We start from the raw sequence: 72,089 nt of genomic DNA, 5'->3' as shown, positions 1-72,089 counted from the left end.
ATGATAATATTGATGGGCATGTTATTTATTTCTGTGATGAAACTGCTAGAATTGCTAAACCTTGTGCTAAAGATAAACCTAGACCTGTGGTAGGCATGCCTGTTATTTCTGTTAAAATAGGAGATCATTGTTATCATGGCTTATGTGATATGGGTGCTAGTGCTAGTGCAATACCTATTAGCCTATATAGAGAAATTATGCATGATATTACACCTCTTGAGTTAGAAGATATTGATGTCACAATTAAACTTGCCAATAGAGATACTATTTCACCAATGGGAATTGTTAGAGATGCTGAAGTCTTGTGTGGGAATACTAAATATCCTGTTGATTTTCTTGTTCTTGGTTCCCCACAAGATAGCTTTTGTCCCATTATATTTGGTAGACCCTTCTTGAACACTATTAATGCTACCATAGATTGCAAAAGGGAGGTTGTTACTATTGGTTTAGATGATATGAGTCATGAATTTAATTTCTCTAAATTTAGTAGACAACACCGTGAAGAAGAATTACCTAGTACGGATGAAATTATTGGTCTTGCTTCTATTGTCATACCTCCTAGTGATCCTTTAGAACAATATTTGCTAGACCGTGAGAATGATATGTTTATGAATGGAAGAAGGGAAATAGATGAAGTATTCTTTAAATAGGAACCTATTCTGAAAAACAATTTACCTCTTGAAATCCTAGGGGATCCTCCTCCACCCAAGGGTGATCCCGTGTTTGAGCTTAAACCGTTACCTGATACTCTTAAATATGCTTATCTTGATGAGAAAAGGATATATCCTGTTATTATTAGTGCTAACCTTTCAGAGCATGAGGAAGAGAGATTACTGAAAACTCTGAAGAAGCATCGTGCTGCTATTGGGTATACTCTTGATGATCTTAAGGGCATTAGTCCCACTCTATGTCAACATAAAATTAATTTGGAAGAAGATGCTAAACCAGTTCGTGATCATCAACGATGGCTGTCGGTGTCAAAACCGGCGGATCTCGGGTAGGGGGTCCCGAACTGTGCGTCTAAGGTGGATGGTAACAGGAGGCAGGGGACACGATGTTTACCCAGGTTCGGGCCCTCTTGATGGAGGTAAAACCCTACGTCCTGCTTGATTGTTCTTGATGATATGAGTATTACAAGAGTTGATCTACCACGAGATCAGAGAGGCTAAACCCTAGAAGCTAGCATATGGTATGATTGTTGTTGTTCTACGGACTAAACCCTCTAGTTTATATAGACACCGGAGGGGGCTAGGGTTACACAGAGTCGGTTACAAGGAAGGAGGTCTACATATCCGTATTGCCAAGCTTGCCTTCCACGCCAAGGAGAGTCCCATCCGGACACGGGACGAAGTCGTCAATCTTGTATCTTCATAGTCCGACAGTCCGGCCAAAGGATACCCCCTGCTACCTCTTGAGCTCGCGTTGGATTTCCCCGAAGAGGAAGGGATGATGCAGCAGAGTAGCATAAGTATTTCCCTCAGTTTTTGAGAACCAAGGTATCAATCCAGTAGGAGGCCACGCTCAAGTCCCTCGTACCTGCACAAAATGATAGCTACTCGCAACCAACGTGATTAGGGGTTGTCAATCCCTTCACAGTCACTTACGAGAGTGAGATCTGATAGATATAATTTTTTTGGTATTTTTGATATAAAGATGCAAAGTGAAAAGTAAAGGCAAAGTAAAAAGCAAAGCAAGATTAAAGTGATGGACATTGATATGATGAGAATAGACCCGGGGGCCATATGTTTCACTAGTGGCTTCTCTCAAGAGCATAAGTATTCTACGGTGGGTGAACAAAATACTGTTGAGCAATTGACAGAATTGAGCATAGTTATGAGAATATCTAGGCATGATCATGTATATAGGCATCACGTCCGTGATAAGTAGACCGAAACGATTCTGCATCTACTACTACTACTCCACTCATCGACCGCTATCCAGCATGCATCTAGAGTATTAAGTTAAAAATAGAGTAACACCTTAAGCAAGATGACATGATGTAGAGAGATAAATTCATGCAATATGAAATAAACCCCATCTTGTTATCCTCGATGGCAACGATGCAATACGTGCCTTGCTGCCCCTTCTGTCACTGGGAAAGGACACCGCAAGATCGAACCCAAAGCTAAGCACTTCTCCCATGGCAAGAACTACCAATCTAGTTGGCCAAACCAAATGGATAATTCGAAGAGACTTGCAAAGATAACCAATCATACCTAAAATAATTCAGAGAAGATTCAAATATTATTCATAGATAGACTTGATCATAAACCCACGATTCATCGGCCTCAACAAACACACCGCAAAAAGAAGATTACATCAAATAGATCTCCACAAGAGAGGGGGAGAACTTTGTATTGAGATCCAAAAAGAGAGAAGAAGCCATCTAGCTACTAACTATGGACCCGAAGGTCTGAGATAAACTACTCACACTTCATCGGAGGGGCTATGATGATGTAGAAGCCCTCCGTGATGACGGCCCTCTCCGACGGAGCTTCGGAACAGGCCCCAAGATGGGATCTCATGGATACAGAAAGTTTCGACGGTGGATTTAGGTTTTTGGCTCCCCGTCTGATCGTTTGGGGGTATGTAGGTATATATAGGAGGAAGGAGTACATCGGTGGAGCTCCGAGGGGCCCACGAGGCAGGGGGCGCGCCCTAGGGGCCCCCCTCGTGACCGCCTCTCTGATGCCTTGGCATAGGGTCCTGTTGGGGAATGTTGCAGAAAACAAAAAAAATTCCGATATTTCACCAAGATCAATCTATGGAGTCAACTAGCAATGAGAGAAGAGTGCATCTACATACCCTTGTAGATCGCGAGCGGAAGCGTTCAAGAGAACGGGGATGATGGAGTCGAACTCGTCGTGATCCAAATCACCGATGACCAAGTGCCGAACGGACGGCACCTCCGCGTTCAACACACGTACGGAGTGGATGACGTCTCCTCCTTCTTGATCCAGCAAGGGGGAAGGAGAGGTTGATGAAGATCCAGCAGCACGACGGCGTGGTGGTGGATGCAGCAGTGATCGCAGCAGGGCTTCGCCGAGCTTCTGCGAGAGGGAGAGGTGTAGCTGGGGAGAGGGAGGCGCCAAGGCTTGAGGAACGGCTGCCCTCCCTCCCCCCTTTATATAGGCCCCCTAGGGGGGGTGAGCCGTCCCTAGGAGATGGGATCTCCTAGGGGGCGGCGGCCAAGGGGTGGAGTACCCCCAAGGCAAGTGGAGGCGCCCCCTCCCCTAGGGTTCCCAACCCTAGGCGCATGGGGGGCGCAAGGGGGGGTGCACCAGCCCACTATGGGCTGGTTCCCCTCCCCACTTCAGCCCATGGGGCCCTCCGGGATGGGTGGCCCCACCCGGTGGACCCCCGGGACCCATCCGGTGGTCCCGTTACAATACCGGTGACCCCGAACCTTTCCCGATGGCCGAAACTACACTTCCTATATATAATTCTTCACCTACGGACAATTCCGGAACTCCTCGTGACGTCCAGGATCTCATCCGGGACTCCGAACAACTTTCGGATTACTGCATACTCATATCTATACAACCCTAGCGTCACCGAACCTTAAGTGTGTAGACCCTACGGGTTTGGGAGACAAGCAGACATGACCGAGACGACTCTCTGGTCAATAACCAACAACGGGATCTGGATACCCATGTTGGCTCCCACATGCTCCTCGATGATCTCATCGGATGAACCACGATGTTGAGGACCTAATTAATCCCGTACTCAATTCCCTTTGTCAATCAGTACATTACTTGCCCGAGACCCGATCGTCGGTATCCCAATACCTTGTTCAGTCTCGTTACCGGCAAGTCACTTTACTCGTGCCGTAATGCATGATCCTGTGATCAACCACTTGATCACATTGAGCTCATTATGATGATGCATTACCGAGTGGGCCCAGAGATACCTCTCCGTCATACGGAGTGACAAATCCCAGTCTCGATTCGTGCCAACCCAACAGACACTTTCGGAGATACCTGTAATGTACCTTTATAGTTACCCAGTTACGTTGTGACGTTTGGCACACCCAAGGTACTCCTACGGTATCCGGGAGTTGCACAATCTCATGGTCTAAGGAAATGATACTTGACATCCAGAAAAGCTACAGCAAACGAACTACATGATCTTTGTGCTATGCTTAGGTTTGGGTCTTGTCCATCACATCATTCTCCTAATGATGTGATCCCCTTATCAATGACATCCCCATGTCCATAGCCAGGAAACCATGACTATCTGTTGATCAACGAGCTAGTCAACTAGAGGCTCACTAGGGATACACTGTGGTCTATGTATTCACACATGTATTACGATTTCCGGATAATACAATTATAGCATGAATAATAGACAATTATCATGAACAAGGAAATATAATAATCATTTTATTATTGCCTCTAGGGCATATTTCCAACAGTCTCCCACTTGCACTAGAGTCAATCATCTAGTTACATTGTGATGAATCGAACACCCATGGAATTCTGGTGTTGATCATGTTTTGCTCTAGGGAGAGGTTTAGTAAACGGATCTGCTACATTCAGGTCCGTGTGTACTTTACAAATCTCTATGTCTCCATTTTGAACACTTTCACGAATGGAGTTGAAGCGACGCTTGATATGCCTGGTCTTCCTGTGAAACCTGGTTTCCTTGGCAAGGGCAATAGCTCCAGTGTTGTCACAGAAGAGAGTCATCGGGCCCGACGCATTGGGTATGACTCCTAGGTCGGTAATGAACTCCTTCACCGAGACTGCTTCGTGTGCTGCCTCCGAGGCTGCCATGTACTCCGCTTCACATGTAGATCCCGCCACAACGCTTTGCTTGCAACTACACCAGCTTACTGCCCCACCATTCAAAATATACACGTATCCGGTTTGTGACTTAGAGTCATCCAGATCTATGTCGAAGCTAGCATCGACGTAACCCTTTACGACGAGCTCTCGTCACCTCCATAAACGAGAAACATTTTTGACCGCTGTCCAGTGTTCCATGCTGGGATTACTTTGGTACCTTCCTACCAAACTCACGGCAAGGTTTACATCAGGTCTGGTACACATCATAGCATACATGATAGACCCTATGGCCGAGGCATAGGGGACGACACTCATCTTTTCTCTATCTTCTGCCGTGGTCGGGCATTGAGCCAAGCTCAATCTCGTACCTTGCAATACAGGCAAGAACCCTTTCTTTGACTGATCCATTTTGAACTTCTTCAAAATCTTGTCAAGGTACATACTCTGTGAAAGACCAATGAGGCATCTCGATCTATCTCTATAGATCTTGATGCCTAATATATAAGTAGCTTCTCCAAGGTCCTTCATTGAAAAACAGTTGTTCAAATAGGCCTTTATGCTTTCCAAGAATTCTATATCATTTCCCATCAACAGTATGTCATCCACATACAATATGAGAAATTCTACAGAGCTCCCACTCACTTTCTTGTAAATGCAGGCTTCTCCATAAGTCTGCATAAACCCAAAGGCTTTGATCATCTCATCAAAGTGAATGTTCCAACTTCGAGATGCTTGCACCAGCCCATAAATCGAGCGTTGGAGCTTGCACACCTTGTCAGCATTCTTAGGATCGACAAAACCTTCCGGCTGCATCATATACAATTCCTCCTTAAGTAAACCATTAAGGAATGTCGTTTTGACATCCATTTGCCATATCTCATAATCATAGAATGCGGCAATTGCTAACATGATTCGGACGGACTTCAGCTTTGCTACGGGTGAGAAAGTCTCATCGTAGTCAACCCCTTGAACTTGTCGATAACCCTTAGCGACAAGCCAAGCTTTATAGATGGTCACATTACCATCCGCGTATGTCTTCTTCTTAAAGATCCATTAATTTTCTGTGGCTCGCCGATCAACGGGCAAGTCAGTCAAAGTCCATACTTCGTTTTCATACATGGATCCTATCTCGGATTTCATGGCTTCCAGCCATTTGTCGGAATCCGGGCCCGCCATCGCTTCTTCATAGTTCGAAGGTTCACCATTGTCTAACAACATGATTTCCAAGACAGGGTTGCCGTACCACTCTGGTGCGGAACGTGTCCTTGTGGACCTACGAAGTTCAGTAGCAACTTGATCTGAAGTTTCATGACCATCATCATGAACTTCCTCTCTAGTCGGTGCAGGCACCTCAGGAACATTTTCTTGAGTTGCGCCACTTACCGGTTCAAGAGGTAATACTTCATCAAGTTCTACCTTCCTCCCACTTATTTCTTTCGAGAGAAACTCCTTCTTTAGAAAGGACCCATTCTTGGCAACAAAGATCTTGCCTTCGGATCTGAGGTAGAAGGTATACCCAACAGTTTCTTTAGGGTATCCTATGAAGACGCATTTTTCCGACTTGAGTTCGAGCTTTTCAGGTTGAAGTTTCTTGACATAAGCATCGCATCCCCAAACTTTTAGAAACGACAGCTTAGGTTTCTTCCCAAACCATAATTCATACGGTGTCGTCTCAACGGATTTCGACGGAGCCCTATTTAAAGTGAATGCGGCAGTCTCTAAAGCATAGCCCCAAAATGATAGCGGTAAATTGGTAAGAGACATCATAGATCGCACCATATCTAATAGAGTGCGATTACGACGTCCGGACACACCATTACGCTGAGGTGTTCCACGCGGCGTGAGTTGTGAAACTATTCTACATTTTCTTAAGTGTGTGCCAAATTTGTGACTCAAGTATTCTCCCCTACGATCTGATCGCAAGAACTTGATTTTCCTGTCACGTTGATTCTCAACCTCACTCTGAAATTCCTTGAACTTTTCAAAGGTCTCAGACTTGTGTTTCATTAAGTAGACATACCCATATCTACTCAAATCATCAGTGAGGGTGAGAACATAATGATAGCCACCGCGAGCCTCAACACTCATTGGACCGCACACATCAGTATGTATGATTTCCAATAAGTTGGTTGCTCGCTCCATTGTTCCTGAGAACGGAGTCTTGGTCATTTTACCCATGAGGCATGGTTCGCACGTGTCAAATGATTCGTAATCAAGAGACTCTAAAAGTCCATCTGCATGGAGCTTCTTCATGCGTTTGACACCTATGTGACCAAGGCGGCAGTGCCACAAGTATGTGGGACTATCATTATCAACCTTACATCTTTTGGTATTCACACTATGAATATGTGTAGCATTACGCTCGAGATTCATTAAGAATAAACCATTCACCATCGGAGCATGACCATAAAACATATCTCTCACATAAATAGAACAACCATTATTCTCGGATTTAAATGAGTAGCCATCTCGTATTAAACGAGATCCTGATACAATGTTCATGCTCAAAGCTGGCACTAAATAAAAATTATTGAGGTTTAAAACTAATCCTGTAGGTAAATGTAGAGGTAGCGTGCTGACGGCGATCACATCGACCCTGGAACCATTCCCGACGCGCATCGTCACCTCGTCCTTCGCCAGTCTCCGCTTATTCCGTAGCTCCTGCTTTGAGTTACAAATGTGAGCAACCGCACCGGTATCAAATACCCAGGAGCTACTACGAGTACTGGTAAGGTACACATCAATTACATGTATATCACATATACCTTTTGTGATGCTGGCCTTCTTGTCCGCTAAGTATTTGGGGCAGTTCCGCTTCCAGTGACCACTTCCCTTGCAATAAAAGCACTCGGTCTCGGGCTTGGGTCCATTCTTTGGCTTCTTCCCGGCAGCTTGCTTACCGGGCACGACAACTCCCTTGCCGTCCTTCTTGAAGTTCTTCTTGCCCTTGCCTTTCTTGAACTTAGTGGTTTTATTCACCATCAACACTTGATGTTCCTTTTTGACTTCTACCTCTGCTGATTTCAGCATTGCAAATACTTCAGGAATGGTCTTTTCCATCCCCTGCATATTGAAGTTCATCGCAAAGCTCTTGTAGCTAGGTGGAAGCGACTGAAGGATTCTGTCAATGACCGCGTCATCCAGGAGATTAACTCCCAGCTGAGTCAAGTGGTTATGCAACCCAGACATTTTGAGTATGTGCTCACTCATAGAACTATTTTCCTCCATCTTACAGCTGAAGAACTTGTCGGAGACTTCATATCTCTCGACCCGGGCATGATCTTGGAAAACCATTTTCAGCTCTTCAAACATCTCATATGCTCCGTGTCGCTCAAAACGCTTTTGGAGCCCCGGTTCTAAGTTGTAAAGCATGCCGCACTGAACGAGGGAGTAATCATCAGCACGTGTCTGCCAAGCGTTCATAACGTCTTGGTTCTGTGGGACGGGTGCGTCACCTAGCGGTGCTTCTAGGACATAATCTTTCTTGGCAGCTATGAGGATGATCCTCAGGTTCCAGACCCAGTCCGTATAGTTGTTGCCATCGTCTTTCAGCTTGGTTTTCTCTAGGAACGCGTTGAAGTTGAGGACAACGTTGGCCATTTGATCTAGAAGACATATTGTAAATATTTTTGACTAAGTTCATGATAATTAAGTTCATCTAATCAAATTATTCAATGAACTCCCACTTAGATAGACATCCCTCCAGTCATCTAAGTATAACATGATCCGAGTTGACTACGCCGTGTCCGATCATCACGTGAGACGGACTAGTCAACATCGGTGAACATCTTCATGTTGATCGTATCTTCTATACGACTCATGCTCGACCTTTCGGTCTTCTGTGTTCTGAGGCCATGTCTGTACATGCTAGGCTCGTCAAGTCAACCTAAGTGTATTGCGTGTGTAAATCTGTCTTACACCCGTTGTATGTGAACGTTGGAATCTATCACACCCGATCATCACGTGGTGCTTCGAAACAACGAACTGTCGCAATGGCGCACAGTTAGGGGGAACACTTTCTTGAAATTATTATGAGGGATCATCTTATTTACTACCGTCATTCTAAGTAAACAAGATGCAAAAACATGATAAACATCACATGCAATCAAATAATAGTGACATGATATGGCCAATATCATATAGCTCCTTTGATCTCCATCTTGGGGCTCCATGATCATCTTGTCACCAGCATGACACCATGATCTCCATCATCGTGTCTTCTTGAAGTTGTCTCGTCATCTATTACTTCTACTACTATGGCTAACACTTTAGCAATAAAGTAAAGTAATTACATGACGTTTATGTTGACACGCAGGTCATAAATAAATAAAGACAACTCCTATGGCTCCTGCCAGTTGTCATACTCATCGACATGCAAGTCGTGATTCCTATTACATGAACATGATCAATCTCATACATCACATATATCATTCATCATTCATCACAACCTTTGGCCATATCACATCACAAAACACTTGCTGCAAAAACAAGTTAGACGTCCTCTAATTGTTGTTGCAAGTTTTTACGTGGCTGCTATAGGTTTCTGGCAAGAACGTTTCTTACCTACGCCAAAACCACAACGTGAATTGCCAATTTCTATTTACCCTTCATAAGGGCCCTGTTCATCGAATCCGATCCGACTAAAGTGGGAGAGACAGACACCCGCCAGCCACCTTATGCAACTAGTGCATGTCAATCGATGGAATCGGTATCACGTAAGCGTACGTGTAAGGTTGGTCCGGGCCGCTTCATCCCACAATGCTGCCGAATCAAGATAAGACAAGTAACGGCAAGCAAATTGACAATATCGACGCCCACAACTACTTTGTGTTCTACTCGTGCATAGTAACTACGCATAGACCTAGCTCATGATGCCACTGTTGGGGAACGTTGCAGAAAACAAAAAAAATTCCTACGTTTCACCAAGATCAATCTATGGAGTCAACTAGCAATGAGAGGAGAGTGCATCTACATACCCTTGTAGATCGCGAGCGGAAGCGTTCAAGAGAACGGGGATGATGGAGTCGTACTCGCTGTGATCCAAATCACCGATGACCAAGTGCCGAACGGACGGCACCTCCGCATTCAACACATGTACGGAGCGGATGACGTCTCCTCCTTCTTGATCCAGCAAGGGGGAAGGAGAGGTTGATGAAGATCCAGCAGCACGACGGCGTGGTGGTGGATGCAGCAGTGATCGCAGCAGGGCTTCGCCGAGCTTCTGCGAGAGGGAGAGGTGTAGCAGGGGAGAGGAAGGTGCCAAGGCTTGAGGTACGGCTGCCCTCCCTCCCCCCTTTATATAGGCCCCCTAGGGGGGTGCGCCGGCCCTAGGAGATGGGATCTCCTAGGGGGGCGGCGGCCAAGGGGTGGAGAACCCCCAAGGCAAGTGGAGGCGCCCCCTCCCCTAGGGTTCCCCAACCCTAGGCGCATGGGGGGCCCAAGGGGGGCGCACTAGCCCACTGGTTCCCCTCCCCACTTCAGCCCATGGGACCCTCCGGGATGGGTGGCCCCACCCAGTGGACCCCCGGGACCCATCCGGTGGTCCCGGTACAATACCAGTGACCCCGAAACTTTCCCGATGGCCGAAACTGCACTTCCTATATATAATTCTTCACCTCCGGACAATTCCAGAATTCCTCGTGACGTCCAGGATCTCATCCAGGACTCCGAACAACTTTCGGATTACTGCATACTCATATCTATACAACCCTAGCGTCACCGAACCTTAAGTGTGTAGACCCTACGGGTTCGGGAGACAAGCAGACATGACCGAGACGACTCTCTGGTCAATAACCAATAGCGGGATCTGGATACCCATGTTGGCTCCCACATGCTCCTCGATGATCTCATCGGATGAACCACGATGTCGAGGACCTAATTAATCCCGTACTCAATTCCCTTTATCAATCGGTACGTTACTTGCCCGAGACCCGATCATCGGTATCCCAATACCTTGTTCAGTCTCGTTACCGGCAAGTCACTTTACTCGTACCGTAATGCATGATCCTGTGATCAACCACTTGATCACATTGAGCTCATTATGATGATGCATTATCGAGTGGTCCCAGAGATACCTCTCCGTCATACGGAGTGACAAATCCCAGTCTCGATTCGTGCCAACCCAACAGACACTTTCGGAGATACATGTAATGTACCTTTATAGTCACCCAGTTACGCTGTGACGTTTGGCACACCCAAGGTACTCCTACGGTATCCAGGAGTTGCACAATCTCATGGTTTAAGGAAATGATACTTGACATCCAGAAAAGCTACAACAAATGAACTACACGATCTTTGTGCTATGCTTAGGTTTGGGTCTTGTCCATCACATCATTCTCCTAATGATGTGATCCCGTTATCAATGACATCCCCATGTCCATAGCCAGGAAACCATGACTATTTGTTGATCAACGAGCTAGTCAACTAGAGGCTCACTAGGGACACATTGTGGTCTATGTATTCACACATGTATTACGATTTCCGGATAATACAATTATAGCATGAATAATAGACAATTATCATGAACAAGGAAATATAATAATCATTTTATTATTGCCTCTAGGGCATATTTCCAACACCGGGCAACCCAACATTTGTTCAAAATCATGACTCGGAGCTGATGCATATAAGGCCAAACTCGCGACGCCGAACACTCCCTAAGGTATTCGGTCTTTATGAGAGCGGGCGAGGTAACGCTCTGAGGTATAAGCCCCTAGTGTCCAGGTACGCGCAAGAATTCTGACGTGGCCACATGCCAAGATGCCAGCCTCCTCCTTGGTCATAGAACCAGGGGATGTGTATCAACAAGAGACAGTAAAAAAAGGTTTACGCGGGGTCTTAATCTGAAAAGAATCCTTGGAATGGGTCCCTACTGCACGTCTGCGCCTGTGTCTCCGTTGTGCCATATCCTGTACGGGCGCAGCACGACGTTCATCTGTAAAAAGAGAGCAACTAAGTTGAAAAAAGGGTGTGCTGAACAAAAGTTATATGAAATGAACAAAGTGTAAAGTAAAATATGAAAAATTGAGCTTTATTATCTCTTATTTTATACGTGTGAAGCCCCTAGTGCAGGGGTATATGGCCACTAAGCCTTTATCAATGATACTTTTGTGCCGGACTCGTCTATCCGGGTCCGTGGTCTTAATGACCAGTTCCGATGTTCTGGCTGGTGAAGCCATTGTATTGTGGGGCTGTTAAAGCGGCCGCACAATCCTTCACTTGGGGGAGGTGTTCTCACTGCTTCCCCTTTAAGGAGATGATGCCGCGTGGACCGGGCATCTTAAGCATAAGAGATGCATAATGCGGTATTGCGTTAAAGCGGGCGAAAGCTTCGCGTCCCAGTAGTGCTTGATAGCGACTTGAGAATGGGACGATGTGGAAAGTCAGCTTTTCACGACGGAAGTTATCGGCAGAGCCGAAAATAACCTTGAGCCGGAGAAAACCCATGCAATGGGTGTCCGGACCTGGCGTTACTCCTTGAAAGGAGGTTTTGCTGTGGCGAATTCTTTTTGGGTCGATCCCCATGTGGCGGATTGAGTCCTGATATATCAGGTTGAGTCCGCTGCCACCGTCCATAAGGACATTTGAAAACTAGAGTCCGCCAATTATTGGATCGAGTACCAGGGCAGTCCAGCCTGGGTTCCTGACACTTCTAGAATAATCCAGATGATCGAAGATGATTGGTTTTGACAACCAGTGGTGGGATTCCTTTGGGATAGACCGTGGGGCGCGTACCTTTATGGGCGCCGCACGTTTTGTTATGTGGAGTAAGTTTACTATTTTTACTTCTTGTGGGAAATTCTTTTGTTTCCTGGTACTCTGCTTTTGGGGTTCGTCCTTGTCTTCGCTTGGTGTGTCGAGCCCCTTGTGTTCGGCGTTGAGTTTGCCGGATTGTTTGAAAACCCAACAATCTCTGTGGGTATGGTTAGCAGGCTTTCCGGGAGTGTTGTGTATTTGACATATCCTATCCAAGATTTTGTTTAGGTTGGATAGATCGTCCCTGTTATCTTGGAGGGGCGACTTTTTCTGATTCTGTCGTGAGCTTTTGAATCCGGCGTTGACTGTCGTGCTCTTCGGACTTTTTTCCTTAGTCCGGCGACGGTCCTTATTGCTTCGCGGTTTTCCGTTTCCATCCCTAGTTTCGGATGTACTTGGGTCACTGGTGCTGCATCTTGCCAACAACTGTCCTCTCCTGCGCAAAAGCGGGTCATGAGGCTTGTTAGTGCGGCCATTGTTCTTGGCTTTTCTTGGCCGAGGTGTCTGGCGAGCCATTCATCTCAGACATTATGCCTGAAGGCCGCTAAGGCTTCAGCGTCCGGACAGTCGACTATCTGATTCTTTTTAGTAAGAAATCTATTCCAGAATTGCCGAGCTGACTCTCCGGGCTGTTGAGTTATGTGACTAAGATCGTCTGCATCCGGAGGGCGGACATAGGTCCCTTGAAAATTTGCTCGGAAAGCGTCCTCAAGCTCTTCCCAACTTCCGATTGTGTTTTCAGGAAGGCTTTTGAGCCAATGCCGGGCTGGCCCTTTAAGCTTGAGGGGTAAGTATTTTATGGCGTGGAGATCATCTCCTCTAGCCATGTGTATGTGGAGGATATAATCCTCGATCCAGACTCCAGGGTCTGTTGTTCCATCATATGCCTCTATGTTTACGGGTTTGAATCCCGCTGGAAATTCATAATCCAGAACCTCATCGGTGAAACATAGGGGGTGTGCGGCACCCCTGTATTTGGGTGTGCCGGATTCTGATACTGCTTTATTGCATTGCTTACGAGAGCTTGCTTTCTTGGCCCGTAAATGGACCTGGCTGGGCCATGATGCGAATCCTTAAGTGGGTCGCATGCCGGCTTAAGTGCGGTGCTGCTTGCCGCTTTATGCTGGCCATGGGGTCGTCTATCCGACCGTGTGGCTTTCTCACTTTTGGAATGCGAGGGCTCTAAGGCCTCCTCGTCGAATTCAGGCAGTAGCTTTCTCTTGGGATAGCTTTTAGTGCGGCGACTGTCGCCGTATTTGTCTGCGGTATTGATTACTTTACTCCATATGATCCCGAGTGCATCTTCCGCAGTTTTTAGCTTCCGCTTCTGCTTTTTCAGGCTGCGTGCGGTTGCAACGAGCTGTTTGTGGAGGTTCTTCTGCTTCGTGGGCTTGTTCGGTGTAGGGTCGTCCTGAATGCCATTTTCGCCGAGGGAGGGATGTTCGGTTTCTCTATCCGGGTTGTCCTGTTGGGACGGTTGCTCTAAGGCATGCTCGTCGTCTACCGGCTCACCCTGCTCTATGGATGGGTCTTTATCGAGGCGGGGCTTGGGTCGGCATTTACGCTGATGCTTTGATTGTTTTTCGAGAGATCGATCCCTCTTTCCATCCCCATTTTCCTCGTTGTTGCTTCCTTTAGAGGTATCCACCGTGTACACATCGTGAGATGAGGTGGCTGTCCAATGCCCTATAGGCGTTGGTTCTTGGTTGTCTCCTGCATCGTCGTCCATACCGTCGATGTCTTCGGAGTCGAAGTCGAGCATGTCGGTTAAGTCGTCGACAGTGGCTATGAAGTGGGTGGTGGGTGGGTTTTGAATTTCTTCATCATCCGAATCCCATCCTTGCTGACCGTAGTCCGGCCAGGGCTCTCCTGATAAAGAGAGAGACTTTAGCGAATTCAGGATGTCGCCGAAGGGCGAGTGCTGAAAGATGTCTGCGGCGGTGAACTCCATTATTGGTGCCCAATCGGATTCGATCAGCAGGGGCGCGGAGGGCTCGGAGTTCGGAAAGGAATCCGGCTCCTCGGAGTCACGGGCCATGCGGAGTGCGGGGCTGGAGTTCGGCTCGATCGCCTCTGAGATCGCAGCCCCTGAGGCAGCGTCCAACCGCTGATCCTCGATCGGCGCAGTAGGCTCCGAATCAATGGTCGGAACCGATGCGTGTGCGGCCTCCAAGGCACTGTTCGGCGGCAGAGCTATATCATGCCCATCGAGACAGTGCGACGCGCTTGGCTGTGGCTCGAATCCGTCGAAGATCAAGTCCCCGCGGATGTCAGCTGTGTAGTTTAGGCTTCCAAACCTGACCTGATGGCCAGGGGCGTAGCTTTCGATCTGCTCAAGGTGGCCAAGTGACTTGGCCCGCAGTGCGAAGCCGCTGAAGACGAAGATCTGTCCGGGGAGAAAAGTCTCACCCTGGACTGCATCGTTGTTGATGATCGAAGGAGCCATCGGGCCTAAAAGCGACGACACAGAGGAACTCTCAATGAAAGCACCAATGTCGGTGTCAAAACCGGAGGATCTCGGTTAGGGAGTCCCGAACTGTGCGTCTAGGCCGGATGGTAACAGGAGGCAAGGAACACGATGTTTTACCCAGGTTCGGGCCCTCTTGATGGAGGTAAAACCCTACGTCCTGCTTGATTAATATTGATGATATGAGTAGTACAAGAGTAGATCTACCACGAGATCAAGGAGGCTAAACCCTAAAAGCTAGCCTATGGTATGGTTGTTGTATGATGAAGTTGTCCTACGGACTAAAACCCTCCGATTTATATAGACACCGGAGAGGGTTAGGGTTACACAAAGTCGGTTACAATGGTAGGAGATCTTGAATATCCGTATCGCCAAGCTTTCCTTCCATGCCAAGGAAAGTCCCATCCGGACACGGGACGAAGTCTTCAATCTTGTATCTTCATATTCTTGGAATCCGGCTGAAGGTATAGTCCGGCTACCCGAACACCCCCTAATCCAGGACTCCCTCAGCGCCCCTGACCCTCGTGGGCTCCCTGTAAGGTGGTTGATGCCCTTCTTCGGCCGCAAGAAAGCTAATTTTGGGGGAACAATCACGGCGAAGATTTCAGTCCAATCGGAGTTACGGATCTCCATGTATATACGAAACGGTGAAAGGGCAGAAGAACAGAACACAGAAACAGAGAGAGACAGAGAGACAGATCCAATCTCGGAGGGGATCTCGCCCCTCCCATGCCATGGAGACCAAGAACCAGAGGGGAAACCCTTCTCCCATCTAGGAAGGAGGTCAAGGAAGAAGAAGAAGGAAGGGGCTCTCCCCCCTCGCTTCCGGTGGCACTGGAGTGCCACCGGGGGCCATCATCATCACCACAATCTTCACCAACAACTTCACCGCCATCATCACCAACTCTTCCCCCCTCTATGCAGCGGTGTAACCTCTCTCTTACCCGCTGTAATCTATACTTAAACATGGTGCTCAACGCTATATATTATTTTCCAATGATGTATGGCTATCCTATGATGTTTGAGTAGATCCGTTCTGTCCTATGGGTTATTTGATGATCATGATTGGTTTGAGTTGCATGCTTTATTATTGGTGTTGTCCTATGGTGCTCTCCGTGTCGCGCAAGTGTGAGGGATTCCCATTGTAGGGTTTGCAATATGTTCATGATTTGCTTATGGTGGGTGGCGTGAGTGACAGAAGCACATACCCGAGTAAGTAGGTTGTTTGCGTATGGGATAAAGAGGACTTGATGCTTTAATGCTATGGTTGGGTTTTACCTTAATGATCTTTAGTAGTTGCGGATGCTTGCTAGAGTTCCAATCATAAGTGCATATGATCCAAGTAGATAAAGTATGTTAGCTTATGCCTCTCCCTCAAATAAAATTGCAATAATGATTACCGGTCTAGTTATCGTTTGCCTAGGGACAAATAACTTTCTCGTAACAAAAACCTTTTTACTAAAACTAACTTAGTTGTGTCCTTATCTAAACAGCCCCTACTTTTTATTTACGCGCTCTTTATTATCTTGCAAACCTATCCAACAACACCTACAAAGTACTTCTAGTTTCATACTTGTTCTAGGTAAAGCGAACGTCATGCGTGCGTAGAGTTGTATCGGTGGTCGATAGAACTTGAGGGAATATTTGTTCTACCTTTAGCTCCTTGTTGGGTTCGACACTCTTACTTATCGAAAACTGTTGCGATCCCCTATACTTGTGGGTTATCATGCCCCTGCCTAATCTGCTCCGATAACCATGGCCCTCTCAGCCCCGCGCACTTCCCCAAATTTCGAATCCCGCCAGATCCGAAAATGGCAGAGCAGTCAATCATACCAAAGATTTTATGCAACACAAGCAGTCGAAACTCATCAGCAGAAACTTCACTCGACAACTTTTGAATGGCTCAAGGCGACTGAAAACAAATTCGAAGCTGTTGCATGGTTCACCAATCCAGTCATATGCTTCCGCAACATAAAGGTTGGGTCAGAACCGTTGTCAACTCCATTTTCCACTCGAACCAAAAACCATTCGGGGGCTAATGATGATGGCGTGTACCTAGGGTAGGGCAATAGAGCTGATCTAGGCACCCCTCCCAAGGATGCTGCCCTGCAGTCAAAGATAATCAAAGGACAGCAGATTCTACTGACTGGAATCACCTCAATACATGAACACTCGACCAATGTCTCCACTCGGATATCCCAATTCCATTCGACTGGTATATCATCACTCGACCGTACAAGAACCACTCGGAGTGTAGAAGGTCTAAAGTCACCCCGAATAAGCAACATTCAGGCATTCACTCCGCAACATTTATGATCAGTTATATGACTTAATTACTGGCATTACCAGTAACGCGTCACCTTTACGTACATTGAACCCGGGGTAACGTGGGATGGCTGGGGTCCTGGCGCACTCTATATAAGCCACCCCCTCCTCTGGCATAAGGGTTCGCACCCCCTGTAACTTCACGCATAATCCAATCGACAGAGCCTCCGGGCACCGAGACGTAGGGTTGTTACTTCCACCGCGAAGGGTCTGAACTCGTACATCTTGTGTGCGCAATCTCATCGTAGCTAGGACCTTGCCTCTACATCCCTACCCCTACTTTACTGTCAGACTTAGAACCACGACAAGGATTAAATCTGATAGTGATAGATATATAAATTGAAAAGTAAAGTAAAAAGAGTAAACTTGCAGCAAGGTATTTTTGGTTTTGGTAATATGATTAAAGTAGACCCAGAGGCCATGGTTTTCACTAGAGGCTTCTCTCTCGAAACATAGCATACACTGGGTTAATAAAATACTATTGGGCAATTGATAGAAAAGCGCATAGTTACGACGATATTCATGGCAATGATCATGTATATAGGCATCACGTTTGTTAAAAGTAGACCAGAATGATTCTGCATCTACTACTATTAGTCCACCAATCGACCGACTCCTGCCTGCATCTATGGTATTAAGTTCATGACAAACAGAGTAACGCTTTAAGAAAGATGCCATGATGGAGACAGAACAAAACCAAACAATATGATTAAACCCCGTCGTTTTACCCTTAGCGGCAACAATATAAATACGTGCCTCGCTACCCCTACTGTCACTGGATGAGGACACCGCAAGATTCAACCCACTACAAAGCACCTCTCCCGCTGAAGATAAATCAATCTAGTTGGCCAAACCAAATGGATAGATCGGAGAGAAATACAAAGCTATAACAATCATGCATAATAAACTTCAGAAAATGCTTGATTACTTTCAATAATAACCTGGTCATAAACCCACAATTCATCAGATCCCAACAAACACACCGCAAAAAAGATTAGAAAGTTTTATATTTGGACTCCGTTTGGTATAGATTTCCTGGAAACCAAAAACAAGCAGAAAAACAACAACTGACACTAGACACTGAGTTAATAGGTTAGTCCCTAAAAATGATATAAAATTCCATATAAAGTATCCAATATTGATAATATAATAGCACGAAACAATCAAAAATTATAGATACGTTATAGATGTATCATGGATGACATGGGGCGAGTTTGACCCGTAGGTCGTGCACTGCACAAAGGCACGAAGTGGCAGGAGGGGAGCGCTCTTTCTGCGCATATCGGGAGCTGGAGAGGTCGATGTCGCACCATGAGGTAGCCACCGTCAACATGTATGGCGGAGGAGGGGGAAGGGGGTGGACCTGGAGTAGCGCGGATCCACGAGTGGAGGTTGAGTGCACCTGACTTTAGGGGCGGGGCTTCGTCGTCATAGTCGCCGGTGTGGTGGTGGAGTAGGGAGGGGTCAACGGCTAGGGCTTGGGGGCGTTTTCATCCCTGAGAGCGACACATAAGCAAAGAAGCTTGCGTAAAAAATATTTTTTCATCATACCGTATGATTATGTTATACTAAGTAGGAAAAAATTAAGAGTATGGAAGTTTGTGAAAAATGCATGCATATAAAGCATAGCTAGACATGCATATACATGTAAAATCGTTTGGTGTCTAGGAGTTTGAGAAGAAAATAGCTTACAATATGTTAATCTATAGTGTAAACTATATAATAACCTCCTTGTTCATGGTTAGAAAAAGTACCCCTAGCAAACCTAGATGATGCCATGTGAACTCATAAAAGCAATCTTCATTGTCAACATGTGGCAAACTGGCAATCATGGTGACTTTATCCATTTTAAACCTAAGTAACTCCAATGTAGAACAACCCTGATGATCTCCTTAATGCTCCATCTTGCATCACCAACTCGGATATGACCAATTACAAAAGCTCGTGCCAAACAGAACCTGATGTCATGAAAGAAATGATATGATGAGTGCCAAGATGGGTGATTGAAGGAATTTAGAATTTTTCCTAATTGCATGTTAAAGGCACTCATGACTTGTCAAAGGTTCACTTAGTGAGGCTAAATTATCCGAGGAGCCATGAGTTGAAGGCACCCGAGGCTTGTGTGCTAAAGGAACGCATGACTTGTCCTATGTTCACCCAATTACGAGTATCCATATGAGTTTAGGCCATTCTGTGTGGCTAAAACTAGAGATTATAAATAAGGGGATGCAATCTTCATTGAAAAGAAACTAGCCGAGCTTTCATCCTATCCTAGGATCTGAGCTCATAGGATTTGGACATCATTCCACCTTAGTTGTTGAAATCCCTTGTGTTTGTAGGAATCAAAAAAACGTCACTTTTAGTGGAAATTGAGACGTCCATCGACTTTTTGGTTGGTTGAGTTCATTTTCAAAAGTGAACACATCAGTGTGTGTTGTTGGCATTTGCTTCCTTGCAGCAAAGCAAGTTATCCTTTCCTAACATGAAGACCGGGTCAATTCCGCAAGCATATAGCATCACAATGTCTAGTATGAATTGTCGGTTGTATTTTCTAATTTTAAAATTAGTAGGTTGATGTACAAATTGTTCATATATTAGAGTGCGTAGAAACTGTAGACAATAATACACTACATTGCATATGGATCATAGCAAAAAGGAAAAAACGATGGGCCATGCCATACATCGAGAAAGCCTAAGCTGTTGATTGTGGCATCGATAAAGAGGTCCTAAGAGAAGAGACACTGGTGGAGAGCTCCCACTGATAGAGCACCTGAATGGAGAGGGCATGGAGGAAGTATAATCTGAGGTGGATGTGCGAAGGGGTGTGTGGTCGAAGATGTAGAAGCCGAGGAGTCGAGGAAGTCCTCACCAAGGATGGTGCAATTATACCGTTAATGGGCATGACTATGCCATGGGGGTGCTCCTTGCCTATGTTAATCTATTCTCAAAGAGTGACGACTATCTCCATGCCACAAGGTAACAAAAAAGCTCCCTTTGGCCAAATGCAAGAAGATCATATCAAGGACATGGGGAGGGTATCTGGAGTGCTCCTACCTTGTTGGGCTATTATTCATGGAGCTGCAAATATGTGAGATCTCGAGACATTATGGGAGGTGACGACCTGCCATGTGATACAACATGATTGTGAATGAAGGGAATGATGGTGTACATAATGTTAATTTTGAAAACCAGGAAGAACAAATTCATCTCCCTCAATAAGAGGCAGCGCAGGTTCATTTTTCTTTTCTCGAGAAGCATTAATTGACAACTTTGAGGTCAAGAAGTGCGTCAACAACTTCTTAATGGCCTTGTGAAGCATTTGTGAATAAATCATGAAAATCAATAGAATCATATGTCATTTGTTTCTTTTACTCATGCATCTGAATAATTATTGCTTAAATTATGTATTTATAGATTTGGACCGTGTATTTAAAATTTGTCTTTTGAATATGCAAATTAAGTTGAAACAATGAAAAGTATGAAAATTTGGGCCGAACATAGGAGGAGGATAAATGGGGGATGCCGCTGGCACTGAGAGTAAAAATGAACAAATCCCAGCAAAATAAAGTAAAATGAGAAAGGCTCCTAGTCGCACCCGTCAACCTTCTTCTCCAACTCTGCGGGCAGTCCAGACCATACCCGCCTCTACTCATCCATTTTTCTTTCTTCTCTTCAACGTCTTATACTCCTTTTTTACCACAATAAACTACTATATTTCTCTCGAGAGCGGCGATTTGGCTTTCGAGCTCATCTGCTCCGCCATGATCTATAAAATAAAAAGTGATTTTTTTGGCAACAAAGATTTGGGGCTTGCGAAATAATATACTTCATGTATTGTTCAGACCAATTTGTTTTTGCTGAGAGTTACCCAGATGCGGAGATGCATATGTTGAGATTGATGTGTGGCCACACAAGGAAGGATCGAGTTCGGAATGATGATATACGAGATGGAGTTGGGGTAGCACCAATTGAAGAGAAGTTTGTCCAACATCATCTAAGATGGTTTGGGCAAAGTCAGCGTAGGCCTCCAGAAGCTCCAGCAGATGGCGGACAGCTAAAGCGTGTGGAGAATCTCAAAAGAAGTCGGGGTAGACCAAATTTGACATGAGAGGAGTCTGTTAAGAGAAATCTGAAAGATTGAAGTATCACCAAAGAACTAGCTATGGACAAGGGTGCATGGAAGTTTGCTATCCATGTGTCAGAACTATGAGTTGTCACGAGACTTGTGGGTCTCACCTCTAGCCTACCCTAACTTGTTTGGAACTAAAGGTGTTGTTGTTGTTGTTGTTGTTGTTGTTGTTGTTGTTGTTGTTGTTGTTGTTGTTGTTGTTGTTAAGAGCTACTCAGATGTCGAGCATGCTGAAAATTGGCACGTACCTCACGCACTGAAGCATATTTCATGAAATAAGAATGATCTTTTGCAATTTTTAAGTATTTTTTAAATTTACTATTCACTGGATGCGGATAAGCCCAGGCTCATCAATGGATATTCGATTTCTCTTTTTTTTTCCTCTTGTCCATCGACGGTGCTTGCTCGTTCACCACAGATAAATTAGCCGCTCACCTCACCTGTTGGCTTGTTAGAGCATCTGTAGATGTTTGGCCCTCCAGGACGTCGGAAAGCACCGTCTGGGGCCGAACCGGCGTTTGCTTTTGGTCTGGGGGCGATTGCGTTCCCAGTCGTCGCCCCCAGGTCGCCCCCAAAAATCATGCAAACTCGGCGATCTAATACAAACTCGGTGAATCTGGCACAAACTCGGTGATTTTTCATTGAAATTTGTACAAAAGTGGAGAAACATACAAACTACACCTAGCCCTACTACGTCGCGGCCGTTGCCCGCCTTCTACATGCCAAGGAGCATGTAGAATTGGGTGTAGTCGCTGTCATCGCCGCCCTGCGCCCTGGCGGAGCCGCCGCCACACCTACTGCACCCCTGACCAGGGTCTTCGACGCGCTGGGGGTTTGACGGTCCGGACTCGTCCTCCTCGTCGCTGTCAAAGATGACGCCGCCGCCTTCCTCGCGTCCGCGGTGCCGGGCCTTGATCTTCGTGTACGCCCGACGCTGGCGTGCCACCTGCTCACGGACGTAGTCCGCCTTCGCCCACTTGAGGGCAGTCTCGTCGTCGGCGGCCATCTCCGTGTGCTCCGGCTTCATGGGGAGCAACCCCAGCTCGGTCTTCGGCCGAACTAGGCGGAAGGAACACGGGGAGGGCGGCCGCTGAAACGTATCTATAATTTATGAAGTACTCATGCTATTATATTATCCATCTTAGATGTTTTATATGCATTTATATGCTATTTTATATGATTTTTGGGACTAACCTATTAACCTAGAGCCCAGTGTCAATTTCTGTTTTCCCCTTATTTTTGAGTATTGCAGAAAAGGAATACCAAACAGAGTCCAATTGATATGCCAATTTTTGATAATTTTTTATGGACCAAAAGAAGTCCCCGGAGTAAAAGAGTTGGGACAGAAGAGTCCTGAGCCGTCCACGAGGGTGGGGGTGCGCCCCACCCCTCTGGGCGTGGGCCCCTATCTCGTCGACAACTCGGAGACCCCCTTGACGTGAAACCGACGTAAAAAAATTCCTATAAATACAGAAACCCCCAGAAAATAACCTAGATTGGAAGTTCCTCCGCCACAAGCCTCTGCAGCCACGAGAAATCAATCTAGGCCCTCTCTAGCACCCTGCCGGAGGGGGCCATCATCACCGGAGGCTATGGAGGAGGATCCCGGAGGGGCCATCATCACCATGAAGACCAAGGACCAGAGGGAGAATCTATTCCCATCTAGAGGGAAGGCCATGGAGGAGGAAGCACAAGGGGGAGAACCTCTCCTCCTCTCTTTCGGTGGCACCGGAGTGCCATCGGAAGGGGAGTCATCGCCGCGGTGATCGTCTTCATCAACATCATCATCATCACCACCATCCTCATCTCTTTTACGCGGTCCACTCTCCCGCACCCCGCTGTAATCCCTACTTGAACATGGTGCTTTATGCCACATATTATGATCCAATGATGTGCTGCCATCCTATGATGTTTTGAGTAGATTTTCTTTGTCTATGGGTTGATTGATGATCTAGATTGGTACGAGTTGTATGTTTTATTTTGGTGTTGTCCTATTGTGCCCTCCGTGTCGCGCAAGCGTGAGGGATTCCCGCTGTAGGGTGTTGCAATACGTTCATGATTCGCTTATAGTGGGTTGCTTGAGTGACAGAAGCATAAACCCTAGTAAGGAGGTTGTTGTGTATGGGATAAAGGGGACTTGATGCTTTAATGCTATGGTTGAGTTTTACCTTAATGATCTTTAGTAGTTGCGGATGCTTGCTAGAGTTCCAATCATAAGCGCATATGATCCAAGAAGAGAAAGTATGTTAGCTTATGCCTCTCCCTCATATGAAATTGCAATGACGACCACAGGTCTTGTTAACAATTGCCTAAGACAACTCCGCACAACGATCCATCATTATTCCACACTCGCTATTTATAATATTACTAATATATTCTAACTTTATGATAACATCACCTATTTTTATATTTTATCTCTGCGATACCATGCAAAGTTATCTTCTTTATACCCACAAAGTAGTTTTATTTCTCGTTTCTAGTTGGAAGCAAACGTTCGGTGTACGTAGAGTCGTATCAATGGCAGATAGGGCTTGAGAGAATATTGATCTTACCTTTAGCTCCTTGTGGGTTCGACACTTCATACTTATCACTTCCACCATTAGGAATTGCTACGATGATTCCCTACACTTGGGGATTATCAGTCGCCCTCGTTGATGACGAGGGCGCCGCTACGGGTGTGGCGCCCAAGCGGCGTCTCCGGATTGACGGGGCGGAGCGCCGACGAGCCGGAGCTCGACGATCAGGAGGTCCCTGCCTCCATTCGCCACGGCGTCTAGGAGCTGCCACGGCGGTGAGAGAATGATGGGTGCAGCGGGTACTCGAGGTGCAGCGTGTTGCCGGTCTCGATGTGGTCGAGGAGGGCCTCGAGGGTGCGGCCGGGCACGCCCCACCACTTGCGCCGCCCGTCGGCGTTGAGGTGGCCGCGGGGGATATGATGCCGTTGGCGGAGGCAATCTGGTCTTCATGGCGGCGCTCGAAGTACATCGTCCATAGCGTGTGGCTGTCGGCGGCGTACCTCCGACAGCGACGAGCGGATGCAGGCGATCTTGGCCCGCCGTTCATCCCCGGTGAGCACCGGTGGTACCGGGACGCCGCCGGCGCTCAACTTCCACGAGCCCGACACCCGCATGTCCGGGGGCGCCAGATAGTCGGTCTCGTAAAGGAGGCGCGCCTCATCCTCTTGGAGATGGCGTCGGCCGAAGCCGTTCGCCGCCACGGAGTCGCCGAGGTACCGCTCAGCCATTGCTCGTTGGCGGGGGAAGAGGGGGAGAGTTGGCTTCTGTGGGGAGACGATGTGAGAGAAGGCAAGTTGTGGCGACTGTGGTGTTCACCGGCGGGGAGGTCGGCTTTTATAGCCGAAGCAGGGCGGTGAGAACCTGCATGTCGGGCGACGCGTGGCGGGAGCGGGCCTGGACACGCGTCGCGGCGCCGCCCGTGAGGCATCAATGGAGGCTCACCGGCGCGGTATTGATTCCCGCGGGAACCGAGGCGATGAGAACGACGAAGCGGCGTGTCACCGACTCGGCGGGCCCATTCCCGTTCGTGTTAAAACCGCTTTTCCCGGTGTCCCCAGTGCGCCGGGTTCAACCTGGGTTCGCTGGCGTCAATTTCGACCTAAATTGACGAAAAACAAACTGCTGAAAGCACGACTGAACCATTTTTTGACGCCGGCAGCAAAAAATAGCTTGGTGACGCGGCCACCCGTCCGATGCGAAGCGCGACACCCAGCGCCGGCAACTTTGGCCGTGGAGAGCGCCGGCAACTTTGGCCGTGGAGGGCGCCGGCCGCTATACCACAGCGCGCGCACTTGATCAGTCACCGGTGTACCGCACGCGGCCACGTTACATACCCGGGCGTTGCCGTTAAACATCCACTGAGTTTACGGTGGAGAAAGAACATACGGCTCCTTTCCATGTTCCAGTGCTCCACGACAAATCACTCAGTCCAAACGTGTGGGAAGCCAAGACGCGGATGTACGCATCGTCGGGCGTCGGCCATGTTCAGGATAGTACTCTCCTCCGTTCCAATTACTTGTCCTGAAACTCTGAAAGCCAAGACGCGGATGTACGCATCGTCGGCCATGTTTACGATAGTACTCTCCGTTCGAATCAGATGTATTTAGATGTATTTTTAGTTAGTAGATACATCAATTTCTACCATTTTTACGACACGTAATTTAGGATGGAGGGAGTATTTCTTCGGCGCGTGTGCATGCCTGCTCGCGGTAATGATGCTGGTAGGTCGAGCAGTCCCATTGGTTGAAACAGTGCCGGGTTTGCTACTCGCCGCCCAGAGACCCCGGGGCTCGATCACGTCGCGACGGCCGCACCGCCCATAGATGCCGGGGCTCACGTCGCGACGGCCGCGCCCAGGCGACTGTAGCCCACGCTCCGTTGAAATATTAGTGTGGTCCTAGGGCGTATCTAACAATTTCGAAAAATTTCTAAAGGCTTCCGAAAAAAAGAAAAAAAAATTAAGGACCCATATGGCTTATATGATACTATATGTAGTGAGAAGTTTAGTCTTATACCGCTAGTTGGAGAAGAGTTGAACCTACTTACAAGATTTTTTTTTCACATGCTATTAAAACTTGAAAAGAGAAGTGATTCACACGTGCTCTTCCTGTGCCGCCCGTCCCGCCGCGGGAATAAGCCGAACCAAGTTCATACCTATGTGCTTAAATTTACCGTACATGACGAAGAGTCTTTGACCGCTGCGTCTATATATGTGAGGCGTCTGCCAACTCTAGCCGTCACACAAAATTGATCACATCTGCCTCCATGTCCTCTGTCGTTTCTTTTCTGCTGCTGCCGTTGGTGATCTCATCTCATTCACCGCGTACACGCTTGATGGAAGAGCAGGCCTTCGAAACCCCGCCTCTTCGGATCATGTACAGAAGAGAGGCAATTAGGTTTGCGAGAGCGTCCCCTACGCGACTGCTCGCCGTCGTTCGTCCACATCTGTTGCATCATCTATGCTTGCGTCGTTTTCATCGTTACCATGTCCACCGAAGCCGACAGTGCTGTCGCTGAGAAGCTTGAAACCAAGAAGAAGGTTGCTGGTGCCCCCGCTGCTACTACCGCCGCCACTGTGGCCTTTCCTTGGCCGATTGAAGGGTATAATTCGTTTATCCCGCTTCTATTGATTTCTATTTTAGCCATGCTAATGTTACATGTAGATACATCTGTTGTTAACGTAGTACTATGTGCTTTAGTGATCCAATATCAGCACGTGTTTATTTCTGTTAATGATTTATTCGTAAATTAATTTAATAAAAAAATTGCACTCCACAGACATGGACGTCGGTCGCCGTGGTCGCCGGCCGCCACGTGATGCGTGCATGTTTGTGCGCCACGCAGCGTGGCACTTTCCGCGCCCATAGCCTGGACGCGCGTCGCGACGGTGCTACAGGGTTCGTCGGCGCGTCACACCCGTGAAGGACCCAGCTCAGCTCAGGAATCGACGTGTCGGCACTTGGAGCTTGCCGAGAACGGTTAACGGCCCAAGGCTGATTGCTCCGCCGAAGCAAAGCTTGGACGCGATCGCCGGTGGACGGCCCATTGCGCGCCACCGTTTTTGTGCACGCCCACGACGCGCGTCGACGTAGCGGCAGCAGCACAGGCTGCCAGGCGGGGGCCACCATGAGGCCGCTGCCCACCGCCCCCTTGGCGCCCCATAACATCCGCTCAGCTCAACCCGGAGAACGAGCGCGCGGGGCAACCGGCTAACTCCACCAATGCCGCCGCTGCTCACCCTCTCCTCCTCGCCGGCGCTGCCGCCCCCGGCGCCGCGGAGGGCCCGGTTCAGGGTCGCGGCCTCCGCCGACGTCGGCGCCACCGCCCCCGCCGCCGGCAACGACTTCCCGTCGTTCCTGCCCAGGGCGGTCGAGCGCATCCGCGACGGCGCCGCCCTCCGCCTCGCCAAGCGAATCGAGCGCGTGCCCGTCCAGGCGAGCTAGCTTCTCCACAAACTGCCGTAATTTTGCTCTTATGTTAATAATCTGCCGCAGTAACACCCGTGCTGAATTTTTGCTGAACTGATCCCCACTCCAGACCGGCTTCTCCAAGAGCCCGATACCGAGCAGCTGCGTGAGGCCACTCAAGCAGCAGCAGAGCGCCGATCCGGTCGTGCTGCTCCACGGCTTCGACAGGTGCGTGCAATGCAACACCAAATTCTGTGGCGCTGCCCATCTTACCATTCGACCTGCAGTGTCTAATTCCGGTGTTAATGGGGGTGCTGCCACAAGAGTCGTCTTCTACTTTTACCATGCATTTAGCAGTATGGACACTCTAAAAGTATTGGATGCAGTTCTTGTTTAGAGTGGAGGTACACCTACCCTTTGCTGGAGGATGCTGGGCTGGAGACTTGGGCTGTGGACATTCTTGGATGGGGCTTCTCTAATTTAGGTATGCCCCTACTCCGCTCCATGCCATTGGAACTGGTTCAGTAATTGTGCTTGCCACTGCTGCAAATTGTGACCACTTCTAATATATTGATCGATTGGACCGTAGAAACAAGGCCACCGTGTGATATTGTGTCTAAGCGCGAGCATCTTTATCAGGTATACAAGTTAACTACCACTGCTGGTGTACATGTAGATAATTTCCATGTGATGAGTTCAGTTCCTACTTCCTAGCCAGCAGATTCCCTGTTTAATTCAGAATGGGTTTGATAAGTGACTGAAGTTTCAGCCTTGCTCAGAGCTGCACAAAAACTAGCTTCTATCCCAAAATAAGGACTGGGTTTCTGGATTATGTATTACTGCGCTTTTTTTAAGCAAGTTTTCAGTCTGCCTTTCTTTGTTTAAATATGTACAGTCTTCTAAGACCAGTTTTTATGATTTTGTAGTAAAACTGTTTTTATGATTACAGTGGTAATATCCTTACATCTTGACAACCTCTTTGTGTAGTTCTGGAGGTCCTACATCAAAAGGCCTATGGTACTGGTTGGGCCTAGCCTGGGTGCTGCTGTTGCCATTGATTTCGCAGTCAACTATCCGGAAGCGGTACCAGCATTTTAAGAAATACTGTGTCCTCTTCATTTCTTACCTAGCAGTCTCTAGCTCTAGCATGTAGGAGTAGTACCAAAAACTAAAGATATATATTTTTAATGCTGTCACTGATGCGAATTGTATGTACTTTTCTGTAACTGGACAAATCCGCAAGCTTTGTTACAAGAAGCCAACTTCATCTTCATCGCAGGTATCAAAATTAATCTTCATCGGTGCAAGTGTATATGCTGAGGGCACAAAAGATATGACCAGAATGCCTAAATTTGTTCCATATGCTGGGGTGAGTGTTTTTCTGAGCTGCATGCTTTGCTTCAATGTAGCTTTATTTCAGTGTCGAATCATTCTGTTTCTGTTGATATCTATTCCTGTTACTGTTTAGTTTTTGTGTCCTGAACTCCTGATGCCCATGCTTACTGTATGCATATTTATTTTACTTTATGATGATTATGCTTGTCCTAAAGAATGCTCATATTGTATTATTATCTTTTGTTTGTGTCAAACCGATCCAGTGGTAATTCATATGTTTTGGATGGAATACAGTGTAATTTTTTGCTCCCCAGGTTTTTGTACTAAAGAGTCTTCCTCTACGACTATTCGCTACACGCTTGGCATTTTATAAAATTCCAGATGGATTCTTTGATTGGGTGCAGGTAAGTATCTGTACATTCCTTACTGAATGGAACAACTATCATATTCTGGTTGTTGGTCTATCAGTTAACTCCACTTTATGAGGCGTACTCATACCTTTCTAGTATGTGGTTTCCTCTTAACATTCTTCAAGAAACTTTTTTTCTTGAACACACATGTAAATGCGTGTTGTTGTGTATTAGTAAGCTAAAAGACAAAAAATGCCAAAAAAATGCCCAATGTGCAAGTACTTAACAAGTTAACAGTCATGCTGCATTTGATGTGTCAAAAACATACAAACCTTTTTTTGCTTCATGCTGCAGTATTGTAATTGAACTGCAAAAACGTCTTATATTTAGTTACAGAGGTTACTTTGCATCCCAATCATATATTTCTTGCCAGTCGAATTCTGCTTAGGTATACCTGATATCCTGTTTTTAACAGTGTGCAGGTATCACCACGCGCAATTGGAACCATTTAGTTTCCTCTTTATTTTTGGGTTTCAAGTCATGTGTTTTTTCTTTTATTAATTTATTATTCGTTACAGATTGGCCGTCTACACTGCTTGCTTCCTTGGTGGGAAGATGCTACGGTTAATTTTATGATTACTGGAGGTTATAATGTCATAAACCAAATAAAGCAGGTTCTTTTCTATAAACATCCAAATTATGATTTTATCCCCTGTACACATATGCTAAATGTTGCTTATTCCTTATCCAATTCCGTGGTCTTCATATCATTCATGATGCTTTAGGCTCGTAGGACCTATCAGTCAGTAACCTTCTCGTTTTATTTAGATGAAGGAAGAGAACACTCTCCCTGTCTCTGCATCCAAATATGCACACAACAAACTTGTTACAAAATCATTAAAATATATGTGTCGGATGACCACTGTTGGAGGCTGTAGCCTTGTTTGCTGCAACAAAACTTCAGTGATGTGAAGATTACTGGTCATGCAAGACACCAAATAAATGCTGTCGATGCTGATTCAGAGTTTCCCTTTTTTTCTCAATTTTTTGAAACATTCTCTTTTTTCTCAGTATTGTTCCTTTACTTTCTGAAGTGTTTTGGTTCTTTTAATGTGCTTCCTTCAGCACTAGCAGAATCAGTTGCGTAAAACATAGCAATTTTTTGTAAACAACGGGCTCTTCTATTGATTTACATTAAAGAAACTGCCACAGTATAACTGTCTTACAGAACTTAACCATAGCAGAAATAAACACTAACATCTCCTGTTATTACAAAACATAGAGCATCAGCAAATCTGCAAATGGGTCTCTAGCAAAGCTGTAGAAACATCACTTTCACCCTATGATCCTTCTTGTCGCCGGCGCCCATCAATGCATTCGTGCATATGCCTGCGTGATCACCTTCTTGAGCAGTATCACTTTTAAATGTTTATTCGATCTTGTTCTTTCTGCAACATCGCCCAGGAGTCAATGTGGCTGCACAGGTTAAAGATGACAGCCAAAGATCATCAGGAAATTTATGTTTGTACATATTATTCGATCTTGTACTCCCTCTGATTTATATTACTTGTCTTAGATTTGTCTAGATACGAATGTGACATGTTTTAGTGTTAGATACATCCATATTTAGACAAATCTAAGACACGTAATATGGATCGGAGGGAGTATTTTATTATGTTTGTACATGTTATACATTAATGAAGGACGCCGATAAGTGCCACACGTGTGGGCGTTAGGGGGTCTGCCCACACATTTTGTGTGGTCTATAAGAGGAACAGCCCATACATCTACGTGTGGGCAAAACAAGTAATGCCCACACACCTCTTTTTTCCCCTCTTGATCCCTCTCACACGCGTGTGTGTGGGTGAAATAGATAACGCCCACAGGCCCCGTACGTCAGGCCTCGTACCTCGTGGTCCCGCACGCCCGCGTGATAGTCACCGCGCGTCCCGCAGTTGCCATGGTCCAGACCCTCGTCCATGTTCGTTTAACTGTAGTTGCCATGTCACTGAACTTCGGTTGCCATGTCGGACAACTACAGTTGCCATGGTTGCTCAACTGCAGTTGCCATGTATGGTCTGGTCTACTGCAATTACCATGATTTCAATACTTTAGGAGTTGCCACCCACTAACATTAGGCAGTTGCCGTGTAGCACCAAAAAAAGGCATGGCAAAAAAAAACATGTTCGGGTAAAAGAGAGAGTTGCCATGTGCTCACAAGCACGCTAGGGCAGTTGCCATGTAAAGAGAAAGAGCTGCCATCTGCTTACGTGCACGCTAGGGCAGTTGCCATGTACCATGCAAAAACACATGGCAACTCGGGTAAAAGAGAGTTGCCATCTGCTTACAAGCAAAGCTAGGGCAGTTGCCATGTACCCTGCAGAAACACATGGCAACTGCCAGCTTTGGGTGTGGGCGAGGAGACGGGCGTGTGGGCGAAGTGATAAACGCCCACACACCAGTCCCCTCTGCGTGCGTGAAAACTGGTGTGGGCGAATTGCTAAACGCCCACACACCAGTCCCCCGTGTGGTGAAAAAGGACGTGTGGGCGACCGGATGAATGCCCACACACCAGCTTAGTCCTACGTGGCACACAAAAACTGCTAGAACGCGCCAAGATTCGTGCAGAATTGGTTGGACGAGGATCCATGTGTGTGGGCGAGTTGCCAGACGCCCACACGTGTGAGCGTTAGTGTTTTCGTTAATGAAAATATACCGTAGAATAATTATTCTACAGTTTCAGGGTTAAGAAAAAGGATCATCAGGAAATTTATGTTTAAAATACACAGGTTTGCGTGTTTCCCTAATTGTCCAACACACTGCAGCTACCTCAGCGAGCACCAGTTTCTGCTGAGATAAGAGGAGAGATGAAATTCATCCCCCAACCATATCATCAATTGTATTAGCTTGAAGCTTTGTACATATAAACACCAATTCGTAATGATACATCATTCTCATCTGCTGATCAATTGTAGACTCTATACTTCTGTTATTAGCATTTGAATTGCTGGATATGACAATCTGGTGCGGAAGAAAAATGAAATGGATGTACAACCGAATGATAATTCTGACCAGTGTCCTGTTTTCGTGGACAGGTAAAGCAAAAATGCCTGGTCTTATGGGGAGAGGATGATGGAATTATTAGCAATAAGCAAGCATATGTAAGTTTGCCTGATGATGCCAAACTGCCATGCATGGTCTAATTTGCAAGATATATGCATGTCCCAGATACAAATGCACGCCACTCTAAACGTGTTGTGGCGCTCTGCAGCGGTTACAGCAGGAACTCCCCAGCGCGATTTTAAGGCAGGTAGGGCAGTGCGGCCACATTCCCCATGTTGAGAAGCCGAGGGAGGCGGCAAAGCATGTGCTCGACTTCCTCGGGGGCGATGGCGTGGACAAGGCGGACCAGGCTTCTTCCCTGTCATCAACATGAGGTCTGCCATTCTTCACCGAAAGCCCTGCTGCTCCATCGTCCTGCTGCCGGTGAGCCACGGACGTCTTACGTGCACTGTCCGATGTGCTGCAGGACCCGGTGAACAGAGGAGCAGATCCCTCAGGCTAGCGTGCACGAGGTAACATTGTACATGGCGCACTTGTGCTGTTTACGCTCGCCCCAGCGACATCCTGCCTGCGTTCTCGACCGGCTCGGAGCAACCGAGTTGATCAACGTACGTACAGGCCCCAAGATTAGAGGCAGAAAAAGGTTGCACTAGACTAGAGAACTTGGAACAGCTAGCAGAGGCACAAACGTGTCTCTGTCTCTACTCCTCCGTCAGCTCCACTTCTTTAGGTTGCTGGTTTAGATTAGCACTAGAAAACTGTACGTATCGGTTGTTACAGTACAGTCACGGTGGTCTCGATCGAGCATGCCCGTCTTGTTGTTGTATCGACACATATAGTATGTCTGTCTGCATATGTATGTTCGGGCTGGCGTGCCGCAGATGCAGCTGCGGCCGCCCACGTGCGAACTTGAGACATTTCTACTAATAACACTCTCCACTGGCTAACCGGTGACACCTGCTACGGCCTACGTTATTTCCACGCAAGAACAAAGAACATTTCCAAACCGGAGGTGGGCTGGACACCTGCTACGGGCTCCACGAATCGTCACTGCCCACGATCGCCCCACCCGGGAGAAGAACTCAGCACCGGTGCACCGCACACCTGTCTATATATTGGTCCAGCACGTCCGTGGATGCATCCGGACGGCCCCTCATATGTCGTGTCCGGTATTTACATATCTTAAATCCAGATAAATCCATATGCACGTCCATCATACATGTCAATTTCACATGTACTTTCTCCGTCCGGAAATACTTGTTATCAAAATGGATTCTATTTAATTTATCTAAAATGGAGAAAGTAAATGACAAATGTTGGTAGCAAAAATATGTATTTCTACATATAATTTATTTAAAGTTCACAACTCAACAATGAGCTCTTTGCTTTCCATTGTGAGCTCACATCGAAATCCCTTGTGAGTTTGAAGTAGTCATATCGTGCGTCTTCATGAGAGTCTGGCTTAATAGAAATGATAAACTACTCATATCAACAAAGAATATCTTCTCTTTCGGAAGCCTATTTGGGAAGAACTTCAAAGTTAAATGTGGTTGGTTTCAGTAACTCTAAGATGGTTGACCGACCGGAAAGTTGGTCCCGAATATACCCCGCCATCTGTCGGGCCGGCCCGGACTTTGGGCTGGGCCTACCAAAGCCCGATGCAAAAAACCCAGGCCCGAGCCCGGCCCATCACGCTAAAAGCCCGTCAGGCCTTGGGCCACGGGCCGGGCCTCTTCCTTAATGAAATCTAGCCTTGCTTGCATGAATTTCATCTGGTTTGTTTAAAAAAAATTAAAATGTATGCGGCTAGCATTGAATAGCGTCCTCGCGCATCCATGTTCGCAGACTGATCCTCTCTATTCACGAACGGCTGCGAAAGAAAATTTGCGGGGTGCGCTGAAGATGCCGTAGGTGTGACGAAGCAAATCGCTATCGGAGGTGGACTGGACACCTACTACGGGCTCCAACATTTCCTCGGAGACCAATGTCGTTGTCCGCGACCACTCAGAACCGATCACAGCAAGGCGGGGCATGTGGATAATACCACGAGGCTTAGGGTGCAGCACGGCACACGTACTATATATATATAGACACAGGATCACTGGGCGTCAGGGGATAGGAAAGAGAGTCCGGCCGGAGAAGATGAGCAGGGTGTGCGTCACCGGAGCGGCAGGGTACATCGCGTCCTGGCTCGTCAAGAAGCTGCTCGACAGAGGCTGCACCGTCCATGGGACCGTACGAGACCTCGGTACGTGCCCTCTCCCACGCCGTCACTGTAGAACGACGCCCCGGCCGCGTCACGCAAGCCCCGATGGCCCAGTCGAAGTTGTCTGTGCGTACTCCTGAGCACAATTGGCCTGGCAGGGGATGAGGAGAAGACGGGGCTGCTGAGGTCGCTCCCCGGCGCGGCGGAGCGGCTGGTGCTCTTCGAGGCGGACATCTACGACGCCGCCTCCTTTGAGCCGGCGATCCAGGGCTGCGAGTTCGTCTTCCTCGTCGCCACCCCGCTGCAGCACAACTCCGGCAGCTCCAAGGTAAACCAGTAATTAGTTGTCTCGGCCGGTTGTGTATTGGTTACGATGATAAGATGGGGTGCTGTTGTTTTACCAATCATGGAGATAGAATGAACGTCAAAAATAGAAAAAATACAATAAAATTTGTAGACAATCTAGCGACGAGAACAAGCACTGAAGCAAGCTGAAGACGAGCTGTCATCGTCCCTCTCTCTCCTCGGAGCTGAGAAAAACTTATTGCAGTAAACTGCTTATTTATCAAGTACTTGAATATTTTCTTTGGCGTCAATTGCTTTTACTCTTAGCCGTTGGATCACGGAATGGATGGCCAGATCTTCTTCTTTCTCCAATAGTCTGTATTCTTTTACCTTTTTTTGAGACAATCAGCAAAGCTTTATTGATCCGTCACACAGTTTACATGGACGAAATGAAGATCCCCAAGGTGGCCCAACCAAACATGGCGACCAAATCCCAGTTTAAGTGCATGCTTTGCTAGATTGTGAGCTTCGACGTTCGAGCTCCTAAACTCATGAACAAAATTACAAGTAGTAAAACTAGTAGAGTACTCTAGTATTTCATGTATAATAGCTCCATAACCAGCCCCGCTTCTTCTCTTCTGTATTCTTTTACCTCGTGCAGCCGTCGACGGACCCAGCCCTAACCGCCTGCCCATAGACGTACCTAGCAGATCCGCCGGCCCATCAGACTGGAGCATGTCCCCCCTCCATCCTGGCCCTGGCCCATTTATTATTTTATTATTTTTTAAGCTTCAAAAAATAAGTGGGTGAAGCAGTATCGAACACCCAACCTCTTGGTTTATCTCTACCTACAGTAACCAAATAGGACAGCGCACATGTTGTACCTGGATTCTTCTTTTATTCGTCTTGTTGTGCATCTTATCAGTCTTTTTTTCTTTTTTGCCTTTTTTTTCTTTGGTTTATTTTTCTTTATTTCTTCTTATTTTTCTATTTTCTATTTTCATTTTCTTAAATTCGCGAAGATATTTTAAATCCTTGAACTTATCTTTTAAATCTGTGATCTTTTTTCATATAAATGAATATTTTTCAATATCACAAACTTTTATCAATTTCAAGATTTTTGTTCAATTTTTTTAACTTTTTACAAATTATTTAACCTTTTCTCAAGTCGATGAATTTTTTTGAATTTGACAAACATTTATCAAATTCATGTACTTTGTTTTGTCAAAATTGTGAATTTTTTATTTTGCGATTTTTTTTCAAATCTGTGAACTTTTTGTCAAATTCTTAACCTTTTTTCAAACCGATGAACTTTTTTCAATTCCACAAACTTTTGTCACACCAGGAAGCTTGCATTGCGCATCTCAGCTGACACATGTAATCATATATAGGATAACCTTCCCTAAAAATAATACTTTAAGCCTTTTGAAAATTTGAAATTTCACACGAAGTGTATAGTACCTAATTCTTGGCATACATAATTTGAAATATCATTCTTCGTAAATCAATATTCCTTTCACGTACATTTCACCCAAACAATTTGAATACCTTATTTACTCAAGAAAACAATATGAATACTCTTTTTATCGCATCGGCCAAATTTAGAGTGCATGATTTCTAATATGCTATCAATTTAGGTATCTATAATATCTAAATAATTCATCCCCACTATCTTATTTCTCTTCACATGCAAGCTATCCACCTCACCACATGTGACCCACACATGCCACACCATCTTAGAAAAAAATCTTTTATTCCAGAAACAGGGAAAAAAGAATCAGAGATTCATCTGAAAGTCCTAAGAAAACAATAGCACCCCAAAGACTATGTGCGACGAAGGGTGTTCACATAGGGTGAGAAGGATCCTTTTGAAAGCACGTTGATTTTCGACATCCGTTGAATGGCTCTAATTTTTTTCCAGCAGCTTCTATGATAAATTCAAGGCATCGTGCCAAATTGTTTGGATTTTTAACAAGTTTTGCATTTTTTAGAGTTTTTTCGGTAAAAAAACTGATAAATGGGCGGACGTGTCACAACGTGCAAACGGTGTCGGAAGTTGTTCAAACCTGGCATGGATGTTTCATATATCCGTGTCAAGTTGTTGCAAGAAGTTGGGGTTATTCATCCATAGAAAAAAAACACCTATTGAGAGGAGTGGGCTAGACTAGGCCAAACGGGTGCATCAGTGAGCATGTAGTTTCTAATTAAGAATGCCTCTGTTATTTCCAATTTTTGGCATTATCAATCAACATGAACATTCTCCTATATCCTAACAACCTATTGAAATTAGTGAACAATTATGGAATTTCATATTGTGTATGAAAAATTTATAAACCTGAACACTTTTTCTAAAATTGTGGACAAATTCCTAACAATTGATATTATCCACAAATTGCAAACATTTCTTAAATTTGTGAACAAAAATGTAAACGTGAATAGTGTTTTTAATTTCAGAATATTTTTAAAAATTGTGAACAATGTTTGAAAATATGAACATTTTTGGCATTACAAAAATATTTCAATTTTTAGATAGGTTTCAAAAAGGAGAAAAACAAATTAAGGAAAAAAGAAAAACTAAAAACAGGAAAGAAAAAAACTTATGTTTTAGCCCAACTAGGCAATGCATCTTTCCTGTCGCGTGCCTGTTGGGCCTGCCCAGGCATTCATGGATTTGACAAAAATCATGAATTTTAAAAACAGATGCTCACAAATTTGAAAAAGAAAATCCCGGGCATTGGAAAAAGTTCATAAAGTTGAAAATAGTTCTTGGATGTGTAAAAACGTTCACAGATTTGAAAACGAAGTTCACGATATTAAAATAATATTTCCGGATTTGAAAAGTTCATGGATTTAAGAAAAGGTTCACGATTTAGAAACAGTTCATGATTTTTAAAGAGAATTAAGATCAAAATAAAATTGAAAATGGGACAAACAAAACTCCCCAAAAAAGAAAACCACAATTTTTCTTAAAATCATATTTCGAAAGATGTTCAGAAATTGTTTGTGTTTCAAAATTTTGTTCACTTTCAAAGTAAAATTGCTCAAATTTCGTTCACAAATTCCAAAACTATTCGGCATTTTAAATTTGTTCGCATTTTTTTAATAAAAGTTTCAGATTTTTTCATAAAATATTTCATAAATATGTACGCTACTGTGTTTTCTTATATATTTCCCGCTAGAATATAACACAATGAGTAGTTGGTTGAAGTGGCTATCCAACTGGTAAAAAAACATTAAGAAAAGACCATCCTGCCCTTTGATTATAAAGGGGTATGGGATAATCTGAGCCCTTGATGTGTTTAGGGAGGTTGTACCGAAGCGGAAGTGTAAGTTTATTACTCAATACCATCAGCTATTGTAAAAAAACATTAAGAAAAGACCATCGCACCCTTTGTTATGATAGGGTATGAAATAATCGAAGCCTTTGATGTGTTTAAGGGGGTCATACCGAAGCGGAAATGTAAGTTTATTACTCATTACCGTCAGCTATTGTCGGCTCCCACTCATACAAGTCTTTGTATTGCCGTGGCCGACGCTCATTGATGGCGCTTCTCATGATGTCCCTGCCTTCGTCCTCGCGCTACGCTAGAGAAAAAGAAAAGTGACTGAGAGAAGACTTTGTTTTATGTACTTGAATGATTAGCGAAAAAATTAAAAAATTGTCACATCGGCCGGTGGACATATGTTCAACCTAGTGGAATCATCCACATACGGTACAGCTCCACGCGATCACGCGATCACGCTCATGGGACACCTGTCCTTTTTGCATGGCACTACTTCCTTTCAATTCTCTGTGTACTATGAGTTAGGGCGTGTTAGGAATCTATCTAGCTTCTTAAAACTTCACAAATCCAACTTCTAGAGTTAGCTTCTCATTTCACTTGGCAATTCCGACGCGTTCTGCACGCTTGACAGCTTCTCCCAGCACTTGTACAGTACCATCACCAGCCATAGGGAAGATGCAAAGGCGAGCTCACCTTGGGTTGGGGCGAGGGCGAGGAGGCTGGCTCAAAGGATGACATGGTGAGCACCGGCATCAATGGCGTCAAGGTGGGCGTCTCCTGCCGGTGGGGTTGCTGCTCCTGGCTGGCGGCGCTGGAAAGTGCTCGTTCGGGACGGGATCCGGCAAGAACGGGGCTGGAATGGTTGGATCTACTGGCGGAGAGGCTCGCCGGCCGGCGAAGGGGTGGAATCGGGCGTGGCGGCGGCAACCGGCGGCGCTGGGTAGGTCACGAGCAGAAGAGATGTCGAGGGAGAGAGGGGAACAGGCGTCGGAGCTGAGCCGTGCGAATTGTTTTTTCGACTTGGTGGTGGCATCTCCTTGTAATTATGTCGAACTCCTCACTTCTCGTTTTCCTGGAGCTGTGATTTTGGTGCTTCGTGTTTTTACATTGGACTCCGGCTGTGCTTCTCGAAGCTAGCTTCTTCGAGATTTTTCGTTCGGCTTAGCTTCGCTCTAGCTTTTTGTGAAGCGTGGAGCGGGAGGACATGCAAACACGCCCTTAATGACCCTGTGACTTGAGAGGACACATGCTTTCGTCGCCGCTGGCCGCAAAACGACGTCGTCGATAGCTCTACTCCCTTGGCAATTGGCAAGCATTCGCTAGCACTACCCGCCCGTCGGTTTCTATAGCAAGAGATTTTTGCACGCCGAAGCAATTGTAGTCCGTTTTTCTTTTTCTTGCAAGCACGTACTACTACTTAGTTTCTTGACTTATTTGAATCTACTCCCTTCTGTTCTTTTTACTCAAGTTTGTATCAAGTCAAACTTTTTAAGTTTGACCAAATTTATTTCCAATACATATAATATGAAACTATATTCCATGACGAATCTAATAATATTTATTTTGTATTATGAATGGTAGTTTTTTATATATTTTTTAAATTAGAAATATTTTCACTTCAGACAAAACATATATGCTGACTAAAAAGGAACAGGATGGAATACATGGCTGTTGTTTGAGGGCCACACATTGGCTTCACTTTTTATTTTCCCCTTGATTTGATTTCGCAGTACAAGGACACCACGGAAGCGGTCGTGGACGCGACGCGCACCATCCTGCAACAGTGCGAGCGGTCCAAGACAGTGAGACGTGTCATCCATACAGGTTCCGTTGTTACGGCCTCGCCGCTCCGTGAGAACGGCGACGGGTACAAGGAGTCCGTGAACGAATCCTGCTGGACCCCGCTAGGCCTGTCCTACAGCCACAGCAACGATGGCTTCTTGGATGTGAGTGTTTCTAATTCCTGGCCGCCTAGACCCCGCCAAGTAAATTCATGGATATTAGCGCGTAAAGCATGCATTTTCTTTATAAAAGCCATTTTTATATTAAACTAAAATGTACTCCCGCCGTTTCTAGATATTTCTAAATATATGATGTTTTGGTAGTTACGTCCAGCTTATAGATTAAGATGCACATAGTCAAACACCAACCGTTTACAAAATAAATAAATAAATAAAGTCAACATGTTAAAGTCATATGAGACCGGCCTATGACTATGTTGAAGAAGGTAATGGACCAATTCGAAGATTATGATGCCTCCCTTATTCGGTAAAAACCTCTATATTCATCCGCTCCAAGCATATGCACTGGCTGGCTTAAACAATGATTGATACTTGGTCCAGTGTACTACATGCATGATAGGACTACTACATATAAAGTTCTACTACATATACCGATTATCATATTGGTGACGTCCGTAAGTGCCATCAAATTTTGTAGCCACAATCCTCCTGTGGGCATGCATGTGAGAAAACATCCATCGTTTTTCCATAGAGTAAAAGATTTGATACGTACATTAAATAAAAGAGTTTCATAAAAGTGTATCCGAGTCCTAAAGCAAAAATCTGAACCTGTTCTCTCGGCATAATATTATCCAAGTGCTTGGCACTCGCCAGGACCCAATTCCTAGACTCAATGTGAATGCATGAAAAGACGACCGGTGGCAATGACAATTCATTGTTATTCGCTCTCTCATTGCGCTCCTTCCAAAGTTTCCAAGATATGTTGCATATATGAACAATTTTTCATTGAGTTTAATCCAAAAAAACAATAGGTAAAATATGATAATCATAATAGAAATGATAATTGGTTCAAGCAACAAAGTACTGAAACTAGTCATGCAAACAGGTAAATATAAGAGAAAAGCATCATATGCATATCGATTGCTGATACTAGTAGTCCAAACACAATCCTAACAAGCGGGACAAGAACAGATATGGTGCGGTGGAAGATGAGGCGTTCACGTTGGTAGCCATGTTGCCGAAGAGATCGTTGGGGTCGCGGAACTAGTTGTCATTGGAGAAGTGGCTGTGAACAACCATAGTGGAGAAGAATCCAACATTCATCCGAGAGCTATCACAAAAAACAAGATCGTCCCTCTCTGGTACATAATCACAAGAGGCAGGGTTTCACGGGCTTGTTGTTTCACTTTGCGGTGCACCTCAAGAAGCAAGATTGGAAAGTGATAGGTAGCCCAAGGATATGGAAACAGGAGGCAGACGCATGTGGTTCTCTCTACGGAAGAGCAGCGACCGATGAAGGGAAACAGTCCAATAAGCTTTGTTTTCCACTAGTGCAAAATTGTTTTGGCTACTTTTCAGTGTGAAAAAAGAAGACACCACGCACACATGGCATAGGTTCTATCTCGGCTCGGCTCGACAATGAAATACAACGTGTGTGCGAGGTGGATGATTAAGGAGGAGCACATGTATGGGTCGTCTTCTCAATCTCTTAATGTTGTGTGAGGCAACCAACGTTATATGTTGGTCCAACACTCTCTCCTCAACTGGGACGAGATTAAACTTTGCACACTAGTTTGACATGCATGAACGGGTCATACGAGCCTCTAGATTTCCTAGTAATAATTGAAAATAGTAAAATGGGCTAAAGTGCAATAATTCCAACATCAAACACCACATGAGAACACCAATATTTAACAGTATCATAGGAATTTCTGCGACAGTAAGTATAGGGGTATTGTCAGGGGAGCTATGAGCGTATAGAAGGAACAGGTGGATTCACACACAATATTTTTTTTAAATGGGGAAGAATTTCACTCCTATGCATCACCTGTCAATTCTAGGAATTGAACTCGGGTCGTTAGGCTGCACAACCGCATGCCCAACCACTAAGCCAAGGCTCTCTTTGCTACATAAATACTCAGTTGATATTTGACCTAGCCCCCGCGTCGCTCCTCCCACGGGCGACACGGGCGGCGCCGCCACCCCTTACCGCTAGCCCTCCTCCTCCTCCTCCCCTTCCCCGCCGCCACCGGCCAGAGCCGCCGGGGCAAAGCCCCCCACGGTGGCTGGCGGTGGGGGCCTTCTCCCCTCCTCGCGTTCGTGGCCTGCGGGAGCGGCCAGGCCGAGCGGAGGCGCCGGGGCGCGTGGATCCTGGCGGCGTGGCGGCGACGATCTTGACGGCGTCGGGCCCATGGCGCGGCTGCAGATGGATCGACGTCGAGCTGTGTGGCGGCTGCGTGCGGGTCTCCTCGTGGTGGCAGCCTTCGCCGGCGGCAGGGCGGCTCGTGCGCGACATCCGGCGAGGGGTGGGGACGCGGCCACGGTGGCTTCTCATGCGAGTACGCGGGAGAAGAGGCTGCGGCGTGTGTCCACGGGGAGGATGGCTATCCTCGCCCAGATTCGTCGGCGGCATGGCGGCGGAGGTCGCAGTGGCCGGTCGGCGGTGGCGGAACTTGGCCGGTGGCAGCGGCGAGGTTCTGTCTGGATCCCGGGGCGGCGGCCCTAGAGGGTGGCGGCTGGTGAAGCTAGGGCTTCCCGCGGCAGCATGGCGTGGTGCAGTCCCTGTCCAAGGCGGATCTGTGACGACGATTTTCTTTGGATTGGTTCGGATCAGAGACGGTGACGAGCGCGCGGGATCCTTCTCGACGGCTCTCGCGGCTTGGCGAGGCGGGGTGGGAGCCCTCCTCCTAGGCTTCAGTGGTGGCACACCCAGGCAGTGGCCGGTGCGCCAGGGATCCCATGGTGGCACTGTTGCTGCGGTTGGTCGCCAGATCTAGGCGGCTGGATCTGGGGCTTTGAAGGCGGTCGAGACAGTGCATATGTTGTTGGGTGGATTTCTTGGGACGGATCCGGGTGAAAACCTGGTCTTCGGTTGATGGCCGGAGCCGGTGATGACGATGCCCTTATCATCGTTTCCTTCATGAAGGCAACATTGAGGTGAAGCTCCCAACTTCACTCAATACCTCCAGGGGAAACCCTAGGTCAGCTGATCGGATGTTGGCAGCATTCATGTGTCGTAACCTCCTTTGGGGCGGCATTCTTGGAGGTGCACTCGGCTTCGCAGGACCAGCGGACGGCTTCTTTGGTGGAGGATGGACTCGCGCAGGAGGACGGCGCTGTCTGACGTCGTGGTGGCGTCGATGGCAGAGAGACTTAGCACGGTAGATGCAACAGTACAACTCTGAAGATGGACTCGTGGCAGGTGGCTGCGGCAGCCTCATACCCGGCAGGCGTCCTGGTAGGTGCCCCATACCAGGCAGGCGTCATGATTGGGACCTCAGGTCTTAGATGTTTAGGTTTGGCTGCGATGTTTGTTTGGTATTAGGCCCAGGCTATCAGCGCCCCTTCATCAATTGGATAGGTGTAGCGACAGTTGTTGCTTATATGGTGGCTTAATCTTGCTATTGTATGACTTTGTCACTGCTCTTGCGTATGAGTTACGTGAACCCCTACCCCACGTTGCTTTTTGTTTCTTTGTTTTTTTTCTTCTGGTTTTTGTTAGGGTTTTCCCATAATTTCTTTCGGTTAATTTCCTTTTCTTTTCCCTTTTAGACCATTTCGCACTCGCAAGGCGCGAGCTATAGATGCACCCAATGGTCTGACTTGCATTTTTTGCGACTCCTATCTTGTTCATGCGATCCTGGTTGGTTATTAAGATGGAAGCAGTCGACACCTCGTTACATGAGGATGTGAGTAATGGACAATCACATGTGGACCCTACGGCCAGGCAAACAACAAAATCTGAAACAAAACAATTTGTGATATTTATCTTTTCTCCTACTCATCTCTCCTATGTATACATTAAAAAAACACATACGGTTCTACGTCTCCTTCTTTCGTCCAACCTTACTTACACTCCCCTTCTTTCTATCTCGTTTGATTTTTTCCTCTCCCATATCTATTTTTTCTACCGGTTTTTCTGAGAACTCCTTCAACTGCTCGACCTCTCATTGACTTACGAAATAAAACTATATTTTTCTTTGATAAGTCAATAAATACTTATCAAATAATTTTTTAGCAATAAAATTATCTTTTTTACATAATCACATTAATATAAGCAGGTAAATTACCAGTAACCTACTAGAATATTTAAACACTCATTGTAACACGCGAGCAATTATCTAGTCTATATCTAAATATTTTAGAGCACATGCAGCTATTTCACCTCATCACCTCAATAAGCTTTAAAAATTAATTGCATGCATGTGTGTGTGTGTGTGTGTCCTTCATACCAAGTTTTCTTCTCTCATGCTTTTGCAATTTTTTTCTCAAACTCCCTAACGGTAACTGAGAGCACATATGATGTGGTCAAACATATGCAATATATTATTAATTCAAATATTCATTTTCATACAATCAAATCTCATGGAAATATATTGCAAATCAATTCATGTGGCAACACGCAGTTTATCGTCTAGCTTACCTTATATTCTAATTCTACGACAACATGATTGTTTGCCATATTTTGCATGACATAGATGAATTTGGGGAATATCTACTTCTAAATCATCACAATATTCTTATTTTTAGGTCCACAATGTGAAACTTTGGAGAAACCGTATCCAACAAAATGCTCCATACATGCACATTTTAATAGTTTTGTGCAACTAGATCGATATAGAGAAAGCTACTTACAAAATACAAAATAATGTAAAGTTAACTCTTTATTTTGCCTTCTTTAAAGACAAGAGAAGTCTCCCTCATATGTATTGATTGATGCACGCAAGCATTTTTATTGCAAAATTTCCAATCCTTACAAAAGAAACAAGAATGCAACGCCATTATGACTACGATTAAAAGCAAACATATTACATTTTACAAATAATGTGCCATGTATCTTAGCTACCATTTGAATTGTTTGAATGAAGCCCGAGCTGCGTCTCAACGCGTATGCACCCAAAGTCCACAACATCCCTCACATCCACATGTTCCAGTGAGAACCATGTATAGACCCAATGGGTAGCCACGGGAACAACCTTCAAGAAATTGAAAATGTTTTCTTTGTTAAACACAATATTATTATGGCAATTCAAAAAGCCCAACATAAAGTGCATGAAACCCCCACCCAGATTTGAGCGTTAATCATTTGTGCTTGTTCAGTACCAACCCCTTAACCAATTATTAAATACCACACAAACAACGTCATCCACACCCATTGCGCAAGGACAACCCCTTTTATTGTCGTGCCAGTTGTGTTCAGCTAAGACATCTTTTGTTATAACTAAATACTGAATAAATATCTTAGTCTTGAGGGTTATCATATGTTTACATGATTTTTGCATTTAGAAAACATGGTTATCGTTCATAATGTCGGTACACATTGATCCTTTTTATGGTGAAGGGTACACATTGATTTGATTGTACAATACGCCTAACTATGGGGGTTTCCATTAGGAAACATCCGACTCCTGAGATAAATTGATTGAAATCAAGAGTTGCACCAACTAAAGTTATGATATTCATTTATTCTCAGTCGAAACCTATCGAAAACAAACATTCAACAATATAGTTCAAAACATGAGCCATAGTGACATGTTTTCCTTGGTAGTGTTGTACAAGGTAGGGTACCTCTCATTCAATCCTATCCCCTAGCCATGTGTCCTCCCAAAACCTAGTTTTGGCCCATTAGCACATTGATGTCAAATTTGTCATTTTTGTATCTCGAGCAATGTTTTGAATTTTGACGTGAATTTTTGTGACAACTTACAGTGATGTTGCATCAATGCACTAAATTTTTTCTAGATTTTTTTAAATATTTTTTAATGTGCAACGGGGTTCGGTGCACCGGTAGCACCAATTGCGTCGGTGCACCAGATACGTTCCCACCACTCACCACTCCCAACCATGAACGCAATGGACAAGAAATAATATCTTCTCTAATATTAGGTCTTTATAGAAAGGAGAGTCTGATGGTCTTCCCGTAACCCAAGGAAGCGCGTGCGAGTGGAGATACTTACTGCATAGCAAGTGTTGTCACACCCTATCATCATATTTCTTTTAGCAACCCAAAATAACATCTACTTATATTTATTTTAACCCCAAGATCTTACATGCCCAATCCTCCGTGGTCTCCATGTTGACTTGTTTTATCAACAGGCTTATGTCTCCTCCAAGACCGTATCTGAGGAGGAGTTACTCAAGTACAATGACGACTTCTCCAAAGCCAGAGCATTCGACGTTGTTGTCCTGTTATGCGGCCTCGTAGGAGGAGACATTCTACTGCCGCACATCAGTGGAAGCATCCATGTCATGTTGTCACCACTCACTGGCGTCAAGCTCCACCACAAGTCCCTCAAGTCCCTACAGACCCTTCTTGGCTCTATACCACTAGTGCACATTGACGACATCTGTGAGGCGCATATCTTTTGCATGGAGAGGTCGCTTGATGTTGCTGGTGGCCGATACCTTTGCACCACCGCACACACCAACATGCAGGACGTTTTGGAGCACTACGCTGGCAAACACCCTGAACTCGAGATAGTGGACAAAGAGTACGTTTTTGAACAAAATATCTAGTTTCATTACTCCTGCGTGGTACTTTGCGATTAATATTGTGTTTTTTGTGGGTGTGTGTGTGTGAACTATTAGGGTGGTGGGAGAGGGAGTGAGGGTGCATGTTAACACAAACAAGCTCGTGGAACTGGGGTTTAAGTATAAGTATGGAGCAAAGGAGGTGCTTGATGGCAGCGTGGATTGCGGTGAGAGGTTGGGGGTGCTATGATGTGCATGCACATAACATTGATCAACATTTTACAGTCCAATTATACGTGTATACATTATTTGTTTGAATTCTTGTGTATTTTTCTTCAAACATGTTGAGGTTACTATTCCTCTTTATTATTAATTTTGGGTTATGTCATGAGTTTTTCATGTTAGAGCCCAAAGTGGTGTGCATGTTAGAGCCCAAAGCGGTGTGATATCTTCTCCTGAACCTGAAATTTTATTTTCAATGAGTCACCTTTTCTATCTGTTGTGGAATTCAATCCATCAAGTGGTTAATTCCTCATAAAGGTAACGAGATTGAACTACGTACGAAGATACCGACGATCGAATCTCAGGCAAGTAACATACTGATAGACAAAGGGAACTACGTATGTTGTCATAAAGGTTCGACCGATAAAGATCTTCGTAGAATATGTAGGAACCAATATGGGCATCTAGGTCCCGCTATTGGTTATTGACCGGAGAAGCGTCTCGGTCATGTCTACATCATTCTCGAACCCCTAGGATCTGCACGCTTAGCGTTCATTGACGATGTAGTATTATATGAGTTATGTATGTTGTGTTGGAAATATGCCCTAGAGGCAATAATAAAATGGTTATTATTATATTTCCTTGTTCATGATAATTGTTTATTGTTCATGCTATAATTGTGTTATCTGGAAATCGTAATACATGTGTGAATACATAGACCACAACATGTCCCTCGTAAGCCTCTAGTTGACTAGCTCGTTGGTCAATAGATGGTTACGGTTTCTTGACCATGGACATTGGATGTCATTGATAACGGGATCACATCATTAGGAGAATGATGTGATGGACAAGACCCAATCCTAAGCATAGCACAAGATCGTGTAGTTCGTCTGCTAGAGCTTTTCTAAGTGTCAAGTATCATTTCCTTAGACCATGAGATTGTGCAACTCCCGGATACCGTAGGAGTGCTTTGGGTGTACCAAACGTCACAACGTAACTGGGTGGCTATAAAGGTACACTACAGGTATCTCTAAAAGTGTCTGTTGGGTTGGCATGAATCGAGACGGGGATTTGTCACTCCGTATGACGGAGAGGTATCTCTGGGCCCACTCGGTAATGCATCATCATAATGAGCTCAGTGTGACTAAGTAGTTGGTCACGGGATCATGCATTACGGAATGAGTAAAGTGACTTGCCAGTAACGAGATTGGACGAGGTATTGGGATACCGACGATCGAATCTCGGGCAAGTAACGTGCCGATCGACAAAGGGAATTGTATACGGGATTGCTTGAATCCTCGACATCGTGGTTCATCCGATGAGATCATCGTGGAACATGTGGGAGCCAACATGGGTATCCAGATCCCGCTGTTGGTTATTGGCCGGAGAGTTGTCTCAGTCATGTCTGCATGGTTCCCGAACCCGTAGGGTCTACACACTTAAGGTTCGATGAAGCTAGGGTTATTAGGAAGACTTGTATGTGATTAACGAACGTTGTTCGGAGTTCCGGATGAGATCCCGTATGTCATGAGGAGTTCCGAAATGGTCCGGAGGTGAAGATTTATATGTAGGAAGTTGTCATACGGCCACCGGAAAGGTTCGGGGGCATATCGGTATTGTACCGGGGCCACCGGAGGGGTTCCGGGGGTCCACCGGGAGGGGCCACCTCTCTCGGAGGGCCTAATGGGCTGTAGTGGAAAGGGAACCAGCCCTACATGGGCTGGGCGCATCCCCTCCCTTGGGCCCATGCGCCTAGGGTTGGGGAGGGGAACCCTAAAGGGGGCGCCCCCCTTGCTTGGGGGGCAAGCCCCCTCCCCTTGGCCGCCGCCCCCCTCTAGATCTCATATAGAGGGGGCCGTCCCCCTTCCTCCTTCCCATATATATAGAGGGGCAAGGGGAGGGCTGCATACACCATCCAAGGCACAACCCCTCCCCTCCCCAACACCTCTCCTCCTCCGCAAGAGCTTGGCGAAGCCCTGCCGGAGTACTGCTGCTCCACCACCACCACGCCGTGGTGCTGCTGTTGGAGCCCTCTTCCTCAACCTCTCCCTCCTCCTTGCTGGATCAAGGCACGGAGACGTCCTCGCTCCGTACGTGTGTTGAACGCGGAGGTGCCGTCCATTCGGCGCTAGGATCATTGGTGATTTGGATCACGACGAGTACGACTCCATCAACCCCGTTCTCTTGAACGCTTCCGCTCGCGATCTACAAGGGTATGTAGATGAACTCCTCTCCCCTTGTTGCTAGATGACTCCATAGATTGATCTTGGTGATGCGCAGAAAATTTTAAAATTCTGCTACGATCCCCAACAGTGGTATCAGAGCAAGGTCTATGCGTAGTTTCTATGCACGAGTAGAACACAAGTTGTTGTGGGCGTCGATTCTGTCAATTTACTTGCCGTTACTAGTCTTATCTTGATTCGGCGGCATCGTGGGATGAAGCGGCCCGCACCGACCTTACACGTACGCTTACGTGAGACTGGTTCCACCGACTGACATGCACTAGTTGCATAAGGTGGCTAGCGGGTGTGTGTCTCTCCCACTTTAGTCGGATCGGATTCGATGAAAAGGGTTCTTATGAAGCGTAAATAGAAATTGGCATATCGCGTTGTGGTTTTGGCATAGGTAAGAAACGTTCTTGCTAGAAACCTATAGCAGCCACGTAAAAACTTGCAACAACAATTAGAGGACGTCTAACTTGTTTTTGCAGCATATGCCGTGTGATGTGATATGGCCAAAAGGATGTGATGAATGATATATGTGATGTATGAGATTGATCATGTTCTTGTAATAGGAATCACGACTTGCATGTCGATGAGTATGACAACCGGCAGGAGCCATATGAGTTGTCTTAATTTATTTATGACCTGCGTGTCAACTTATACGTCATGTAATTACTTTACTTTATCGCTAACTGTTAGCCATAGTAGTAGAAGTAATATTTGACGAGACAACTTCATGAAGACATGATTATGAAGATCATGGTGTCATGCCGGTGACGACGATGATCATGGCGCCCCGAAGATGGAGATGAAAAGGAGCAAAATGATATTGGCCATATCATGTCACTATTTGATTGCATGTGATGTTTATCATGTTTTACATCTTATTTGCTTAGAATGACGGTAGCATAAATAAGATGATCCCTCGCAATAATTTCAAGAAAGTATTCTCCCTAACTATGCACCGTTGCTAATGTCCGTTGTTCCAAAGCACCACGTGATGATCGGGTGTGATAGGTTCTAACATTCGCATACAACATGTGTAAGCCAGATTTACACACGCAAAACACTTAGGTTGACTTGACGAGCCTAGCATGTACAGACATGGCCTCAGAACACGGAAGACCGAAAGGTCGAACATGAGTCGTATAGAAGATACGATCAACATGAAGATGTTCACCGATGATGACTAGTCCGTCTCACGTGATGATCGGACACGTCCTAGTTGAATCGGATCATGTATCACTTAGATGACTAGAGGGATGTCTATCTGAGTGGGATTAAATAATTTGATTAGACGAACTTAATTATCATAAACTTAGTCTAAAATCTTTACAATATGTCTTGTAGATCAAATGGCCCACGCTAATGTTGTCCTCAACTTCAACGCGTTCCTAGAGAAAACCAAGCTGAAAGATGATGGTAGCAACTATACAGACTGGGTCCGGAACTTGAGGATCATCCTCATAGCTGCCAAGAAAGCATATGTCCTTGAAGCACCGCTAGGTGAAGCACCACCCCCAGCAAACCAAGACGTTATGAACGCTTGGCAGTCCCGTGCTGATGATTACTCCCTGGTTCAGTGCGGCATGCTTTATAGCTTAGAACCGGGGCTCCAGAAGCGTTTTGAGCAACACAGAGCATATGAGATGTTCCAAGAGATGAAAATGGTTTTCCAAGCTCATGCCCGGGTCGAGAGATATGAAGTCTCCGACAAGTTCTATAGTTGTAATATGGAGGAGAATAGTTCCGTCAGCGAGCATATACTCAAAATGTCTGGGTTGCACAACCGCTTGTCTCAGCTAGGAGTTAATCTCCCGGATGATGCATTCGTTGATAGAATCCTTCAATCACTCCCACCTAGCTACAAGAGCTTTGTGATGAACTTCAATATGCAGGGGATGGAAAAGACCATTCCTGAGGTATATTCAATGCTGAAATCAGCAGAGGTGAAAATCAAAAAGGAACATCAAGTGTTGATGGTGAATAAAACCACTAAGTTCAAGAAAGGCAAGGGTAAAAAGAACTTCAAGAAGGACGGCAAGGGAGTTGCCGCGCCCGGTAAACAAGCTGCCGGGAAGAAGTCAAAGAATGGACCCAAGCCCGAGACTGAGTGTTTTCTCTCTTACTAGTCGTCTGCCAGCACTAGTTAGAAGTTTGAGCAATTATTCAACTTGCATTGCTTTTTGCTAAATTGTGCCACTGATATTGAGTTGAGAAACCTTTGCCAAGCTGCACTTTTTCCTACCAATAAGTACAGGTTCCGACACTACTGATTTCTGGTTATCGCTCCATCCAATCTTCATCGGTCGTTTGAAGCCAACACCAACGCGTCGATCACCACCTGTTGCATTGGTAAGAACAAGTAAGAATTTGATACTAAGTTTGAGTGTGAGTGAATTTTGTCCACCACATCCTGTTAGTTGATAGGGATTATACATTGTTTTTTTCTCTTTTGCTAACAATGGCACAGGATCAGCCCACACTTGAGGGTCTCACCGTAGATGTGAAAGTCACTAGCGAGCGTCTTGCCCAACTTGAGGGTGCTCAGATTGCGACCGAAGAAAGGCTCAAGGCCATAGAGGATGCACAGGGTGTTGCAAACACACAGCTAAAGGACATCTTGTCACATCTTGACGAGTTGCGGACTGCACCCCCCATCAACAACAATGCTGATCCTCGCAACTCCATGGGTGGCGGCGCTATTTCGCGAGCTCGGCGTGTGCCCATGAGTCATCCACAACACCCAACTACTGCCACTGATGCCGCCACCATAAACCAACACCAACAAATTCCTCCCCGCGTCGAGCAACATGGGGACAACTACGAGGATTATTCTGGTGACACCGAAGACGACCAAATGGTCAACCACCACAATGACCGTGCTCATCGACAACTACGTTTCAACCGTCATGGTATGGCATTAGGCCAACCCAGGTATGATGTTAGAGATTATGAACACTCTAGTGCCAAAATCAAATTTACTATGCCTGCTTTCAATGGTAAATATAATCCAGATGTTTATCTTGACTGGGAACTTTCTGTTGAACAAAAATTTGCATGTCATGATATTCCTGAGAACCAAAGAGTTAGGGCAGCCACTAGTGAATTTACAAACTTTGCTTCCATGTGGTGGAGTGAATATTGTCGTATTAATGCAAATAATATACCTACTACTTGGGATGCTTTAAAACGAGCTATGCGACAGCGTTATGTTCCTTCATATTATGCTCGTGATAAACTAAATGAATTGCAACGTTTAAAACAAGGTAGCAGCTCTATAGAGGATTATTATCAAGAATTGCAAACTGGCTTAGTGCAATGTGGCTTAGTTGAAACCGACGATGCTATGATGGCTAGATTTTTAGGTGGTTTGAATCGTGATATTCAGGATATATTGGATTATAAGGAGTACAATTCTATTACTCGTTTGTTTCATTTTGCTTGTAAAGCTGAAAGGGAAGTACAGGGACGACACAACAAGGGACGAGGTAACTTTTCTGCAGGTCGTCACTCATCATGGACACACTCTCCAACTATCCCACCCACTATCGAGGCAACACCACATAACTCGAACAATGGTGCATTCCCAACAAGTTCAAAATCAGCTCCACAATCCTCTGCGGCTTCGAAAGCAATATCTCTAGCACCCACCACCTCGTCTGGACGCACAAGAGACATGAAGTGTCATATATGCAAAGGTGGCGGGCACTTGATGAAGGACTGTCCAAATAAACGAACATTCATTGTGCGGGAAGATGGTGAGTACTCTTCTGCTAGTGATTTGGATGAAGATACACGTGCTATGCTTGCCACTAATAATGCAGGTGACTCTAAGGAGCATGGCACGGATGAGATACATATTAATGCTGAGATGGCAGATTAGTACCCAAGCCTTGTAATCATGCGCGTACTTAGTGCCCAGGTGGGGCATGATGAGATGCCTCAACGCCATAATCTTTTTCAAACTAAGTTTGTTGTAAAAGGGCATTCTGTTCGTGTGATCATTGATGGTGGAAGCTGCAATAATTTAGCGAGTATTGAAATGGTAGAGAAGCTTTGCCTCACCACTACAAGACACCCCCATCCATATTACATCCAATGGTTCAACGACTGTGGTAAGTTGAAGGTAACACGTCGTGTGAGGGTTCATTTTACACTTGGTTCATATCATGATTATGTTGACTGCGATGTTGTACCTATGCAAGCATGTTCTTTATTGTTAGGTCGACCTTGGCAATATGATAATAGTGTTATCCATCATGGTAGAACAAATTCATATACTCTCGTGTTTGAAGGGAAAACCATTAACTTGCTTCCAATGACCCCCGATGAAATAATAGATGATGAGAAAGCTAAATCAACAGATCATGCTATGCATACTATGCGTGCGATCAATTCTGAAATTTTTCCGTTGACTGTCTCAACTTTTGAACTAGACATACCACATGCTCAGGTAGTTCATTTGTGTCCCCATAATTCATACATGGACTCTGTGTGGGATAAAACTTTTCATGATATTCCTAATGGTGTTGTTACAAATTTATTTCACCCTCATAACCTAACACCATCGGAACGGCCTATATATGTTGCATCTATTTTTGCGTTGCTCTATGATGTGTTTCAGATAAATAAAAGCCGAGGACGGCTTTGTTTTCAAGAAAGGGAGGATGATGTGGACATAGATACGTCTACAAATATTACACGACACAATTTTCAGGTTATTTGTATTGATCATTATATGATATTATATTTTATTACCAGGGACAAAAATACTACACCAATTTATTTCTTGTGTAGGATTGCTGAAGGCATTTGAAAAATAAGTATCAAGATGAGAGATTATGCACTTGAAGTTTACACGGGCCATACAAATGCACCCATGCACATGCAACCGAGCCAAGGAAGTGCTCCTGTACATGCATGCGTGAGGAAGGTGCAAGGAAAAGCCTTGCATGCTACGATGCCCATGTACATCACGTTGGTGCCACACATCTTGTCAACCGAAGGAAACATCAATTTCGGCTGAGGCGTGCAGACGTTGGACTCCGTACATCCTCCGTTCCGTAAACCAAGACACAAGGCGGCCGCTCCTCTTAATAAATAGCTAGTTAAAATTAGGGTTTAGAGTCGGGTTTTGTTTAGAGAAGTTTAGCTATTGCTACTTTTATTTGTCTTCGCTCGTAGTGGCTAGTGCGACCGTCAAGACATCCTATCGGAACCCCATCTTGTGAGATTAATCCAATCTAGCATATTCGCAATTTTGATATTGCTTGGCTATTATTTTCTTGCATGTTCTTTGATTTGCTTGCAGGAAAAATCCTTCGTGGATAGGTCGATCGCGCCGTTGGCTCGGTCGATAACGCCGTGGAGTTGGTTCAGCGATTGCCGTGGATATCAGTCGTGTACGGTTCTTCCTGTACGGTTGGTAGCCGGATCGTGAGGGTCAAGTCCCACCCAAAATCGTAGTTATCCTCTCTCATCGAAAGATCGGGTCCCAGTTCACATCAAGATGTAAGGTTGATAATGATAGTCCCACATACTTGTGGCATGCCTCCTTGGTCACATTGGTGTCAAACGCATGAAGAAACTCCATGCAGATGGACTTTTGGGGTCTCTTGATTAGGAATCATTTGACACGTGCGAACCATGCCTCATGGGCAAAATGACCAAGACTCCATTCTCCGGAACAATGGAGCGAGCAACCAACTTATTGGAAATCATACATACTGATGTGTGCGGTCCGATGAGTGTTGAGGCTCGCGGTGGCTATCGTTATGTTCTCACCCTCACTGATGACTTGAGTAGATATGGATATGTCTACTTAATGAAACACAAGTCTGAGACCTTTGAAAAGTTCAAAGAATTTCAGAGTGAGGTTGAGAATCAACGTGACAGGAAAATCAAGTTCTTATGATCAGATCGTGGGGGAGAATATTTGATTCATGAATTTGGCACGCACTTAAGGAAATGTGGAATAGTTTCACAACTCACGCCGCCTGGAACACCTCAGCGTAATGGTGTGTCCGAACATCATAATCGCACTCTATTGGATATGGTGTGATCTATGATGTCTCTTACTGATCTACCGCTGTCATTTTGGGGCTATGCTTTAGAGACTGCCACATTCACTTTAAATAGGGCTCCATCGAAATCCGTTGAGACGACACCGTATGAATTATGGTTTGGGAAGAAACCTAAGCTATCGTTTCTAAAAGTTTGGGGATGCGATGCTTATGTGAAGAAACTTCAACCTGAAAAGCTCGAGCCCAAGTCGGAAAAATGCGCCTTCATAGGATACCCTAAAGAAACTATTGGGTATACCTTCTACCTCAGATCCGAAGGCAAGATCTTTGTTGCCAAGAATGGATCCTTTCTAGAGAAAGAGTTTCTCTCGAAAGAAGTAAGTAGGAGGAAAGTAGAACTTGATGAAGTATTGCCTCTTGAACCGGAGAGTGGCGCAGCTCAGGAAAATGTTCCTGAGGTGCCTGCACCGACTAGAGAGGAAGTTAATGATGATGATCATGAAACTTCAGATCAAGTTGCTACTGAACTTCGTAGGTCCACAAGGACACGTTCCGCACCAGAGTGGTACGGCAACCCTGTCCTGGAAATCATGTTGTTGGACAATGGTGAACCTTCGAACTATGAAGAAGCGATGGTGGGCCCAGATTCCGACAAATGGCTGGAAGCCATGAAATCCGAGATAGGATCCATGTATGAAAACGAAGTATGGACTTTGACTGACTTGCCCGATGATCAGCGAGCCATAGAAAATAAATGGATCTTTAAAAAGAAGACATACGCGGATGGTAATGTGACCATCTATAAGGCTCGACTTGTCGCTAAGGGTTATTGACAAGTTCAAGGGGTTGACTACGATGAGACTTTCTCACCCGTAGCGAAGCTAAAGTCCGTCCGAATCATGTTAGCAATCGCAGCATTCTATGATTATGAGATATGGCAAATGGACGTCAATACGGTATTCCTTAATGGTTTCCTTAAGGAAGAATTGTATATGATGCAGCCAGAAGGTTTTGTCGATCCTAAGAATGCTGACAAGGTGTGCAAGCTCCAACACTCAATCTATGGGCTGGTGCAAGCATCTCGGAGTTGGAACATTCGATTTGATGAGATGATCAAAGCGTTTGGGTTTACGCAGACTTATTGAGAAGCCTGTGTTTACAAGAAAGTGAGTGGGAGCTCTGTAGCATTTCTCATATTATATGTGGATGACATACTATTGATGGGAAATGATATAGAATTCTTGGAAAGCATATAGGCCTACTTGAACAAGTGTTTTTCAATGAAGGATCTTGGAGAAGCTGCTTATATATTAGGCATCAAGATCTATACAGATAGATTGAGACGCCTCATTGGTGTTTCATAGAGTACATACCTTGACAAGATATTGAAGAAGTTCAATATGGATCAGTCCAAGAAGGGGTTCTTGCCTGTGTTGCAAGGTACGAGATTGAGCACGGCTCAATGCCCGACCACGACAGAAGATAGAGAAAAGATGAGTGTCGTCCCCTATGCCTCAGCCATAGGGTCTATTATGTATGCCATGCTGTGTACCAGACCTGATGTAAACCTTGCCGTAAGTTTGGTAGGAAGGTACCAAAGTAATCCCGGCATGGAACACTGGACAGCGGTCAAGAATATCCTGAAGTACTTGAAAAGGACTAAGGATATGTTTCTCGTTTATGGAGGTGATGAAGAGCTCGTCGTAAAGGGTTACGTCGATGCTAGCTTCGACACAGATCTGGATGACTCTAAGTCACAAACCGGATACGTGTATATCTTGAATGGTGGGGCAGTCAGCTGGTGCAGTTGTAAGCAAAGCGTCATGGCGGGATCTACATGTGAAGCGGAGTACATGGCAGCCTCGGAGGCAGCACAAGAAGCAATATGGGTGAAGGAGTTCATTACCGACCTAGGAGTTATTCCCAATGCGTCGGGCCCAATGACTCTCTTCGGTGACAACACTAGAGCTATTGCCCTTGCCAAGGAGCCCAGGTTTCACAGGAAGAGCAGGCATATCAAGCGTCGCTTCAACTCCATTCGTGAAAATGTTCAAAATGGAGACAAAGATATTTGTAAAGTGCATACAGACCTAAATGTCGCAGATCCATTGACTAAACCTCTTCCTCGAGCAAAACATGATCAACACCAGAACTCTATGGGTGTTCGATTCATCACAATGTAACTAGATTATTGACTCTAGTGCAAGTGGGAGACTGTTGGAAATATGCCCTAGAGGCAATAATAAAATGGTTATTATTATATTTCCTTGTTCATGATAATTGTCTATTGTTCATGCTATAATTGTGTTATCCGGAAATCGTAATACATGTGTGAATACATAGACCACAACATGTCCCTAGTAAGCCTCTACTTGACTAGCTCGTTGATCAATAGATGGTTACGGTTTCCTGACCATGGACATTGGATGTCATTGATAACAAGATAACATCATTAGGAGAATGATGTGATGGACAAGACCCAATCCTAAGCATAGCACAAGATTGTGTAGTTCGTCTGCTAGAGCTTTTCTAAGTGTCAAGTATCATTTCCTTAGACCATGAGATTGTGCAACTCCCGGATACCGTAGGAGTGCTTTGGGTGTACCAAACGTCACAACATAACTGGGTGGCTACAAAGGTACACTACAGGTATCTCCGAAAGTGTCTGTTGGGTTGGCATGAATCGAGACTAGGATTTGTCACTCCGTATGACGGAGAGGTATCTCTGGGCCCACTCGGTAATGCATCATCATAATGAGCTCAGTGTGACTAAGTAGTTGGTCACGGGATCATGCATTACGGAACGAGTAAAGTGACTTGCCGGTAACGAGATTGAACGAGGTATTGGGATACCGACGATCGAATCTCGGGCAAGTAACGTACTGATTGAAAAAGGGAATTGTATACGGGATTGCTTGAATCCTCGACATTGTGGTTCATCCGATGAGATCATTGTGGAACATGTGGGAGCCAACATGGGTATCCAGATCCCGCTGTTGGTTATTGGCCGGAGAGTTGTCTCGGTCATGTCTGCATGGTTCCCGAACCCGTAGGGTCTACACACTTAAGGTTCGATGACGCTAGGGTTATTAGGAAGACTTGTATGTGATTACCGAATGTTGTTCGGAGTCCCGGATGAGATCCCGGACGTCATGAGGAGTTCCGGACTGGTCCGGAGGTGAAGATTTATATGTAGGAAGTTGTCATACGGTCACTGGAAAGGTTCGGGGGCATATCGATATTGTACCCGGGCCACCGGAGGGGTTCCGGGGGTCCACCGGGAGGGGCCACCTCTCTCGGAGAGCCTAATGGGCTGTAGATGAATGGGAACCAGCCCTACATGGGCTGGGCGCATCCCCCCTTGGGCCCATGCGCCTAGGGTTGGGGGGGGGGGAAACCCTAAAGGGGGCGCCCCCTTGCTTGGGGGGCAAGCCCCCTCCCCTTGGCCGCCGCCCCCCTCTAGATCTCATCTAGAGGGGGCCGACCCCCTTCCTCCTTCCCCTATATATAGAGGGGCAAGGGGAGGGCTGCAGACACCATCCAAGGCACATCCCCTCCCCTCCCCAACACCTCTCCTCCTCCGCAAGAGCTTGGCGAAGCCCTGCCGGAGTACTGTTGCTCCACCACCACCACGCCGTCGTGTTGCTGTTGGAGCCCTCTTCCTCAACCTCTCCCTCCTCCTTGATAGATCAAGGTGCGGGAGACGTCCTCGGTCCGTACGTGTGTTGAACGCGGAGGTGCCGTCCGTTCGGCGCTAGGATCATCGATGATTTGGATCACGACGAGTACGACTCCATCAACCCCGTTCTCTTGAACGCTTCCACTCGCGATCTACAAGGGTATGTAGATGCACTCCTCTCCCCTCGTTGCTAGATGACTCCATAGATTGATCTTGGAGATGCGTAGAAAATTTTAAAATTCTGCTACGATACCCAACATGTTGGTGACCGAATGTTGATTGGACTCCCAAATGAGAATACATACATGAATAGGAGCTCCCGAATGGTCCAGAGGTAAATATTGATATATAGGATGATAGTGTTTGGTCTCTGGAAGGGTTCCTGAATTCACTGGAAGGGTTTTGAATGTTTCTAGAAATGTTCTGGTGCAAGAACACTTTGGTTGGGCCAAGGGTTAAGGCCCACATGGCTTTAGGTTAGTGCAAAAGGAAGTTTTGTGAAGGTTGGGCACCAGACGCCAGGGACCCTGGCGTCTGGCCTTGGGCCAAACACCGAGGACCGTGGCGTCTGGTGCTGGAATCTGAGAAGGACTCTTCCTGGCGTTCCAAACCAACTTTGGGGAGGCCCGCTCCCCAAGTAACAACCCCAAGGCTCAACATGTAAATAGAGGAGGAGGGCTAGCCCCTAGAACACAAGTTTGGGAGCCTCCTCTAATTGGTCCTTGTTGACTAATTAGAGCTAGCCCTACCTACCACTAATCCTCATAATTAGAAGCCCAATGTGATTCTAATCTCCTCCCTCTAGTTCATCATCCGCTCTAAAACTGTTGTGCTTGGCGAAGCCCTGCGGAAATAGTTTCACACACCGTTGTGCTGCCGGAACTCATCTACTACTTCGCCCCTCTTGCTGGATCAAGAAGGCGATGACGTCATCGAGCCGAGCGTGTGCTGAGCGCGGAGGTGCCATACGTTCGGTGCTTGATCGGAACGGATCGTGAAGGTGTACGACTACATCAACCACGTTGATAAATGCTTCCGCTTAGTGATCTACAAGGGTATGTAGATGCTCTCCCCCTCTCATAGCTATGCATCTCCATGGATAGATCATGTGTGTGCATATAATTTTTTTTGTTTTTCCATGCAGCGTTCCCCAAGAGTGGCATCATGAGCTAGGTCTATGTGTAGATGATATGCATGAGTAGAACACAAAGGAGTTGTGGGAGATGATGTTCATATTGCTTACCACCAATGTCTTATTTTGATTCGGAGGTATTGTGGGATGAAGCGGCTCGGACCAACCATACATGACACCGGTTCCACTGACTGACATGCAACTTGTTTTGCATAAAGGTGGTTAGCGGGTGTTTGTTTCTCCCACTTTAGTTGAATCTAATTTGACTATGGCGGTCCTTGCAGAAGGTTAAATAGCAACTTGATAATCACCATTGTGGTTTTGTGTAGGTAAGATCGGTTCTTGCTAGTTGCCTGTAGCAGTCACGTAAAACTTGCAACAACAAAGTAGAGGACATCTAACTTGTTTTTGCAGGGCATGTTGTGATGTGATATGGTCAAGACGTGATATGATATATGTTGATGTATGAGATGATCATGTTTTGTAATAAGTTCACGAATTGCATGTCCATGAGTACGACAACTGGTAGGAGCCTTAGGGTTGTCTTTAATTATTGTATGACATGCGTGTCAATCACTTAGCACCATGTAATTGCTTTACTTTATTGCTATGCGTTACCAATAGTTGTAGAAGCAATAGTTGGCGAGACAACCCCGACACAACGACAGAGATCAAGGTGTCGCATCAGTGACAATGGAGATCATGCCATGGCTTTGGAGGTGGAGATCAAAAGCACAAGATGATGACGGTCATATGATGTCACATATTTTAATTGCATGTGATGTTTATCCTTCATGCATCTTATTTTGCTTAATGATGGTAGCATTATAAGATGATCCCTTCACTTAATTTCAAGATAAAAGTGTTCTCCCCGAGTATGCACCGTTGTTAAAGTTTGTCGTTTCGAAGCACCTCGTGATGATCGGTTTTGATAGATTCTACATTCACATACAATGGGTGTAAGCCAGTTTTGCACATGCAAGACAATTGGGTTAAAATTGAAGAGCCTAGCATGTACATACATGGTCTCAGAACATTGGAGACCGAAAGTTCAAACATGAGTCATATAGTAGATATGATAAAGATGGAGATGTTCACCATTGAAGACAACCCCATCTCACGTGATGATCGGACATATGTTAGTTGATTTGGATCATGTATCACTTAGACAACTTGAGGGATGTTGATTTAAGTGGGAATTCATTAGTAATTTGATTATTTGAACTAAAATTTAACATGAACTTAGTCCTAGTAGTCTTTGCAAATCTATGTTGTAGACCAATGGCCCATGCTACCGTTCCCTTGAATTTTAATGTGTTTCTAAAGAAAGCTAAGTTGAAAGATGATGGTAAAAATTACACGGACTGGGTCCTTAACTTGAGGATTATCCTCATTGCTCCACAAAAGAATTATGTCCTTGATGCACCACTAGGTGACTGACCTACTGCAGGAGCTGATGCAACATTATGAATGTCTGGCAGGATTGATCTGATGACTACTCGATAGTTCAGTGTGCCATGCTTTACGACTTGGAACCGGGACTTCAAAAGCGTTTTGAACGCCACAGAGCATATGAGATGTTCCAAGCGCTGAAGTTGATATTTCAAGCTAATGCCCGGGTTGAGAGATATGAATTCTCCAACACGTTCTTTAGTTGTAAGATGGAGGAGAACGGTTATGTTAGTGAACACATACTTAGAATGTCTGGGTACCACAACCACTTGACTCAGCTGGGAATTGATCTTCTAGTTGAGAGTGTTATTGATAGAGTTCTTTAGTCACTGCCACCAAGCTACAAAGGCTTCGTGATGAACTATAATATGCAAGGGACGAAAAAATGATTCCTGAGCTCTTCACGATGCTGAAATCGGCGGAGGTAAAAATCAAGAAAGAGCATCAAGTGTTGATGGTTAACAAGACCACCAGTTTTAAGAAAAAGGGCAAGCAAAAGAAAGGGAACTTCAAGAAGACTGGCAAGCAAGTTGTCGCTCCCATGAAGAAGCCCAAAGCTAGACCCAATCCAGAAACTGAGTGTTTCTACTGCAAGGGAAATGGTCACTGAAAGCGGAACTGCCCCAAGTACTTGGCAGATAAGAAGGATGGCAAAGTGAACAAAGGTGTTGGTGCAATATTTGCCTACCTTGTGTTTTGAAGATTGTTGACAGAAACATGTACGAACTGATTTTTTTGCTGGTGCATACAGAGAGAAAAAGTCCATACACAACCGAAGAGAATGTTGTCTCCGGTGTTGAGTTCGAGGAATCTCACCGAAGCATATCTGCGTTGTAGAGAAGAACGAGCTATATTTGTTGAAGTCATATAGTCGAGAAGATTGATGTGAATAAATCGACCCCACCATGATGACCCACAAGTATAGGGGATCTATGTAGTCCTTTCGATAAGTAAGAGTGTTGAACCCAACGAGGAGCAGAAGGAAATGATAAGCGGTTTCCAGCAAGGTATTCTCTGCAAGTACTGAAACAAGTGGTAACAAATAGTTTTGTGATAGGATAATTTGTAACGAGCAACAAGTAACAAAAGTAAATAAAGTGCAGCAAGGTGGCCCAATCCTTTTTGTAGCAAAGGACAAGCCTGGACAAACTCTTATATAGAGAAAAGCGCTCCCGAGGACACATGGGAATATCATCAAGCTAGTTTTCATCATGCTCATATGATTCGCGTTCGGTACTTTGATAATTTGGTATGTGGGTGGACCGGTGCTTGGGTACCGTCCTTACTTGGACAAGCATCCCACTTATGATTAACCTCTATTGCAAGCATCCGCAACTACAACAAAAGTATTAAGGTAAACCTAACCATAGCATGAAACATATGGATCCAAATCAGCCCCTTATGAAGCAACACATAAACTAGGGTTTATGCTTCTGTCACTCTAGCAACCCATCATCTACTTATTACTTCCCAATGCGTTGTCATGCGCTTTTATAGTTGGATGCACAAAATCTTAATGCGAAAGAATGTCACTTTATATTGCCACTTGTAACATGGACCTTTATTATGCAGTCTGTCGCTTTTATTTCTTCCATATCACACGATCGTATAAAGCTTATTTCTCCCACACTAACAAGTCATACATATTTAGAGAGCAATTTTTATTGCTTGCACCGATGACAACTTACTTGGAGGATCTTACTCAATCCATAGGTAGGTATGGTGGACTCTCATGGCAAAACTGGTTTAAGGGTATTTGGAAGCACAAGTAGTATCTCTACTTGGTGCGATGAATTTGGCTAGCATGAGAGGAAAAGGCAAGCTCAACCATGTTGGATGATCCATGACAATATAATTTATCTCAGATGTAAGAAAACATAACCCATTACGTTGTCTTCCTTGTCCAACGTCAACTCTTTAGCATGTCATATTTTAATGAGTGCTCACAATCATAAAGGATGTCCAAGATAGTATATCTATATGTGTAGACCTCTCTTTCTTTATTACTTCCTATTAATTGCAACGATGACCAAAACTATGCTTGTCAACTCTCCACAACTTTTATTCATCATACTTTTTCTATGTGAGCTCATTACTCTCCATAAGACTCACATGATCTCTTTGTTTCTTTTTATTTCTTTCTCTTTTTATTTTATTCACTTAGGATCATGGCAAAAGAATCAAGCCCTTGACTCAACACTAATCTTTATTATATAGCTCACGAACTCGATTACATAGAAGAATTATAAAGCAAAACTCGAAATTATATCATGCCATAAACTTTATTCTACTAGATCAAGATAATACCAAAAGGATCGAACTAAGAAAAACGGTAAAGATAAAAGTGATGGTGATACAATACCGGGGCACTCCCCCAAGCTTGGCAGTTGCCAAAGGTAGTGCCCATACCCATGTGATTATGTCTCCTTTTTTGGTGAAGAAGGTGGGGTTGTTGATGATGGATAGTCGCACATCGAGCGTAGGAGGTCTTCTAACTTGCGGATAATGCCCTTGAGTGCGATGATATGCTCCTTCAACAAAATATTTTTCACGTGTGAGATACTTATTTTGTATACGAGCTAACTCAATCATCTTGAAAGCTTCGATCTCTATTGGGGTAAGAAGATTGTGATCAAGTTGAAGGGTGTCTTCTGTTGTCGGAACTTGGTCCTCCATGGCCTTCTTGATCCCTTCATCCTTGTTGATCTCCATGGGTTATTATCTCTTCAGCTCTATCTTCATTAGCCAAGCATCGTTGCCCTCATGGTTGGAGGAAGAGGGAGACGACATAGTGCCTGGCCTTGACAACCCTGACAGAAAATAGCTCAAAACAAAGACAGGAGATTTTTGCGTGATACGGGAGTCAAAACCCCCGGGAGATTATATAATGAATTTTTATCGACCAAAATATGTGTCGTGTAAGAAAACGGAGTCCGGAGAGCGCAGGAGGTGCCCACGAGGTAGGGGGCGCGCCCTCCACCCTCGTGGAGCCCTCGTGTCCTTTCCTGACTGCTTCTTATTTTTCTATTTTTCTAAATATTCCAAAATGGAGAAATATTGCCTTAAAAACTGTTCTGGAGTCGGTTTACTTACCGTACCACATACCTATTCCTTTTCGGAGTCTGAAACGTTCTGGCAAGTGTCCCTTATGTATTCCTCTGGGGTTACGGTTTCAATAACATTGGTTTCAACATTTATGGGATTACCTGAGATATAATGTTTGATTCTTTGACCGTTCACCACCTTCGGATTTGTGCCTTCGAAATTGTTGATTTTTATGGCACCGGAACGATAGACCTCCTCGATAACGTAAGGACCTTCCCATTTAGAGAGAAGTTTTCCTGCAAAAAATCTTAAACGAGAGTTGTATAGCAATACATAATCATCTACATTAAACTCATGCTTTTGTATTCTTTTGTCATGCCATCTTTTAACTTTTTCTTTAAACAACTTGGCATTTTCATAGGCTTGGGTTCTCCATTCATCAAGTGAGCTAATATCAAATATCCTCTTCTCACCGGCAAGTTTAAAATCATAATTGAGCTCTTTAATAGCCCAATATGCCTTGTGTTCTAGTTCGAGAGGTAAGTGACATGCTTTTCCATAAACCATTTTATACGGAGACATACCCATAGGATTTTTATATGCAGTTCTATAGGCCCATAATGCATCATCAAGTTTCTTGGACCAATTCTTTCTAGATCTATTAACAGTCTTTTGCAAAATTAATTTGAGTTCTCTATTACTCAATTCTACTTGACCACTAGACTGTGGGTGATAAGGTGATGCAATTCTATGATTAACATCATATTTAGCAAGCATTTTACGGAAAGCACCATGAATAAAATGTGAACCACCATTAGTCATTAAATATCTAGGGACTCCAAATCTTGGAAAAATAACTTCTTTAAGCATTTTAATAGAAGTGTTATGATCAGCACTACTAGTTGGAATAGCTTCTACCCACTTAGTAACGCAATCAATAGCAACTAAAATATGTGTATATCCATTAGAGGAAGGAAAAGGTCCCATATAGTCAAAGCCCCAAACATCAAATGGTTCAATAACAAGTGAATAGTTCATAGGAATTTCTTGACGTCTACTAATATTACCAATTCTTTGACATTCATCACAAGATAAGACAAACTTACGGGCATCCTTGAAGAGAGTAGGCCAATAGAAACCAGATTGCAATACCTTATGTGCAGTTCGATCTCCAGCATGGTGTCCTCCATAAGCTTCGGAGTGACACTTGCGTAGGATCTGTTCATGTTCATGCTCAGGTACACAACGTCTAATAACACCATCTACTCCTTCTTAATAAAGATGTGGGTCATCCCAAAAGTAATGCCTCAAATCATAGAAGAACTTTTTCTTTTGCTGGTATGTGAAACTAGGTGGTATAAACTTAGCAAAAACGTAATTGGCATAATCAGCATACCATGGAGTAGTATGGGAAGCATTTATGACATTTAATTGCTCATCAGGAAAGCTATCATCAATAGGAAGTGGGTCATCAAGCACATTTTCTAACCTAGACAAGTTGTCTGCAACGGGGTTCTCAGCTCCCTTTCTATCAACAATATGTAAATCAAATTCTTGTAGCAAGAGAACCCATCTGATAAGTCTAGGTTTAGCATCTTTCTTTTCCATGAGATATTTAATAGCAGCATGATCAGTGTGAATAGTTACTTTAGAATCAACAATATAAGGTCTGAACTTATCACAAGCAAATACAACTGCTAAGAATTCTTTTTCACTAGTAGCATAATTTCTTTGAGCATTGTCTAGGGTTTTACTAGTATATTGAATAACATTTAATTTCTTATGAACTCTTTGCCCTAGAATAACACCTACAACATAATCACTAGCATCACACTAATTTCAAGGTAAATTCCAATCAGGTGGCTGAACAATAGGTGCAGAGATCAATGCTTAAGTATTTCAAATGCTTCTACACAATCATCAACAAAGACAAATGGTATATCTTTTTGTAATAAATTAGTCAGAGGCCGAGAAATTTTTGATAAGTCCTTAATGAACCTCCTATAAAATCCGGCATGACCAAGGAAACTTCTTATACCTTTGATGTCCTTGGGACATGGCATATTCTCAATAGCATCAACCTTGGCTTTATCAACCTCAATACCTCTTTCAAAAACTTTGTGCCCCATGACAATACCTTCATTAACCATAAAGTGTCACTGTTCCCAATTCAAGACAAGATTAGTTTCTTCACATCTCTGCAAAACTCGATCAAGGTTGCTCAAGCAATCATCAAAAGAAGATCCATAGACGGAGAAATCGTCCATGAAAACCTCACAAATATTTTCACAAAAGTCAGAGAATATAGCCATCATGCATCTTTGAAAGGTAGCAGGTGCATTACATAGACCAAAAGGCATACATCTATAAGCAAAAGTACCAAAAGGGCAAGTAAAAGCAGTCTTTGATTGATCTTTGGCTGACACAGGTATTTGAGAGAAACTAGAATAACCATCCAGAAAGCAAAAATGTGTATGTTTGGATAGTCTTTCTAGCATTTGATCGATAAAAGGTAAGGGGTAATGATCCTTTTTAGTAGCCTTATTTAATTTGCAGAAATCAATTACCATCCTATAACCTGTAATAATTCTTTGAGGGATCAATTCATCTTTATCATTAGGAACGACGGTAATACCTCCCTTCTTAGGGACACAATGGACAGGACTTACCCACTGACTATCAGCAACGAAATAGATTATACCTGCCTCAAGGAGCTTTAGTACTTCCTTTCTTACCACTTCTTTCATTTTAAGATTCAGCCGTTGAGGGAGTCCTGGATTAGGGGGTGATACGTCTCCAACGTATCTATAATTTTTGATTGCTCCATGTTATATTATCTACTGTTTTGGACTATATTGGGCTTTATTTTCCACTTTTATATTATTTTGGGACTAACCTATTAACCGGAGGCCCAGCCCAGAATTGCTGTTTTTTTTGCCTATTTCAGTGTTTCGAAGAAACGGAATATCAAACGGAGTCCAAACGGAATGAAACCTTCGAGAACGTGATTTTCTCACCGAACGTGATCCAGGAGACTTGGACCCTACGCCAAGGCATCAGAGAGGCGGTCACGAGGGTGGGGGGCGCGCCCCCCTAGGGCGCGCCCCCTGCCTCATGGGCCCCTCGGAGCTCCACCGACGTACTCCTTCCTCCTATATATACCTACATACCCCCAAACATTCATACGGGGAGCCAAAAACCTAATTCCACCGCTGCAACTTTCTATATCCACGAGATCCCATCTTGGGGCCTGTTCCGGAGCTCCGCCGGAGAGGGCCGTCATCACGGAGGGCTTCTACATCATCATAGCCCCTCCGATGAAGTGTGAGTAGTTTACCTCAGACCTTCGGGTCCATAGTTAGTAGCTAGATGGCTTCTTCTCTCTTTTTGGATCTCAATACAAAGTTCTCCCCCTCTCTTGTGGAGATCTATTCGATGTAATCTTCTTTTTGCGGTGTGTTTGTTCAGACCGATGAATTGTGGGTTTATGATCAAGTCTATCTATGAATAATATTTGAATCTTCTCTGAATTGTTTTATGTATGATTGGTTATCTTTGCAAGTCTCTTCGAATTATCCATTTGGTTTGGCCAACTAGATTGGTAGTTCTTGCCATGGGAGAAGTGCTTAGCTTTGGGTTCGATCTTGCGGTGTCCTTTCCTAGTGACAAAAGGGGCAGCAAGGCACATATTGATCGTTGCCATCGAGGATAACAAGATGGGGTTTATTTCATATTGCATGAATTTATCTCTCTACATCATGTCATCTTGCTTAAGGCGTTACTCTATTTTTAACTTAATACTCTAGATGCATCCTGGATAACGGTCGATGAGTGGAGTAATAGTGGTGGATGCAGAATCGTTTCGGTCTACTTGTCACGGACGTGATGCCTATATACATGATCATGCCTAGATATTCTCATAACTATGCTCAATTCTGTCAATTGCTCAACAGTAATTTGTTCACCCACCGTAGAATACTTATGCTCTTGAAAGAAGCCACTAGTGAAACCTATGGCCCCCGGGTCTATTCTCATCATATCAATCTCCATCACTTTAATCTTGCTTTGCTTTTTTACTTGCCTTTACTTTTCACTTTGCATCTTTATATCAAAAATACCAAAAATATTATATCTATCAGATTCACTCTCGTAAGTGACCATGAAGGGATTGACAACCCCTAATCGCGTTGGTTGCGAGTAGCTATCGTTTTGTGCAGGTACGAGGGACTTGAGCGTGGCCTCCTACTGGATTGATACCTTGGTTCTCAAAAACTGAGGGAAATACTTATGCTACTCTGCTGCATCATCCCTTCCTCTTCGGGGAAATCTAACGCAAGCTCAAGAGGTAGCAAGAAGGATTTTTGGCGCCGTTGCCGGGGAGTCTACGCAAAAAGTCAACATACCAAGTACCCATCACAATCCCTATCTCTCGCATTACATTATTTGCCATTTGCCTCTCGTTTTCCTCTCCCCCACTTCACCCTTGCCGTTTTATTCGCCCTCTCTCTCTCTATCCTCCCTCTCTTTTCTGCTTGCCTTTTTGTTTGCTCGTGTGTTGGATTGCTTGTTTGTCGCGATGACTCAAGATACTACTAAATTGTGTGACTTCACCAATACCAATAATAATGATTTCCTTAGCACTCCGATTGCTCCTCTTGCCAATATTGAATCTTGTGAAATCAATACTGCTTTGTTGAATCATGTTATGAAAGATCAATTCGCCGGCCTTCCTAGTGAAGATGTCGCTACTCATCTGAATAGCTTCGTTGATTTATGTGATATGCAAAAGAAAAAAGATGTCAATAATGATGTCGTTAAATTGAAGCTATTTCCTTTTTCGCTTAGATATCATGCTAAAGCTTGGTTTTCATCTTTGCCTAAAAATAGTAGTGATTCTTGGAACAAGTGCAAAGATGCTTTTATCTCGAAGTATTTCCCTCCCGCTAAGATCATCTCTCTTAGAAACGATATTATGAACTTTAAGAAACTTGATCATGAACATGTTGCACAAGCTTGGGAGAGAATGAAATTAATGATACGTAATTGCCCTAACATGGTTTGAATTTGTGGATGATTATACAAAAATTTTACGCCGGATTGAATTTTGCTTCTAGAAATCTTTTAGATTCGGCCGCGGGAGGCACTTTTATGGAAATCACTTTAGGAGATGCTACTAAACTCCTAGATAATATTCTGGTTAATTATTCTCAATGGCATACTAAAAGATCTTCTAATAAAAAAGTGCATGCGATAGAAGAAATCAATGTTTTGAGTGGAAAGATGGATGAACTTATGAAATTATTTGTTACTAAGAGTGTTTCTTCTGATCCTAATGATATGCCTTTGTCTACTTTGATTGAGAATAACAATGAATCTATGGATGTGAATTTTGTTTGTAGGAATAATTTTGTAACAACGCTTATAGAGGGAATTTTAATCCTAGGCCATATGCTAGTAATCCTTCTAATAATTATGGGAATTCCTACAACAACTCTTATGGAAATTATAATAAGATGCCCTCTGAATTTGAGAATAGTGTTAAAGAGTTTATGAATTCACAAAAGAATTTTAATGCTTTGCTTGAAGAGAAATTGCTTAAAGTTGATGATTTGGCTAGGAACGTTGATATAATTTCTCTTGAGGTTGATTCTTTAAAGCTTAGATCTATTCCTCCTAAGCATGATATCAATGAGTCTCTCAAAGCCATGAGAATTTCCATTGATGAGTGCAAGGAAAGAACCGCTAGGATGCGTGCTTCCAAAGATGCCTTTATTAAAGCGTGTTCTTCCAATTCCTATGAAAATCAAGATGAAGATCTAAAAGTTATTGATGTGTCTCCTATTAAATCTTTTTTTTGCAATATGAATCTTGATGAAACTGAATATGATCTTCCTTTACCTAGGAGGCGTTCTAAAAACTCAGAGTATTTAAATCTTTATGATGAAATTAATGAAAGTGGGATTGAAAGAAATAAAAATCTAGATGTTGCTAAACCCACTATATTGGATTTCAAGGAATTTAATTATGAAAGTTGCTCTTTAATTGATTGTATTTCCTTGTTGCAATCCGTGCTAAATTCTCCACACGCTTATAGTCAACATAAAGCCTTCACCGAACATATTGTTGATGCCTTGATGCAATCTTATGAAGAAAAACTTGAGTTGAAAGTTTCTATCCCTATAAAACTCTATGATGAGTGGGAACCAACTATTAAAATTAAAATTAAAGATCATGAGTTTTATGCTTTGTGTGATTTGGGTGCTAGTGTCTCTACTATTCCCAAGACTTTGTGTGATTTGCTAGATTTCTGTAATTTTGATGATTGCTCTCTAAACTTGCATCTTGCGGATTCTACTATTAATAAACCTATGGGAAGGATTAATGATGTTCTTATTGTTGCAAATATGAATTATGTGCCCGTAGATTTCATTATTCTTGATATAGATTGCAATCCTTCTTGCCCTATTATTCTTGGTAGACCTTTCCTTAGAACGGTTGGTGCGATTATTGATATGAAGGAAGGGAATATTAGATTTCAATTTCCATTAAAAAGGGCATGGAACACTTTCCAAGAAAGAAAATAAAATTGCCATATGAAACTATCATGAGAGCCACTTATGGATTGCCTACCAAAGATGGCAATACCTAGATCTATCCTCGCTTTTATGCCTAGCTAGGGGCGTTAAACGATAGCGCTTGTTGGGAGGCAACCCAATTTTATTTTTATTACTTGCTTTTAGCTACTGTTTATTAATAAATAAATTATTTAGCCTCTGTTTTGGTTGTGTTTTTTGTGTTTAATTAGTGTTTGTGCCAAGTAGAACCGTTGGGAAGACTTGGGGAAAGTCTTGTTGAACTTGCTGTAAAAACAGAAACTTTAGCGCTCACGAGAACTGCTGTAAATTTTATTTGAAGAGTGATATTTAGTTAATTCTTTTTGAAGATGATTAATAGATAAATTACTCACGTCCAGAAATTTAGTTTTGAATTTTTGGGGTTCCATATCTTGCGCTAGCTACAGATTACTACAGACTATTCTATTTTTGACAGATTCTGTTTTTTGTGTGTTGTTTGCTTATTTTGATGAATCTATGGTTAGTAAAATAGTTTATAATCCATAGATAAGTTGGAATACAGTAGGTTTAACACCAATATAAATAAAGAATGAGTTCATTATAGTACCTTGAAGTGGTTTTTTGTTTTCTTTCGCTAACGGAGCTCACGAGTTTTCTACTTTAAGTTTTGTGTTGTGAAGTTTTCAAGTTTTGGGTGAATTCTTGTGATGGATTATGGAACAAGGAGTGGAAAGAGCCTAAGATTGGGGATGCCCATGGCACCCCCAAGATAATCCAAGGACACCAAAAAGTCAAAGCTTGGGGATGCCCCGGAAGGCATCCCCTCTTTCGTCCACTTCCATCGGTAATTTACTTGGAGCTATATTTTTATTCACCAACATGATATGTGTTTTGCTTGGAGCGTCTTGTATTATTTGTGTCTTTGTGTTTTAGTATGCCAAAATCATCCTTGCTGTACACACCTTTTGAGATAGCCATACATGAATTATAATTTGATAGAATACTCTATGTGCTTCACTTATATCTTTTGAGCTATGTAGTTTTGCTCTATGTGCTTCACTTATATCTTTTGAGCGTTATAATTTTGCTCTATGTGCTTCACTTAGATCTTTTAGAGCACGGTGGTGGATTTGTTTTAAAGAAACTATTGATCTCTCATGCTTCACTTAAATTATTTTGAGAGTCTTAATAGCATGGTAATTTGCTTAATAATAACATGCTTGGTATTCAAGATTTATGAAACTTTCTTTTGAGTGTGTTGAATACTAAGAAAAGTTGGATGCTTGATAATTGTTTTGAGATATGGAGGTAATAATATCAAAGTCATGCTATTTGAGTAGTTGTGAATTTGAGAAGTGCTTGTGTTGAAGTTTGCAAGTCCTGTAGCATGCACGT

General features: G+C 44.5%; 2 protein-coding genes and 1 long non-coding RNA gene across 5 annotated transcripts; 2 read left to right on the top strand and 1 right to left on the bottom strand.

The window, feature by feature from the left end:
- The first annotated feature begins 27,163 nt into the window (after positions 1-27,163).
- On the top strand, positions 27,164-33,088 carry LOC119353883 (uncharacterized hydrolase YugF-like). Of its 2 annotated transcripts, none has more exons than XM_037620583.1 (11): positions 27,164-27,413; positions 27,517-27,614; positions 27,773-27,870; positions 27,976-28,025; positions 28,374-28,469; positions 28,666-28,755; positions 29,036-29,125; positions 29,650-29,745; positions 32,167-32,232; positions 32,343-32,503; positions 32,597-33,088. In XM_037620583.1, exons 1-11 carry the CDS (start codon positions 27,201-27,203, stop codon positions 32,634-32,636), a joined length of 1,098 nt encoding a protein of 365 aa, XP_037476480.1. In that variant the 5' UTR covers positions 27,164-27,200; the 3' UTR covers positions 32,637-33,088. The 2 variants fall into 2 exon arrangements, with proteins under 2 accessions (XP_037476480.1, XP_037476481.1); XM_037620584.1 differs by having other exon boundaries at positions 27,201-27,413; positions 32,343-32,508; positions 32,601-33,088.
- Positions 30,397-39,626, bottom strand: LOC119353884. Of its 2 annotated transcripts, XR_005170574.1 has the most exons (3): positions 38,603-39,626; positions 38,106-38,210; positions 30,397-30,547 (listed from the first exon to the last, which is right to left on the bottom strand). It is a non-coding gene; the product is annotated as an uncharacterized LOC119353884 (long non-coding RNA). The 2 variants fall into 2 exon arrangements; XR_005170573.1 differs by lacking the exon at positions 30,397-30,547 and having other exon boundaries at positions 37,941-38,210.
- LOC119353882 (putative anthocyanidin reductase) lies at positions 34,220-46,745 on the top strand. Its single transcript, XM_037620582.1, has 5 exons — positions 34,220-34,382; positions 34,499-34,668; positions 39,640-39,855; positions 45,967-46,361; positions 46,459-46,745. The coding sequence occupies exons 1-5, from the start codon at positions 34,277-34,279 to the stop codon at positions 46,589-46,591; spliced, it is 1,020 nt and encodes a 339-aa protein (XP_037476479.1). The 5' UTR covers positions 34,220-34,276; the 3' UTR covers positions 46,592-46,745.
- Positions 46,746-72,089: the final 25,344 nt, after the last annotated feature.

Source organism: Triticum dicoccoides, chromosome 2A (genome assembly GCF_002162155.2).
Source record: "Triticum dicoccoides isolate Atlit2015 ecotype Zavitan chromosome 2A, WEW_v2.0, whole genome shotgun sequence".
Lineage (NCBI taxonomy): Eukaryota > Viridiplantae > Streptophyta > Magnoliopsida > Poales > Poaceae > Triticum > Triticum dicoccoides.
Note: the sequence above shows the minus strand (reverse complement) of the source record. Positions and strands in the feature narration are given on the sequence as shown.

Excerpts from the sequence above, each read along its gene's own strand:
- LOC119353883 (XM_037620583.1), top strand. The coding sequence starts at position 27,201 with ATGCCGCCGCTGCTCACCCTCTCCTCCTCGCCGGCGCTGCCGCCCCCG. Across the intron at positions 27,871-27,975 it reads ATGGGGCTTCTCTAATTTAG|AAACAAGGCCACCGTGTGAT; the intron begins GTATGCCCCTAC and ends ATTGGACCGTAG. Across the intron at positions 29,746-32,166 it reads TCATAAACCAAATAAAGCAG|GTAAAGCAAAAATGCCTGGT; the intron begins GTTCTTTTCTAT and ends TTTCGTGGACAG.
- LOC119353882 (XM_037620582.1), top strand. The coding sequence starts at position 34,277 with ATGAGCAGGGTGTGCGTCACCGGAGCGGCAGGGTACATCGCGTCCTGG. Across the intron at positions 34,383-34,498 it reads TGGGACCGTACGAGACCTCG|GGGATGAGGAGAAGACGGGG; the intron begins GTACGTGCCCTC and ends TTGGCCTGGCAG. Across the intron at positions 39,856-45,966 it reads GCAACGATGGCTTCTTGGAT|GCTTATGTCTCCTCCAAGAC; the intron begins GTGAGTGTTTCT and ends TTTTATCAACAG.